At 28.3% G+C, this 50585-nt stretch overlaps 8 protein-coding genes across 8 annotated transcripts; 4 read left to right on the top strand and 4 right to left on the bottom strand.

Moving 5' to 3' along the window:
• The first annotated feature begins 5292 nt into the window (after window positions 1–5292).
• On the top strand, window positions 5293–7843 carry OCT59_026253 (uncharacterized protein). The gene is made up of 9 exons (XM_025323113.2): window positions 5293–5443; window positions 5519–5538; window positions 5620–5731; window positions 5801–6103; window positions 6167–6260; window positions 6346–6501; window positions 6574–6634; window positions 6716–7548; window positions 7623–7843. Exons 1-9 carry the CDS (start codon window positions 5308–5310, stop codon window positions 7705–7707), a joined length of 1800 nt encoding a protein of 599 aa, XP_025164450.2. The 5' UTR covers window positions 5293–5307; the 3' UTR covers window positions 7708–7843.
• Window positions 7844–9826: 1983 nt separating this feature from the next.
• On the top strand, window positions 9827–10227 carry OCT59_026254 (uncharacterized protein; the record flags this gene model as incomplete). The annotated part of the gene is made up of 3 exons (XM_066143053.1): window positions 9827–9846; window positions 9909–10035; window positions 10099–10227. The coding sequence occupies 3 exons, from the start codon at window positions 9827–9829 to the stop codon at window positions 10225–10227; spliced, it is 276 nt and encodes a 91-aa protein (XP_065992610.1).
• A 101-nt stretch (window positions 10228–10328) lies between these two features.
• Window positions 10329–10702, top strand: OCT59_026255 (uncharacterized protein; the record flags this gene model as incomplete). The annotated part of the gene is made up of 2 exons (XM_066143054.1): window positions 10329–10374; window positions 10485–10702. 2 exons carry the CDS (start codon window positions 10329–10331, stop codon window positions 10700–10702), a joined length of 264 nt encoding a protein of 87 aa, XP_065992611.1.
• Window positions 10703–22331: 11629 nt separating this feature from the next.
• Window positions 22332–24532, top strand: OCT59_026256 (uncharacterized protein; the record flags this gene model as incomplete). The annotated part of the gene is made up of 14 exons (XM_066143055.1): window positions 22332–22391; window positions 22548–22576; window positions 22865–22884; window positions 22961–22982; window positions 23072–23091; window positions 23272–23277; window positions 23374–23397; window positions 23544–23567; window positions 23799–23825; window positions 23903–23926; window positions 24002–24035; window positions 24159–24192; window positions 24302–24335; window positions 24525–24532. The coding sequence occupies 14 exons, from the start codon at window positions 22332–22334 to the stop codon at window positions 24530–24532; spliced, it is 366 nt and encodes a 121-aa protein (XP_065992612.1).
• Window positions 24533–31772: 7240 nt separating this feature from the next.
• On the bottom strand, window positions 31773–33129 carry OCT59_026257 (uncharacterized protein; the record flags this gene model as incomplete). The annotated part of the gene is made up of 5 exons (XM_025329475.1): window positions 31773–31862; window positions 31935–32080; window positions 32150–32445; window positions 32696–32829; window positions 32893–33129. 5 exons carry the CDS (start codon window positions 33127–33129, stop codon window positions 31773–31775), a joined length of 903 nt encoding a protein of 300 aa, XP_025168562.1.
• A 154-nt stretch (window positions 33130–33283) lies between these two features.
• On the bottom strand, window positions 33284–34740 carry OCT59_026258 (uncharacterized protein; the record flags this gene model as incomplete). The annotated part of the gene is made up of 5 exons (XM_066143056.1): window positions 33284–33616; window positions 33702–33869; window positions 33944–34027; window positions 34095–34220; window positions 34510–34740. 5 exons carry the CDS (start codon window positions 34738–34740, stop codon window positions 33284–33286), a joined length of 942 nt encoding a protein of 313 aa, XP_065992613.1.
• A 2898-nt stretch (window positions 34741–37638) lies between these two features.
• Window positions 37639–38740, bottom strand: OCT59_026259 (uncharacterized protein; the record flags this gene model as incomplete). The annotated part of the gene is made up of 2 exons (XM_025311761.2): window positions 37639–38586; window positions 38657–38740. 2 exons carry the CDS (start codon window positions 38738–38740, stop codon window positions 37639–37641), a joined length of 1032 nt encoding a protein of 343 aa, XP_025168564.2.
• Window positions 38741–40425: 1685 nt separating this feature from the next.
• Window positions 40426–41543, bottom strand: OCT59_026260 (uncharacterized protein; the record flags this gene model as incomplete). Its single annotated transcript, XM_066143057.1, has 2 exons — window positions 40426–40489; window positions 40555–41543. 2 exons carry the CDS (start codon window positions 41541–41543, stop codon window positions 40426–40428), a joined length of 1053 nt encoding a protein of 350 aa, XP_065992614.1.
• Between the last annotated feature and the right edge of the window lie 9042 nt (window positions 41544–50585).

The following is a 50585-nucleotide window of genomic DNA, read 5'->3' on the forward strand; positions in this document are numbered from 1 at the left end:
TTTTTATTATACTTTTATAAACATTTATAGCTACTAAGGCTATATAAATTTTTATTTTACTTTATATTTTATTAAAATATACTTACTTTTTAATAATATATGTTAAAAATTCCATATATATGAGAAATGGGTTTTTTATTAGTGAAATGGGTTTTTTCACAGCTCTTTCACATTTAATACAGTAATTTAAGTTTCGCAAATATAAATTTTTGTTCAACTTATTATTTAGTCAAGTGATCATCAATCAGATGATTTTTTGGTATTACAAAACAATTTTGAGTAACAAAAATTGTGAAAATCAATCAATAACTCTTTTTAATGCAGAGTAGACAAATCAGCCCATATGTGGATTTTCAATGACTTTAAAGGGTATTTCTGCCATTACCCATGCTTTTAACAAAGATCAATCAATACGATCATTTACTTTAGAAGAAAGTGGAGCATTTGAATTGAAATGTTGTGTAATTTTAGTTTGCATTAGTGGAGTTTGTATAGCTAAGTTTTGTGAAGGATTTCGAGTATAATTGATTTTATTTTCAATAAGATTGTCACGCTAGTAGTATTCATTAATATCTTCAGAACATGGTAAACACTCATTTGCTAAGTGCGCTTTTAAAATTGCTGGCTTTCTTCTTGTCCATTTCTTTTTACAATAGTGGCATGTAGCTTTATAATGTTCTACATTTACTTCTTTTCCTTTAATAAAATAATCCCAAACTTCATCAAATTTGGGACCTCCTTTATTATTACTAGTTTTTTTTCTTGGAAAAGGAGTTTCAGCTGGCAATTCAGTATTATCAATAAAAGGATGTTTTTATATACTAGATTCTTCAGTTTTTGTCATTATTTAAGCAAGTTATGACACATAAAACAAAAAAAGAATAATCAACTGCGATTTTAAAAAAAATAAAACAATTAGATTATTATTGTTTAACAAATTGCACATTTACACTTTGTATTACATTTTGATCTTGTGTCTAAATTTAGACCATTTATCGTTATTGTTATAATAAAAATTTTAATATTAAATTATTAATAAAATAATTAAATTACAATTATAAATTAATAAAAAAAATTGCTTATTAGTTAATTTAAATCGATCAGAATTATGTTACATCAAGTAATAAGTTATATCAAACGTCATATGTTACGTCAAATATTATATGTTACGTCAAATGTTATATATTACGTTAAATGTCAAGTATTATGTCAAACGTCACCTTGACGCTAGTACTCCTAACAAATCAGTTCAGACCAGATTCAGCTTAAATCTGATCTGATCTGATTTTTATTTTAATAGATTTAATCTGATCTGAATTTGATCAGATTTGGTTCAATTTGATCCAAATCTAGTTCGGATCCATTTGAATCCGATTTGAATCTGATCCGAATCTGGTTCAGATCTGGTCCTTAATCCTAAAAAAAGGAAGGGAACGTTAATTAGTACGTTCACCGTAAAAAGTAAAAAAAATAAAAAAAAAGAAAAAAACGAATTTACATGATTCGTTCTTTCTTTAAATTCTAGTCGTTCAGTTTTATCTCACGTCCAGGTTTTCTAAAAAAAAAGAAAGGGAACGTTAATTACGTTCCCTTAAGTAAAAAAAAAAATAAAATAAAAGAAACAAACTTACCATAGTTCATTCTTTTAAATCCTGGTCATTCCTTTATCTCACGTCCAGGTTTCCTAAAAAAAAGGGAACATTAATTACGTTCCCTTAAGTAAAAATAAAAAAAATAAAAATAAAAAAAATGAACTTACCATAGTTCATTCTTTTAAATCCTGGCCGTTCCTTTATCTCACGTCCAGGTTTCCTAAAAAAAAAGGGAACATTAATTACGTTCCCTTAAATAAAAAATAAAAAAAAAACTTAAAAAAAAGGAATGAACTTACCATAGTTCGTTCATTTTTTTTAAATCCTGGTCGTATCATTAGGCTTCGTTCATCCAAGCTTCCTACTAAAAAAGAAGGGAACTGTTAATTACGTTCCCTCAAGTAAAAATAATAACAAAAAAAGAAATGAACTTACCTAGTTCGTGCTTTTAAATCTTGGTCGTCCAGCTTCGTCCGTTCGTCCAGAAAAAGGTTTTTTTTAAAAAAATTTGATTCAAATCTGTTCAAATCGAATCAGATTTTCTTGTGTTATGATCTGATCCAATCTGAAATTGATTGGATCAGATTTTTTTACTGATCTGATTTACGGATTAAAATTTTGAAAACCGAACTGAATCTGGCTCAGATCAAATCTGCGGATCCAGATCAAATCAGATTTTTTTTGAAGCACTACTTAACGCATCTACTATAACGTATAATGTAATAATATAACTCTAAGGAGAGGATAAGTTTGCATCTTACTAATGAGTCTTTTTCATTTTTTTATGATCACTACATAACGAGTTATCTTAATTTTACATTTTTTTAAAATTTTAAACGTTAAAAAATAAAAATTCTGATCTAAGATATAACCTATCTTTTACTGATTGCATTAGAATAATCTTTAGCTTATTAGAACTGTCTCAATGAGACAAGTTGAATGATAGTAAGATCATATCTCTAGCATTGATATATCACGAGATAAATCATGCTAAGCAAATTTAGAAAATCAGCATTAGAAGGTATCTATTGATACTAGAAATATAATCTTACCATCATTCAACTCGTTTTATTAAGATTTGAGATAGTTCTAATGAGCTAAAAATCGTTTTAATGCAATCAGTAAAAGATAGGTTATATCTTAGATTAGAATTTTTATTTTTTGACATTCAAAATTTAAAAAAATGTGAAAATTAAGATAACTCGTTATGTAGTAATTATAAAAAAATAAAAAGGACTCATTAGATTCGTTTCATTAAGACCTATCAAATAATGCTAAAATCATTTCTCTAGGATCAATAAATACAATTCTAGCATTAATTTCTTAAAAAATGTTTAGTGTTGATTACTTCGTGATATATCAAGGCTAAAGAAATGATCTTACCACCATTTGACGCATCTTGATGAAATGATTCTAATGAGCTATTGCTCGTCTTTATATGATTACTAGTTGCTGAGTTATTACAATTTTGCATTTATTTTAAAAATCAGATAGAACTGAATTGAACTGAACAGTTCTGGTTCAGTTTTCATTTAGTTTCAATTCCTACCTAAACTGAAAAAACCTGCACTAAACTGACCCATTTAGAGCTTTAAACCATTTTTTAGTAAAAAAAACAAAAAAAAATTTTTAATGAAAAAACATCGAATCTGACATTTTTTTATTAAAAGAAACAAAAAAAATTTTTTTAATGAAAAAATATCAAATCTGACGTTTTTCATTAAAAGAAACAAAAAAAATTTTTTTAATGAAAAAATATCAAATCTGACGTTTTTCATTAAAAGAAACAAAAAAAAAAGTTTTTAATAAAAAAATGTTGAACCTAATGTTTTTCATTAAAAGAAATAAAAAAAAAAGTTTTTTAATGAAAAAATGCCGAATCTAACATTTTTTATTAAAAACACAATTTAATAAAAAAAATGACATTTTTTCATTAAAAGATAATAAAAAAATGTTGAATCTGTGCTGTTTTTTTACATTAAAAGAAACGTAAAATAATATTTTTTTATTAAATAAAATGAAAAATGTTTTTTTTTTAAAACATTAATAGGTTGGCTACGATCTCTACCTGACCTGATATAAAAAACATTTTGGCATAATATATGATATATAAAAAGTACTAAAACGTTCTTTTTTATAAAAAAAAATGTTCAGCATTTTTTCTTATAATTTGATATATAAAAAACACTTAAATGTTTTTTTGACTCAAAATATATCAGGTTAACTAGATCAGGTGCGTATCGAACTAATTCGTAATATTTAGATCAATAAGGTCATCAAATGGCTGACTCACCTCGCCAATGCGAGCCAATTACTTCGATCTAATCGACCCATTCAAAGCTTTCTAACTTCGAAAGATTAGAATATATTTCTTCTGAAATTTACAATTTTTTTTAATTCTTCTTTAAATTCATCTATATCTTGTTCTAATTTTACAACTCTAGCTCTAAATTCAGTATTTTTGATAATAATATTTGTCCTGTTTTTCTTTAATTCTTTAATTTTAACCTTAAATTTAACTTTTATATTATTATGTCTGATACATTTATTTATAACATTTACTTGAAGATAAATATATCCTTAATAATAGCTTTATCAGCCTTATTTTTAGTTTCAAGTTCAGCAATATACTGTTTCAATACTTTATGTTTGAATGGGTTAGCTTTATTAATTGATATGATTAATAATAGATAATTTATATAATTATAAAGGAATTATTTAATATTATATGGCAAATATAAAGACTTACTTTATTAATACATAAAAAAAATAATACAAAAGTTTGGGATGTAACAAAGAAAAAGAATCATAAGAAATATTTTTAATAAATATGAAAATTTATATTGTACTAAAAATAAATCTAACTAATAAAGTTATTCTTGATAGTTAATTACCCCTGCATTACTATTTACAATTACATGATTAATTGTGATATTTTAGCATACAATCACATAATAGTAAAAATTTTATAAATATAATAAATATTAAGTTATTGGATTATTACTTAGTAAAAAATGGTAATTGGACAATTGGACATTTTGGACATTTGTCTAAAACCTGTCCAAAACTTGTAAACTTGTCCAAAACAAAACCTTTTTTCATTGGACAGGTTTTGGACAGGTCACATGACAAAAAATTAATTTTGGCCAGAATTATGACTAATTTTAGCTAATAATTTAATTTTAGTTCAATTAATAAATTGATTTTTTTACATTAATTTTTTATCATTTAATTTATTAAATATTTACTTTTTTATTATATTTCTATTTTATTTTTAGTTTCAGTTGATGAATATTAGAACTCTTGAACAGTCCAAAACTATGTCCAAAATTGTCCAATTAAAAAACCAATTGGACAAGTCCAAAACCCAAAAATGCCCCCGGGTATTGGGTATTTACAAATTCATAAAAGTTTATGAAACAAATAATTATTTTTGAAATAAATTAAAGTGAATTAAATATATCAGCTTGCCTTTTTATGTTTGACCTTTTATCATTTCTGACGTGATAAGCTCCGGAATTCGTAACTAAAAAAGATTGTTCATCAAACAAAAAACGATTACTTTAAAAGGTATTTCGATAAAAATATGCGAGTTACGCGTGTATTCGCTTAGTAATACAAATTTCCGATTTACCTCCTTGTGTGACTAACATGGCCTGCATATATTGAAGAAGGTAATACAGTCTTTGTGGTATCTTCCGTAATATTTGTAATTATGGGTCCAAAGAATGGAAATGCTTCTAATAGCAATATAGATTATGAAGATTCTGACGATCACGATATTTCTGATAATATAGATTTAAACAATGTCAAACTCAATACATTATCTGCGAATGAGCAAGAAAAAGAAGGTATTACATATACATTTGTACGTTGTAGGATATGTATTCCATTATTCTAATTATTTTTGGTTTTTCTAATGTTAGATGAGAGAATGTGGCAAGGGGTATGAAACTTTGATGAATCCAATGTCCAAAAAATTTCTTGTCATCTTTGATCCGATCCTGTTTAATATTCTATTCTATAGGTTCAAGCTTTTTTTTGCAATCGGTATACAGAAGCGCAGGAAATTTTTGCAGAAAAAGCAGATATTGATCCTTTATATGCCCTAGGTCAAGGGTGTATATCATTTCTAAAAGGTAAGTTGATTAACCTAGTTATCATTACATTTATTAGTATTGTTTTTTAACATTTATTTCTTTATTTAGCGGTAACAACTTTTAACGAGCAGGATATTTCTATTGCAATTAAACAACTTGTTTCTGCAGAATCCTTAGCTAGCGCACAGATAGGAGCCTTTAAATCGCAATCAAGTATAGGATCAAGTTTCGGAAAGTTTATATCCAATTTAAATTACTTTGGAAATAGTAACAAGAATCAACAATTTATGTCAAATGGACAATTAAGAAGTACTGTTATTAAGGCTGAATCATTATTGTTGATAGCTCTTATTCAATTACTCCAAGAAAGTATTATTAGTTATGTAAAAGCAGGGTTGAACTTAAGACGAGGTAAATTAAATTATTTCTTATTTATTTATTTATTCTCTTTATTCATTGAATTTATACTACTAGGTTATAAAAACTACGAAATTGTGTGGAATGAAATTAATAAACCTGGCTTCAATGTATCCGTGGATTATCATACTAAAGGGGGTGTAGAGTTTGGGTCGGTAATTTTTTGATGTAATTATGTTTTTATGTTGGCCAGATCTTTTTATATTTATTAACATAATTTTGTTTATAATCTTTAGTTATGGAACATGTAATCTTGTACTTTCATTTATGCCTGGAAAAATTATAAAAATTATATCTGCTATAGGTTATAGGGGGAATAAAGAATTAGGTATAGAATTACTAAACGCATCTTTAAAAGGAAGAGGGATAAGGTCGCCATTGGCATCTCTCTTGTAAGTTGTTGATACATAAATTTCTATATTGCTACTTGACTTGTATGTTATTAATGTTCTTATGGACTGCAGATTTGTGACATCTTATACAATGCTGACTTCTTTTTCACCATCTACTTTGGGCCCAGATAATGTATTTAATCCATATAAATATGTGGCATGAAATTTCATATTTATAATTAAGGTTTAATTCTTAAAATTGTTATACGTTTAGATACCGAAAGCTGAAGAATATATTCAAGATGCTTTGAAACAATTTCCCGGATCTGATTTTTTTACTTTTTTCGCCGGCCGTAATCTCCGGCTCAAACGTGATTTGGATGCGTCTACCGAAGCATTCATATCAGTAAATCACAACCTAAAAGAAGGTTTTGGTGTCGAACTGAGACGTTTATGTGACTATGAATTGGGAATGAACTACGCGATGACTTTACAATGGGGAAAAGCTGCACAATGTTTTGACACGCTTGCAACAGAGAACTATTGGAGTCCCGCGTTTTTCCGTTATTTTCAAGCAGCTTGTCTAGAAATGCAGGGGAAAAAGAAGGAAGCGATAGCTTTATACATAGAAGTTCCAGGTTTATCTGTTCGAAAATTTGGTGGTCGTACTATTCTAGTAGAACAGTATATTACACGTAAAGTAAAAAATTATATGGCGAAAAATTTTGAAAATACATTATTACCGGGTTTGGAGATTTTACTTATATGGAATAGTTTTGCATGTATGAAGAAAGAAGATTTGATCCGTTGTTTAGATATTGTTAATTCAAAATTGGACACTTTAAACAATAGCAATATAATTGATTCACAATGTATGCTTCTTCTTATCAAAAGTTCTATATTGAACCAGCTTCATCGATTTCAAGAAACGAATCAATGTCTCAGATGGATACTTGATCATAATGGTGACATAGTTGATGATAAATTTATTGAACCATTCGCATTCTGGGAAATGGGAGTTGCCGCTTTTTTAAACGAAAATCTAGAAAAGGCTAAATTAGTATGGGAAGAGACTGCTAATTTTAATGGATATGAATTTGAATTTAGGTAATATGTAAAAAAAAACAAAAACAAAAAAAAAATTTCAAGCAAATTTTGTTTAACCATTCTTTTTATTACAGGCTTGCAATGCGATTACATTTGTCATTAATGAAATTAAATGACATGCTTCCTGATAAAAAGAAAAAATCAAGAACTTTTATATAATTAGTTAACTTTATTAATTTGAACTAATCTTCGAGAGTATACCTTTATATAATATTATTAATTATTTTGTGCAAACATTTTACTGTAAGAACAATAGACAATGTTCGTAGAATAAATTTTTTAGACATTTCCTAGCAACAATGTTTCCACATCCCACGTCATTGCCGCTGCTACAAAGTAATTCTTTTACCTTACTAGAAAAATTTCCTCCACTCGCGTATCTTTCAAAATAATCTTATAATTGTAATCTATTCACTTCTTAGTCATTTGGTAACGGATATTCACTATTCTTTACATTAATAAATTTTCCTCTATAGAAAATGCGAGATCAGCCTCGCTCGAAGCAATTCAAATGTTGCTAAAAAGTATAAATTACCATATAGACATACAGTACTTACGAATTTACTAATGGGTAGTGCAATAAGTTGATTATATGTATATAGCAAAAATTTCATTGAGAAAAATCAGTTTAAGTATTAATTAGAAAAATTAGAAATTGATATATTATGGTTATTCTGTTAAAATCATGTTAATAGACTGACATTTTTCAATTATATAGGTTATGAATTAATCTTTTACTACAATTTTTAATTATACTTAATACTTTTATTATAAAATTTTAATAATATTAACTAACTATTACTATGGCTTTGCTTAAATATAATAATCTAATTATTGGCATGTTTTTTGTACATTCTCTGGTAAAAGGTCTCTAAAAATTAAAAAATAACAAATAAAAAGTCAGATTCTTAATAATAAAATTACAAATTTAAAGTTTAAGTACAAAACATTATTTAGAAATATTTTTTTATTTAATTAATTTTGCAGATATGTTTAATTTTTAAAATGGAACTTTTTAATCAAAGTAGTTATAGCAAAATAAATGCCAAAAGTCAACTTTTTTAACTAAAATTGCTTGCTAAAATTAGTATAAATAGTAAAAAGATAAAATTAAAGTTTTAAATCTAATCTAATAGGATAAATAACCTGATAGATGACTTAAATATTTAGATTAAATTAGTTATCTGATTAGAAATTTAAACTAGATATACAGTTAAACCTTTATATATTAATACAGTTTTTTTTTAAAAAAAATATTATTATATTAAAAATATCAGTATATATTTGTTAGCAAATTATAATATAGGCCAAAATTTAATTTTTACCAGCATTATAATTAACTTTTTGAACAATTAACTAAGCCAAAATTATGATATTATATTTCTATATTTAATTTTACAAAAAAATTTAAGATTCTTAATATACACTAGTATGCAAAATATGTATCACATAACTATAATTTGTTATCCATGTTACATCCCTATAGTTTTCTATTTTTACTATTTATTCTAAAAACAGAATTTTTTTCAGAAGGAAAAATCTTATTTGTTACATATTATATATCATCCCAATAATTTTAGCCAAATTTATAATTTCAGCCAAAAATTACTGTAATTTCCAATTTTGGAAATTAAAGTACTATCAAAACTGAAACTTGGTAAAATTATTTCTGAAATTTTTTTATTTTCCAAAATTGGTAAAGTTAATTTGAAACTGGTAAAACTAATTTGAAACTGGTAAAACTAATCCAAAACTGATAAAACTTAATCTGAAACTGATAATTAATCTAAAATTAATAAAACTAATTAAATTAATAAAAAAAATTTAAAATTAGTAAAAATTAATTATTGTAATAAAAAACGTTGCAAAATGTTTTTTATAATGAAAAACTGTTGCAAATAGTTTTTATTTTTTAATTTAAAAAAAAGAAAAAATGTACGTTATACTAGGGATACCAGTATCCTACCCAAAACACATGATTTGTACACTAATATCGTGACACAAAATCATTGTACGCTACTATAATTTAAACTTTTTGATTTATAATACATACAATAAACTCTTTTTATACTTTTTATACTTGAACGAAACTTTTTTTATGTAAAAACTACTTTTCTTTTTATTTAAAATGTGAACTTTCTGACAAATACTCTTTCTTATTTAATAAATATTTCACTTAAACACAATTTTATGAACTTTTTCCGCACATGAAAATTTCACTTAAACACAATTTTATGAACTTTCCCTGAACACGAAAAATTTCACTTAAACACAATTTATGAACAACTTTTCCCGAATGTAAAATTTAATAATCTTTATACGCGATGAGTAAGAGTTGCGTTTGCTATAGAATTACTTAGGGTTAGGGTTAGATTAGGTGCGTTGGTTAGGGAATTACTTAGGGTTAGAGTTAAGTTAGGTGCGTTAGTTAGGGAATTACTTAGGGTTAGAGTTAGGTTAGGTGCGTTGGTTAGGGAATTACTTAGGGTTAGGGTTAGGTATATTTGCTAGAGGATTGTTTACTAATTATTTACACTTTGATTTTTTTAGATGATTAAAGAGATCAACGATCTTGATTTTGAAAATTCATCAGTTGATTTACCACTTAAAGATGAGATCAATTTATCTAAATGTAATGGTTTTGAAGATGATGATGAAGTTGAAGATAGAATTGTATAGTGGACAAACTTTTACTTCATTTGACGTACTTGAGCAATTTTTAAAACGATATGCAACTCAAATAGAATTTGAAACAAAAATCGTTCGTGTTGAAAAAAAAGATGATGTATATGCTCAAAAAACTTACAAATGTCGTCATGGAGGCAAGTATGAACCTAAAAAAAGGCTTGATCCTACAGAAAATTGAGAGCGAGAATCAGCTTGTATAGAATGTGGTTTTTTGTTAAATGCTTCATATCGAAAATGTTCAAATTTAGTTTTTATTAACAAATTTGTTGAAGAATATAATCATACGTTAAATAGTCAAGAATTACTTCATCAATTTGCTCTATCTTTGCGTAAAATACCTGTTAATGTAAAAGAAGAGATTCATTTTTTAGTTCAAGATTGCCAGTTAGGTGCTACAGTTTTAAAACGAATTTTAAGAAAGAAATTTTCAGATCAAGAAATTTATCATCAAGATCTTTATAATTAAATACACAAATTCATTTTAATCAAGAAAATTTAATGGTTGAATCGAACATATAATTAGTACAATCTAAAAATTTACGTTTCATTGTTTTTTCATTTCGTTCGCTTAATTAAGGCGCTTTACAAACTCATTTTAACTTTCGACAAAAGTCTAAACTTTAATTAGTAATAGTTTAAACTATGACAAAAGGTTTCGACAATAGCTAAATGTCTAAACTATGTCTAAACTTTCTAATTAATAAAATTTAAAATAAATAATTATTAATACATTATTATATATATTTAAATAAATTTTTTACGAATAAATATTATATAATTATTAATAAATATAATTGGACTTCCATATAATAATATTTTATATAGTTACATCATATAAAATTTCTCCTTATAATCATACTTTTGGGAAAATCCAATTTATATACTTATTATATAAAAAAACCTTTATATAATTACATCATAGTAAAAGCGAGCCTCTATATAGTTACCAATTTTTATAGAACTGATTAGATAACTATATAAAGATCTGACTGTACTAATAATAATATATAAAAAGTAAAATTATAAAACTGGTTATTAATTAAACTTACAATATATTTTAATATATATAATGATTTAAATAATTAATATAATATATATTAAATTTTATAATTGCAAAACTGGTTAAATTTATATTTAATTATATAATTTATTATAATAAATGGTAAACTTTATTAATTACTATGTAAAAATATATCTAAACCTTTTACAGTTTTACCAGTTTCGTCAGTTTCGCAGTTTCGCAAATTTTTAATTTTTTAATAAAATGTTTAAACTAGTTTCAATTTTAACAATTGTCTGAACTACTTAGTTTCGCCCAGCAATCTTAGTTGCTTTATCAATTTGCGTTTTTATTCTTAATTAATATTTATTTAAAAAGTTTGTAAATAAAAAGTGAATTTTTAAATCAGAATTTGAATATTTTAAAAATCAGAGTTTAAATTTGGGAAGGATACTGGTATCTCCTGGTATGAAATAAAAATTTTCTAAAAAAAAACCTATTTCATACTAACAGTTTTTATTAATTAGTTATTATAATAAAAAATGTTGTGAAATGTTTTTTATTATTTTATTTAACAAAAACTATTAAAACAGTTTTTTTTCTTTAAATTTAAAGAAAATCATTTTGCAACAGTTTTTTATTATTGAGAGAAAACTGTTTTTAGTAATAGTTTTAATTAATAAAAAATGTTGAGAAATACTTTTTATTATATATTTTTTATTTTTATGATAAAAATGCTTACTAATAGTTTTTTTTTAAAATCTGCGTGAGTTTCAAACTAGTTTTAAAAGTTTTGGATTAGTTTCAAATGTTTTGGATTAGTTTAAAAGTTTTGGATTAATTTCAGAATAGTTTTAGGAATTTCAGAAACTGAAAAATAGTTTAATGCATCTTAAAGAATAACTTTTAGGAAAAAAATTTATAAATTCTTTGCATAAAGATTCATAATTTTTTTCATTTATTTCTTTTATACAGACAGCATTTTTAGTTTAAAATTTAATTAAGTTTAAAAGCTGAAAAATATTTGAATACTACAAGGTTAAAGAACTGTATAGAAACATTAACCCTGTTCATTTCTGTTTTGTTCTGATCTGATTCGATTTTCACAAAATTTTTTTTGGCCAATCAAAAAACAGCGTAAATTGAGCAGAAAAATCCATATTATGATCTATTCCATTCTGTTCTAATTTTTTCTTTTTATAATTATGTCTAAAAAGAATATTTATTATTAATAATACAGAATTTAAATGATTCTTTTAACTCTTTTAATGATGATAAATTAAATAATAATAAAGATTTAATAAAAGAAGTACTTCATCAGGAAGTCACGGAAAAAATATTCATCACATGTACATTTTTGTAGATCATGTATATTATAATATTCATTATTTTAAATGAATATGTAATATTTAACGTTAATGAACTTCATCAATGAGATTTTCATTATGATGTGCAACATTTAATAATGAAAATTCAATGTTTATCAAATGGTATTGAGTGAATAAATTTATACATATTTGAAAATTTTATATCAGCCCCTATTTATTATTATATCATGTGATATAATTTTAAATAGACTGGCAACATGATTTTTTTTTAAACTTAAAGAAACTTTTTTTTTTATTCTTCTTATCCTTTTATTTTCCCTTTCCCGCCCTTTCTTTTCTCATGTTTCCCCTCTATAAAATTCTTAACGAATCATTTAAATTATTTGACCTAAATTTGTAATGATCTACTATTTGATCCATATTTAACTTGGTCGAATATTAAACATAAATTTAAACTTTTACTTTTTTTAGACTCCTTTATTCCCTTCCATTTCGTCCTTCACTTTCCCTTTCGTTCTCCCTTTCCTTTGGCTTCTACCTTTTTTCTCACACCTTTCTTTTGCTTCATTTTGTTGACAATACTGTAAGTTTTTTTTTGAAACTTACATATTTTTTTTTAATTTAAGAAACGAACTAACGTTTCTCTTCATATTTTTTTTTGTAAGATGCGTAGAAGGTAAAAAGTTTGAATTCATAATGCCTATAAAGTAATAAAATAAAATTAATAATTCTGATTGGTTACTAATTACTACGGTTTCATGTTGGTCATATGACTTACCGATATTCTGATTTACCGATCCTGATCAGATCAACTTTTTATATAAAAAAAAAAATTTTTTTCTTTTAACAATTTTTTTTTAAATAATAATTTATTCTTTATTATTAAAAGAATGGCGGAAATATAAGTTAAGGGTGGATACTTGTTTTTTTTAATTTGGGAACATTACTAATGTTCCCTTTCTTTTTTTTCTTTAAGAACATTCTTCTAGACATGAATTCCATCGAAATGAAGCAAGAACAGCCTTTCCTTGGAGTTATACAGTAAGTAGTTTAATACAGTTTACCTTTCCTATAGCGAATTTTTATATAACGAATCACGTGACGCTTAGCCAATAAAATATGTTAATTTTCTCTCGCTATAACAAAGTAACCAATCAAATTCTTCAAATTCTTCGTTAACTTGCTATAATGAATTTGAGGTGCAGAACAGCCAGTTTCTTCGCTATATCAAGAATAGACTGTATACGGTTATGAATTGCGTTACAGAATAACACCAACGCATTTTTTTTATTTTTTAGTTTTTCGGCCTTTCCTTGGAGTTATACAATAAGTAGTGTAATGTATGGACAGTATGGTTATGAAATTGCGTTATGGAATAACACTGACACAATTTTGTTTTATTTTTTAGTTCTTCGGCCTTTTCTCAGTAGGTAGTGTAATGTATGAATAGTATGGTTATAAAATTGCGTTATGGAACCCCACTAACGCATTTTTTTTATTTTTCAGATTTCCAGCTAGTGGATGAATTAACCTTAACTCTCTCACGGGGATTTTTTGGATGTAAATTCAGATCACCTTCACCTTTCTTATAATCAGCAAGAATTGCTGCACATGGGTTGGTATAGTTTGGAAAGTGTGTGGTTGTATAATGGCATTTAAAACAATACTAATGCCAATTTTCTTTTATTTTTTTAGGTTTCTGGTTATGGAATATGCGGTAGGTGTTGTTTGGTGAGTGTGTGGCTGTGTAATGGCATTATAAAACATCATTAACACCATCTTTCTCTTTTTTTAGGTAAAGCTCAAGCCCAGCTCGAGTCAGCTCTTGAATACAAAACTGGACTTTAGGTAAGAAATGGAAAAAAAGTGAATTTTTTGTTATTTTAAATATGAGAAACGAACTAACATTTCTTTTGTTATTTTTTTTTGTAGAATTCATACTAGAAAGACACCGGCTTAAATACGAAACCGGACTTTAAGGTAAAAAACTGGGAAAGGGATGAAGGAAGGGACTTTGCAAAGAAGAACTAAGATTCATAAGAATCTTAGTTTTATTTATTTATTTTTTATTATTTTGGAACGGTTACTAATAACCGTTCTTTTCTTTTTAGATTTTAGGTGGACTTTCTATTTTCGGATAAAGTGGAACCAAGATTCATAAATACGTACAAATCTTGGTTTTTTATTTTTATTTTTTATTATTATGAACAGTTACTAACCGTTCTTTTTCTTTTATTTTTTATAGGTACAGGTGGTCTTCCGAAGAACATAAAATAATAAACTGAGGTTCGTAAGTATTTTACTACAAACTTTAGATTTTTTTTAATATTACGAACAGTTTATTAACTGTTCTTTCTTTTTTTTTTTAGAGGATCGGGTGGATTTCTGAAAATCGGAAAAAGGAGAACTAAGGTTCGTAAGTATTATATTACGAACCTTAGATTTATTTTTTTAATACTATGAACGGTTCTAACTGTTCTTTTTATTTTATTTTTTAGGTTTCGGGTGGGCCTCCAATTTTCAGATAAAGTGGAACCAAGATTCGTGAGTACGAATCTTGGTTTGTTTGTTGTTTTTTTAATATTATAGAACGGTTACTAACTGTTCTTTTTCTTTTTTTTAGGTTTCGGATGAATTTCTGAAAAATGAAACAAGAAGATCAAGATTTGTAAGTATATACAAATCTTAACGGAATGGATTAGTAAGTTTCAAAGTTTTACTTCGAAACTTTTTTTAAAATTTTTTTTTAAATTAATTTTTTTATTAATACTTTTTTTATCTTTTTATTGTTAGGTTGTACTTCTTGGACAAGTTTCGAAGAATAACTTCAAACCTTTTTTTGTAAGTCCTGGAGTATTTAGTTAATTAATATAAAGATTGTAAGTTTCGTTGCAAAGCCTACTGTCTTTTTTTTCATTTTCTTTAACAGTTGTTACTTTTAATAATAGAAAAATTTAGCTAATATTATTGTTATAGTGTATTTAATAAAATAAATTCAATAATATTATAAATTTAATATGATGTTTATTATCTTTAAATAATGTACATCATTAATGGACATTAAAATTAGGTGATGCACATCAAATATTGTGACATCGGTAGTACATTGCAGGGTCCGATGTTCAGCGTTTCTTTATGATATACATTAAGTGACTGATGTACATTTGATGAACATTTTTTCTGTGACTTCCTGATGTTCTTGCTTTATCCTCTTTACATTATTTTATTCCCTGAAACTATATTCCTAAGTCTTAATATTGGCATTATGAAATCTTACTATTATATGATGATATACGGTTTAAAAAAGTTTTACGAATGTAAAGATAACAGTTTAACAAGCTACATCAGGAATTTTTAATATGCAAAGTACTTTGTGAACTTTACATAATGTAAGAATTATATAGTATTTCGCAATAAGATTACAAAGTACTTCAGTGTACTATATAAACTTAAATTTTGTAATATTTAAATATATTACATAGTGTAGCCCTACATAATATGCCAAAGTACTCTATAATTTTGTTAAAATGTATTTTTTCAAAATATTATAGACTGTAATTCAACATAAAATATCAAAGTACTCCATATTTTAATGTAATGAAATAAATGTAAAGCATAACTTTATGTGATATTCCATAACGTATTGTCAGAATTTTACATAGCAAAATTTTTGCCAATTTTTAAGTTTCACAAATCACACAATGTTAGTTCATCAGTTTAAGAAAAAAAATTGAATTGCTGAATAATTAAAACTTCTTCAATGTAAAAGATTTTAAATGAGTATTCTTTTAGACTTCAACTGAATTCTGGTCGAAATAGTTTTATTTTTATTTCTCTTACACACATTAACGACTGTTACTTTTTTTTCTTTAGGTATCATTTTTTTGATATCGGTACGGTGATGAATTTAGTTTTGCCTCTATTTAGTTTCTAACCTATAGGAATTCAACTGGACAAGTAAGTTGCCACTTTTGTTTTATTTTCGTTTTTGTTTTAACTTTATACTAACCGATTCATTTCTTTTTTTAGACTTTACACAATTTTCTTAGATTTACAACATCACAGGATTTTTGAAGTGTAATAGTCCTTCAAATGAAAAAATCAGATTTAGCTGAATTTTAATAAAGTGAAAGCAGAAATATTTTGTATAATCTTGCCAAGAAATTGAACAATTGCTAATTTTCCATTTAGATTCTAAATAAGGTATTGATGTCTTCGTCGTGTATATACTTATATGTATTGTACAATATTATACTTGCTCATTATCACTTTTTCGTTATTATTCCTACTAAAAAAAAGGATTAAACAGAATCCTATTGTGAAAAAAATAGAGGTTTAAAATTAAGCTGGGTATCAAGGTTGGTAGCAAATATGTAGATTCGATTTGAAGATTTAAAGAGCGGAATAGTGCTTTTTTATTAGTCATCAATCATTTAAATAAATAATTAGACAATAGACTTAATGTCAATATCTGGGGTATGTCAAATGAACTTTTTTAATCGTGATTTATATACTAATATATTAACTCTTTGCCTGCTATTCGTCTTATTGCAAAGAACATGATTATCTTCAACTTATGATTTAACTAGGGAATATATGATACTCGAGCATTAAGGCATTGTGCAAATCCAGCATTTAATCAATATTACATTATATCATCGCATTTAAATTAAATAATTAAATTCTGATTCTAAAATAATTCCTTACTCCTTATTGTAATACAGATTTGATTAATGTAATTTTGATGACAAGATTAAATTTTAATAAAAAATGACTTCTACTTTAAGAAGAAATAAACGTATAAAATATTTTAGTCATAAATAGCATTATCAAAAGTAACAGCAATTGGTAATTATTAATTCGTAATATAAAAATAATTAAAATAATTATTATTTTTTATTAAACATATATATATTATTGTTTATAGAAACAAGATCAAAATTTAGATAACACAGGACCCCGCTTACTTCTAATAAAGGTCTCCGGGCAAAATTTCAGATTTACTAGTAATTTTACCAACCTTTCTTATCTCATAATTTTACCATATATATATAGTGACCTTTTAAAATTATATTAAATTTTACCTTAGATTTTCAGAGACCTAAATTTTTTTAAATATTAAATAAACAAAATATTTTATAATCATTACAATAAATTTTAAAAATTTTTTATTTTTACTAAGTTTAATTCTTATTCTTTAAAGATAAATAACTTTTATTAGTAAAAAAAGTACTTTGAATTACAAAAATACTATAAAAAAAATCTTAAAGACACACATCTTTAACTTTACTTCGAAACTATTATTCACTTACTTTCTTTAAAAAAATCTAATTGATTTTTTTTAAAAAAAAATAAATTCGTAATTGGTATTATTATGAAAAAATGCTCGTACCCCATAAGTATTAATCCAACTGCTATGAAAATATTTATCTAAATATTTTCGACCTTGCCGAACAACTTTACTTAAGCATGAAAAAGTGATTTCATTTGACCAAAGTGCCCAAATTACGTCCTATAATCACTGATCGGGAAAATAAAAAAAAATTAAAAGTGCGAAAATTGCTCGTATTCCGTAAATATTAAACTGATTCTTATGAAAATTAATATTCAGGTAGTTTCGATCTCGCCGAACAATATTACTTAAGCTTAAAAAGGTGATTTCATTTGACTAAAATGCCCAAATTACGCTCCGAATTTAATAAACAAAAAACGTAAATTTTAAGTTAATATTAAAATAAAAAAATGCTCGTATGCAATAAATATTACTCCAACTGCTATAAAAATTCAAATATAAGTAGTTCGACCTTACTAAACAACTTTCTTAGATAGTAAAATATGATTTGATTTAACCAAAGTACTGAAATTAAATTCTAAAGTTGCTAATTGCTGTACGAATTTTTATATTTTAAAAGCTAATTTTTGTAATAATTTTCAAAAAGATAGTGCTAATGCAAATAAAATTAAAAATATAAAATGGTTTTTACAAGTATAAAGAAGAGAATAAATTTTTTGTTGTACAATATTTCAAATTAGTATATATAAGGTAAATATTAAATTTTATATACAATTTTACCTTATTATTTACCGAAACATTTGTAAACTTATATTTGATTTTACCTTATAAAACCGGAAACCTATTTTAACTTTACCTTACATATCCGGAGACCTTTATTTGTCATATATATAATTTTACCTTTATCTATTAAGAGACCTAAAATTTTTTTTTAATATAAATTTTACCTTATATTTTCGGAGACCTCTATTAGAAGTAAGCGGGGTCCTGATAACACACTTGCTGATGCAATAAATAATATGTATATTTCACAAACAAATTTTGCACCAAGAGAGTGGTATGAAAAGTTATAGAGAGATTTTAAAGATCTTGATAGAGATTATGAAAATTTAAATATTAGATTTAGAATTGGATTGAATTTATGAAGAGTTTTATTAATTTTTATAATGATATGTTGTCTATTAGCTTTAATAAAATTTTTTTTGAATCACGTACTTTAAACATCATAATTATTGTTTGGATATTTTTTATTTATAGTTTTTGTTATCATTATCATTATTCATTGAGATCAAGGAAAGTTCGAGTGAACTTTTCTTGAAATTACATTATCAAACTATCAAACTTATCCCTTAAACTGTTTTGCGGGCAAATTTGCCTGCAATTTCTAAATTAGAATAAATGACGCTATAAAAAATTCTTTAATTTTGGCCAGATCGTCACATAATTTTGCAGCCAAATTGATCTACATTCTGGCCATAAATTGTATGAGTTAGATATACAGTTGATCATTAAAATTGGATTAGAAATTAACCCGCAAAAATAGTATCAGAATTTTTATATAATAAAATTTAAACTTTTCTTACCATATTTTTTCTCTATTTGAATATTTATTATAACTTTTATTTTTATTATAAAAATTTTGCATTATAATAAACAAAATAGAGATAAAAAAAATCAATTGTTATGAATATATAATTAAAATGCATAATAAAATTTTCATTAAGGTTCTATATAAAGTCAAAATCCTACTTTTAAATATCAAAATTCATATTAAGAAAATCGTTTCTCATACCAAATTCTACATATTCTATTAAGCTTTTATATAGCTACAATTAATTATCAATGAAATCGTCGAAGTTAAGTGCAAAGTTTTTTAAAATTTTGTAATTATCTTAAAATACAACTTTTGACCAATGGGTAATTTTCGATTTTCTAATATATAATTAATAAATAATAATAATTGCTGCACAATATATAATTTAAACTATCTTGGAAAAAAATTTTATTGAAATTGCTTTATTTTTCATAAAATTAGATGAGAGCTGAAATTTGGTAAAATTGCGGGCAAATTTGCCCGCAATTGCTTACAGTTTAAGGGATAAAAAATTAACTAACAATGAAGCAAATATATCATTTTTAATTTGAAAGACAGACTTTTTTTTGATTCACCAAATTGTGTATACCTTTTTTGATTCAGAAGTTTTATTACATGATAAAGAATATACTTTTTTTGACTCATAAATGTACTTTTTTTGATTCAGCATGTGCACTTTTTTTTGGTTACTTTCTTTGATTCATGCAACTTATGCAATCAATAATTCCAGAGTTTTTTATACATGCAATATATAAAAGACTATATAATCTTATATACGAATTATTTATTGAATTATAATTATATTGAATATGATGATAGTGATTTTTAATCTTTATTATGATGTATTCACCAAAATCACTATTATTTCTTACTAATATCCATCATAATTTGTTGTGCAGTTCCTAAAAATCAAGATGTTTGTAATCGAGATAGCTCTGTATAATGGATATATTTAAAGTGCTAAGAATTATATTAATTTAAAAAAAATATTTACCAAATTATAGTATACACTGGTCAAAAACTAGGCAAACATAGCTTAAGCTTGAATTTTATTAATTAATGCCGAAGTGACTTTAGAAAACACAGAGTAATCTATAAAGTACCGCAACAAGTGCAGAACTAATAGAAAACAAAGAACAAATAATCTTCCAAAATTACAAATAAAAAAGAAAAGCTAAGATTATAAAACCCCACCCTCTCTATATAAATAACTACGGCTACTCCCCCCAAATCTATTTCAAAATGGGTAAAGTCGACTATGCTATACGTAACCCATCCAGCGTCATACCCACTCCTAGAATTGGTAAAGAACCTCTGAGCTACTATTAGCACCATCAAAAACGCATAAAATTCAATTTCCCCTATTTGGCTACATACTATGGATAACAAACCTATTTCATAAAGATCTCTGGGAACTTTTTAGTGTCATGCAATCCCCGAAGAAACACCCACCTCATTGCGAATGATCCCAAACGGAGGACACCCACCTCATTGCAAACAATCCTTCGACCTACAAAAATTTACTATTTTTAATCAATATAAAATCGATATTGTTAAGTTTATCTTAACGGTATCATTTCGATATCATTTCAATATCATTTCAATATTGATTTCATCAGGAAAGTTTTTGGGGTTTAGAACTGCAGAGATCTGTGAAATTAGCAGATCTCCGCATTTTTTTGCACTTTTTTGACGCATTTCTGCGAAGTTCTGTGAATTTTGCAACTTTGCAGATAATTGAATATTTTTATCTATAAATCAGCAAAATTCTGCAATTTTGCAGATTTCTGCAGATTTATTAGAAAAATTCTGCAGTAATCTTCGATTTTGCAGATTTTTGCTTTTATTTTTCATTGAAATATCAGCAATTTTATCATTTTGATTAACTCTAATTAATTTAACACAATTGCCAGTTGGAGTAGAACCCCGAATAATACTAATATAACTCACAAATGATCGGCATGCATTTACTACGATATTAACTCTACACAACTTTTTTTTCATAGTAACACTACGCAAATCCAAATCTTAGTTCAAAAAATTTTTGTTACTAATATAATTCGTTTCACATTTTTTCTATTAGTAAGATATTAATAAAATCATGCGAAACTCACCATTTATTTGTTAAAATAGTGCGTTTCGCACTTTTTTATATTAAAATATTAATAAAATGGTGCGAAACTCTCCATTTATTTGTTAAAATGGTGCGTTTCGCACTTTTTCTATTAAAATATTAATAAAATGGTGCGAAACTCTCCATTTTTTTGTTAAAATGGTGCGTTTCGCACTTTTTTATATTAAAATATTAATAAAATGGTGCGAAACTCTCCATTTTTTTTATTAAAATGGTGCGTTTCGCACTTTTTTATATTAAAATATTAATAAAATGGTGCGAAACACTCCATTTTTTTTGTTAAAATAGTGCGTTTCGCACTTTTTCTATTAAAATATTAATAAAATGGTGCGAAACTCTCCATTTTTTTGTTAAAATGGTGCGTTTCACACTTTTTCTATTAAAATATTAATAAAATGGTGCGAAACTCTCCATTTTTTTGTTAAAATGGTGCGTTTCGCACTTTTTCTATTAAAATATTAATAAAATGGTGCGAAACTCTCCATTTTTTTTGTTAAAATGGTGCATTTCGCACTTTTTCTATTAAAATATTAATAAAATGGTGCAAAACTCTCCATTTTTTGTTAAAATGGTGCGTTTGCACTTTTTTATATTAAAATATTAATTAAATGGTGCGAAACTTACCAATTATTTATTAAAATGGTGCGTTTCAAACTTTTTTTTCTTAATAAAATGGTGCGAAATTCACCATTTTTTGTTAAAGTAGTGCATTTCGCACTTTTTTCCTATTAAAAAATATTAAAATAATGCGAAATGCATTACTTTTTGTTACTATATATCGGGGTCCTGTTGGAGTATATTTGTCAGTTCGTATTATTACAGTAATCATTACCAATCGGATATAAACCAGAAATCGATAAAGTTGATCAGACTAGTCAATTATGATTTGTGTGCCGAATGATAATCTTTAGCTTTAAAAAAAGTTTTTTTAAAAAATTTATCTTTTCTAATATTTTTTTTAGGTATCAGCGAGACTCTTCGCTTTGGATTGGTAAGTTTTGAAAGTTTTTCTTTCGAAACTGTTTTTTTAAAAGATTTTTTTAATATTTTTTTTATTTATTTTTTTAGGTATCAGTGAGACTCTTCACGGAAAGTTTCAAAAGTTTCATTCTTTAAACTTTCGAAACTTTATTTTTTAAAAAAAAATTAATATTTTTTTTATTTATTTTTTTTAGGTATCGGCGCCCTTCACATAAGTTTCAAAAAGTTTCATTCTTAAAACTTTTGAAACTTTCGTTTTTTAAAAAAAATTAATATTTTTTTTTATTTCTTTTTTTAGGTATCGTGAAACCCTTTCACGTAAGTTTCGAAAGTTTTTTGAAACTTCGTTTTTTTTAAAAAAAAATTAATATTTTTTTTTATTTCTTTTTTTTAGGTATCGGCGAAACCCTTTCATGGTAAGTTTCGAAAGTTTCATTCTTCAAACTTTCGAAACTTTCATTTTTTAAAAAAAAATTAATATTTTTATTTATTTCTTTTTTTTAAGTATCGGCGAAGCCCTTTCACGTAAGTTTCGAAAGTTTCATTTTTTCGAAACTTCATTTTTTTAAAAAAAATTAATATTTTTTTTTTATTTTTTTTTTCTGTATCGGCGAAACCCTTAATGTAAGTTTTGAAAGTTTCGTTTTGAAACTTCATTTTTTTTTAAAAAAATTTAATATTTTTTTTATTTTTTATTTTTTTTAGGTATCGGTGAGACCCTTCACTTTGCATCGGTAAGTTTCAAGAGTTTCATTTTTTTGAAACTTTGATTTTTTTTTTAATTTTAATTTTTTTCTTTATTTGTAGGTATTGGTTGGGATCTTTGGAGTAGTAAGTTTTGAAAAATTTGTTAATTTTTTTCTTTATTTGTAGATATCGGTTGGCGGGGACATTTGGATGGTAAGTTTTGAAAAGAATCATATTCTTTTCAAAACTTCAAATTTTATTTTTTTTAACTTTATTTCTATATTTTGTAGGTATCGGTTGGGATTTTTGGATAGGTGAGTTTCGAAAAGTTTCGTTCCTTCTTTTCGAAACTTATTTTTTTTTCTTATCTTTATTTTTCTATTTTGTAGGTATCATCAGTTGGAAATTGGGATTTTTGAATAAGTGAGTTCGAAAAGTTTTGTTCGTTCTTTTCGAAACGTATTGGTTGAATAGGTAAGTTTTGAAAAGTATCATTACTTTTTAAAACTTTAATTTTTTTTTAATTTTCTTTCTTTATTTTGTAGGTATCGGTTGGCGGGAACATTTGGATGGTAAGTTTTGAAAAGAATCATATTCTTTTCAAAACTTCAAATTTTATTTTTTTTAACTTTATTTCTATATTTTGTAGGTATCGGTTGGGATTTTTGGATAGGTGAGTTTTGAAAAGTTTCGTTCCTTCTTTTCGAAACTTATTTTTTTTTCTTATCTTTATTTTTCTATTTTGTAGGTATCATCAGTTGGAAATTGGGATTTTTGAATAAGTGAGTTCGAAAAGTTTTGTTCGTTCTTTTCGAAACGTATTGGTTGAATAGGTAAGTTTTGAAAAGTATTATTACTTTTCAAAACTTTAATTTTTTTTTTAATTTTCTTTCTTTATTTTGTAGGTATCGGTTGGAACCTTTGGAAATGAAACCTGTGGTAAGTTTTGAAAAGTTACATTACTTTTCAAAACTTCATTTTTTCTCAAAAAGTTTCATTACTTTTCGAAACTTTAATTTTTTTTTAATTTTTTCTCTTTATTTTGTAGGTATCGGTTGCAACCTTTGGAAACGAAACCTGTAGTAAGTTTCAAAAAGTTACATTAACTTTTCAAAACTTCAATTTTTTTTCAATTTTTTTTCTATATTTTGTTGGTATCGGTTGTGACCTTTAGATAGGTGAGTTTTGAAAAGTTTCATTTCTTTTTGAAACTTCAATTTTTTTTAATTTTTTTTCTAATGAAACTTTACTAAGGTATTCTCTTTTTGTAGGTCTATGACTTTCTGGGTGTTTCCTGAATGGAACTTCGAAGGTATTCTTCGAAGTTCTTTAAATTTTTATTTTTTTTAATAAAATTTTTTTTTTTAACAAAATTAATTTTTTCTCTTTTTTTTGTAGCTTCGCAACTTTTTAGATGATATCTGAAGAGAATTTTGAAGGTATTCTTCAAAGTTCTTTAAATTTTGGATGAATACTTTAGATATATGCGCTGTCAACGTCATTAAAATACATTTGAAAGATGATTATATTTTAATAAGTTGGCATATATTGGGTTTTTTTCTCAATTTTTATATTGTATTTTATTAATTTCAGTTAGTTATATTTGAAATTCTTTAACTTTATAAATTTATTTAGCTATATTCAATTTTGCAATTTTATTTGACAAATTTATTAGTAAATAAAAATACATAATAAAAAATATAATATATAATGACTGTGACGATTAGTAAATAATTTATTTTTTTGTGAATTATTGCAGAACTTCGTTCTTGAATTTTTTCACAGAATTTTGTTCTTGAATTTCTTGCAGAACTTAGTTCTTGAAATTCTTTGCAGATTTAATTTTGAAGATTTTCGCAGAACTTTATTTTCTTGAAATTCTGCGCAGTTTTTGATGAATTTTTTTTTTCAAAGACTGCCGACAGGGTTGCAGATCTGCGCAAAAATGTCACCTGCAGATCTGCGTAGATCTGCACCCCAAAAAATTTCCCGATGTTAATATCGATATGATATCAAAATAAAGTATTATCACTTCGATATCATTTTGATATTAAATCGATATTGAAATGATATTGAAATGATAATTAAAATGATATCGAAATAACATCTTTAAATTAAACTTAAAGATGTTGTTTCGATATCATTTCTATTATCATTTCGATATCATTTCAATATCGATTTAATATCAAAATGATATCGAAGTGATAATACTTTATTTTGATATCATATCGATATTAAATCAATATTGAAATGATATTGAAATGATATCGAAATGATATTACTTGAAAACTTAAAGTTTCTGTAAAGTAAGATCTACCTAGATAAGTTAATCTAATGATAGCCCAACATGTGACCACCATGATCAGCATACTATAAAAACTGCGGTACCCAACCTGTCACCCCTTATCACCCGAGTGATCATTGATTTTGAAATTGTAACACCAAGCCACCATGACGATCAAATTTTCCAGTATCCCCCCATCCCCCAAAGAAAATAAGGTTACACTGAAAAAAGCGACCAAGAAAAACAAAAAGCAAAAAATAAAGACATAAACCTCAGGAAAACTCGAAGTGCAATGAGAAAAACCTGAGTAAAAAACACCAAACATACATCTCAACTCCGTCTCCTTATTTTAGAAGACTAACTCCCCCGTTAACAACATCAACTAGCAAGAAATACATTAGTCAGGAGCTCCTTCCAAGAAATACTGGTCCAGCCTGCGAACCACTTGGCCAGTTAGACTTTAAAGGCGTAAGAACCAAGACGCACTACTTTTCAACCTTTCAGAAAGCCCAAAGGAACGTTTATATGGAACTGCCATCTTACAGTATTATTGGTAACTCCAAGACTCATGATAATAGTCCTAACTCAATATAAGCCGTAAGGAGTTCAGGCAAAACTAAAGACCTCGGTAATAACTTCATATAACGTTAAAAAGTCCTTTTACTATCACTCAAGGTAAAAAATCCTCATATTTTTCATCTATGTCTTCGGGAAAAAATGGGCAGAGCCCAACGGGAGAGAAAGTACGATGATCCTCACTACTGGTCAAAAACTAGGCAAACGTGGCATAGTAGCCTTTATCTTTATTAAATTTATTTGAACTTTACAATTTACAAAAAATAAAAAGAAAAATATAAAAATAAAACTAACTAAAAACAAAGCTATATAGTCTCCTAAGAAAAAATAAAGTAAAAAATTAATCTAAAAAGAAAAATTGCATTACACTAAATTTCCCCAGATCTTCCCCCTTGAATATATTCCAACCAAAGTAGAAGCAACTATGCTAACAAAATGACGAATAGTGCGCCCACTATAAAAATCGACACTCCATCCTGCAAAAGCTGTTATTAAGTAGCATCATTAGACGACCCATAAAACCTGAAAAGTGATTAAACCAAGGCAAACCATATTTTATCGAGTTCTTCAACCAATCGGTTTCGGAGTCACGTGAATCGGGTAGGGTTGAAGGTGGTAAAGATGAGTAAGGTATGTACGTTGACAATGGCAAATTAGATGGCTTCGAAGTAGTTTTCAACTTATAAGTAATGTTCATTGCGTTTTCCCATCTACTTTTCTCATAATAATGCGGATTTCAAATTCGTCTTCTGAATTTCTGAATAAAATTGTTATGGATAGCAGCGACAACCTTTATCGCAGAATTTCTTGGAATAGATAAATCAACAAATAAGTCGATAAAGAGCCTGGATAGACAACCTCGCACAAGGGCATAGGAGGACCAATTTGTAGATGAAAAGGACCAGCATAAAAGAGAAGTAAGTTTAGTAATAAACGGAGTTGGATCAATATCAGCCAATTTTCCAGCTTCTTGAAGTTTAGAAATCAAATAGCCTTAATAGGATTGGAGTTTTTGTTGCATAGGTAAGCGACGTCATTTGCACATAAAAAGGTGCATCAAATCTTCCATGCGGTCGATACAGGAACAGCAAGATAATTCGTCTATGTATAAATCTGGTCGTGTTCTTTTAAGCTTTTCCAATGTGGGTAATTCGTCCAAGAAAAGTTTGAATTTCAAGGATCGGTGCCTCGAAGCATGTTTAAAAGTAAAGGAAGCGTTATGAGAGGGTTCGAATTTCAAAGTGAACCAAGTAAGATCCCAGTCAACAATGTAATCTATATTAGATAATAATAAAAAAGTAAAGTGAAAACGCAATTAATGTAACAAATCACGCATCAACTGCGTTTGGTAATATTGTTTAAGAAGGTGTCTTGGATTGGATTCGCAGACAACATCATTGTCATAAGTTAAGACAAAATCATGGGCAAAAGCAAGGTCCATTCTAGAAATCAAAATACTGGATGACGCAGTATGAGCAGTATTGGCCAAAGAGTCAGCAAAATCGTTTAAATAATTGCCAGAGTGAGCTTTAACTTTAACGGGAAAGACAGTCAAGTTCTTAGAGAAGATGTTTCATTCAATGATAGCCCAAAACTCAAAGTTTGTAGTTTTGTAATAAAGTCGGCTATTTGAATAAACAGAGGAAGAGCAACCTCGAAGGCCATCAATGGCAGTTTGCGAGTCAGTATAAATAGTAACTTCTGAGTCACGAGAAGATATGGTTAAAACTGCGTAAATAGCGGCAGCTTCAGCTCGAGAAAAAGAGGGATTATCCCAAATAATGCTATGCGCATAAGTAGCAATGGAGTTAGGAAAGCCAGCATCTAGTACAATTTGCATCTAAGACCAGCCCATGGAAACATCAGGAGTTCCTAAATTAATAAGAGACCTATTAGTGTAAAAGATATAACGTGATTCTGCAGAAACAACTAATGGAGAGTTCACAAAAACAGCAGCAGCAGAAGATTCAACAGTGGTAGGAATAGCGGAAGCTGCAGTGGCATCTGTAGGAGAAGGATCAGAAACAAAATTTAATTTACTATAATAGAGACGGATACCATCTTTAATATCAGCCCAAGTAAAGGGGGGAGGTTACTTCGGAGGTGGTAGTTTTAATCCGCTCATTTGTAGTAGGCAAAATGAGCGAATGTTATAGAGAGACTGACAGTATATAAAGAGTTAAATCAGCATTCCGTTTTTTGGAAGGAGGAAGAGGAATGTGAGCAACACAACCAGGATGAGGAGAAAGTTTGATAAGATCGCCTGGCGAGGATTCGCAGTTGGGAGAAATTCAATGAACAATGGAACAAGTACCACGACCTGCTTGAACCAAAAGTTGTTTACCGAAGATGGGAGAGCCGAGATCATCCAACGTAACAATCCAATTTTTGGTAGTGGGAGGAGAGGAAAGACAAGGTTCCAACTCATAAAATGAAGAGTCATTCGTAGGCACGATGATAAAATCGTCGAGTAAACGATTATTAGAGTCAGGTATAGTGGTAGTTTGTTGGATATCTTTGTACCAATAAGGAATACGGCCAGGATAAGGTTGCTTGTCAAAACCTCTCCAAAATCCTGCGATAAATTTCAGCAAGATTTTACTATATATTTACTATAGTTTCGGCAGGGTTTCAACAGTTTCGGCAAATGGGGGTTTCGGTATTTCGGCAAAGTTTCGGCAGGATTTTTAATATGATTTAATATAGTTTCAGCATTTTCCGTATAGATTTCAGCAGTTATTAAGAAGGTTTCGGCAAGCAACCTTAGGCCAGGATCACGTCTTCCAACCAAGTTGTCATAATAAGCCTTCCAAGAGATTAAATGAGTCTCTTGAGGAGTAACGAGCTGAAATAAATAAAACAGCTTTCGTTTACGCAGGATAGGAAGATAGGCTTTAAAAGCTTTAGGCGTCATGCATTTAAATAAAGGAACACGTTCATCTAACAGGGATAAGTTCGGAAGCTTCGAAAGTTGAGTATGAAGCAAACGAAAAAGGGTAGAATTCAGGAGAGCAATAGTGCATGCGATATAATCCTTCTTAAAGGAAGAAAGAATAGACAATATAGACCAGTCCTTAATTAAGAGAAGAAAAATAGGAATCAAAAAATTGTATTGAAGTAAACACAATAAAAGAAGAAAAAGAATTAGCCATTAAAAATAAATTAGTAATATGACAATATCGTTGATGAGCAAACAAATTAATCAAGCCCAATGCTTGTGATAAAAATAAAATAGGGTTGGGAAGAGAATGAGAAAAATTTGCTTTGTGTTTCACAACAGATCGTATACTTCTTGTTATAAGGTGACAGTCAGATTCAGACGACATGCAAAAATCATCATCAATGGTATTCGCCTCTTTCTTAAGTTAAAGACTCTGGACATTGGTGTCGCATATGCAATTATAATAATATTGAAGTTGCAAAAGCATTGGCTCGTACTAGAGATGGAGAATGTCTTTCTTCAGAGTATTTTGACAATAAAAGTCCTTTACAGTGGAAGTGTGTTAAGGGGCATATATGGACTGCGAACTTAAATAAAATAAAAGATTACAACCAGTGGTGCCCTACTTGTGATGGGCGAAATCCGACTATATTTGATATGAAAATTCTAGCACAAAAAAATAACGGAGAATGCCTTTCAGATCAGTATTATGATGCACACACAAAACTTTTATGGCGTTGCAAGAATTTTCATATATGGGAAGCTCCTCCACTAACTATTCTGAGAGGTAGCTGGTGTCAATACTGTGCTGGTACTGCAAAACTTGATATTGAAATTGCTAATCAAATTGCATTATCGAGACAAGGCCAATGCCTTTCAGTGGAATACAAGAATATAAGCGCACCACTTCTATGGGCTTGTCAATATAATCATCAATAGTAGTCCTCACTTAGTAGTATAAAACATTCTGATACATGGTGTCCATACTGTGCAAGTATGGCTAAACATACTCTTGATGATGCTAAGCAAATTGCTCTCACTCGGGGTGGTAGGTGTCTTTCAACAGAATACAAAAATAATAAATCTCCTTTATTATGGATCTGTAAAAATCGGCATAAATGGTATGCAAAATTCGATAATATTGTGAATAAATGCTCATGGTGTCCATATTGTAGCATAGTAAGTATAAATGTGAAAATCTATGTCGTCAAATCTTAACAAAATATTTGGGCCCTCTATCAGAAAATCGTAAGCCTGATTTCTTAAAAATACCAGAGCATTCAATGGGGCTACAACTTGACATTCCTTATTATCACTATGGTTTTGCAATCGAAGTACAAGGAGAACAGCATGATAAATATATAGAATTCTTTCATAGAGGAAACCTGAATAATTTCATCAGACAGCAAGAGCGGAATCAATTCAAGAAAGAATTATGCGAAGAAAATTGCATCAACCTAAAATATGTCTGGTATTACAAAGATCCACATATAGTTATTCCAGAGTATCTTCGAGAACTGGGTCTTATAGAATAAATATGAAACTTTAAATGCGTGTATTTCATTAAAATCCTTATTTTTTCGATATAGTAATTTCATGCTCAGTCCAACCAAATGAGAAAAATGGAGTATTATATATATCATCTTAACGAGACCAAAAATTTAAAGAATATGAATCACCCTGCAAGTCCTGCGTTTCCTTTTCATTTGTTAATTTGCGGTAGACCAGATAGTGGAAAAACTAATATGATTCTTAATCTTCTTCTTGGAAATAAAATTCAACGTTTATTTAAGGAAAAGAAAGGGTGCGGTATGTCAAAAATGATGATCTAGTCTTAATCGGAAAGCATATCCATGAACCCAAATGGGTATTAGTAAAAAACTGCTATGAAATTTTTGCAAAGGGTCCAAAAGCATATCGAGAGAATGTAACATTTCGTGCGTTAAAAGCAGATGCGATTCCAAATATAACTAAGTTCTCACCAGATAGAAACACTGTTGTAGTCTTTGAGGATCTTTGCGCTGAATCAAAAAAAATTCAGGATCGGATTGTTCCATATTTTATCAGTGGCCAACATCAAGGTGTATCAAGTATATATGTGAGCCAGAAGTATACACAAACTCCTAAAATTATTCGCGAGAATATCACCCATTTAGCTTTATTTCGAGGCTCAGGAAGCCGGGACGATATCCATAGAATCGTGCGACAATATACGGATGATCCAAAAAAAGCATCCAAGATTATTGACAAACATTTGCGAGATCAAAATTTTGTGGTCTTCGATTTTACTAAGGCATTTGACGATCCTCTCGCAATTAGATTAGGTTGAAACACGCCCTTAAAATTGGATGAGTAGGGTTCGTTTCTGCTCTTTCGCATTTATTCTCATGTTATATTATATTCCATATACATAAAAAAAATCATGTGCACATTCTGTTCTGAAACACCAATAAAGAAAAATTTCTATACAGGCATGTATTACACGCATTAGCCAAACAAACAAATTTTTTACTTATCTTCAAGCAAAAATATTATATGGATCATATGATTAATAGCATACGAACTACTTTTATTTCATGCAATTTACATTACACTGCATATTAGTATGTTAAAGAATACGAGATAAACACGTAGATAGATATACATAATTTTTGACCAATCCACCGATTTAACCAGTTTAACCTAATTATTCTTCTTTTTTCTAGGAGAAGTTTTCACTTATTCGATCTTAGAATCATCATCACTTGATTCGGAAATAGGATTTGTAATATAAGACATTATACTCTTAGTACTCGAAATAATCATATCCTAATTTTCGAGAATAACATTACATCAATCAATATCTTTATATGTATTCAAACATTTCATGCAAAAACTTACTCGCATCGTCCACAAGTTTGAGGCGAACTTTGGTAACTCTTTGAAGAGCAAAGCTGGTATTGTTGAATAAGAGAACTTTTTTTTGAGTTCAAAATAATATACACCAGCAAAGGGCATACACATGCTGTAAATATAAAAGTCATGATCTGTATGGATTTATGAAGAAAATCTGAATTTACTTATAATGGAAATATTGATCCAGCCATAGAACTTACTATATATTTGAACGCCGTATACTTTTATTCTTTTAAACTCTTCGAAATTGCCTGGATAGTTGACTTTAATAAAGTTCAGTATGATCTTTAGCATCTTGGCAGTTTTATTTCTATCCCCAACATAGTGGGTATGGTCAGGACATGATGGAGATCCTGAAACTTCCAAAGTTGACACCTCCAAATCAAAATCCACCATTGATATAATTGCGTCAATTTTATTTCCGGTACACCGTCGATCATCATCTCTTAATGATTGGTTCAGCTGATCAGCAGAGCATTGCAAGGTTGATTCACCCCTGTTGAAACACAAGCCAGCAAAATAAAGTTAATAATAATAGTAATTACTCAACGCGCTAAATTTGACTTAAACTTACTACCTACAGTCCAAAAAAACTGATCTTCGAATAGCATGGTAAAGATATGGGAAACAAATTTAATTATGTAATGTCCTTCTGTCTTATTTTCTTTGAGGCAGTTTCTGCCATTTGAAAATTGTTTCCAACTATAGCAAAGTAGTAGTTCAATGTTAGAACAAAATCAGATTACAGTATATGAAGTACGCAGGATACTTGCAATATTTCCATCAAATCTAAAACCCGTTTCCTCCATATTGTATTTCCATTTTCCCGTAGCTTTTCACACTCTATTCTGATTACATCACGTAATTTTTCCGCGATATTCTATGAAGTAAACATAAATATAAGGAATCACCAACAAATCAAAGTCTAACCTTCTCTACTTACCACATTTTTCAATATACTTTTTATATATTGTTTGACATCATCTGCCCTTCCGTCTTGTTCTATGTCCTGGTCAATCGAAGTTAAAGCGGAAGCAGATTCTGGAGCTAATGATGTTGCATCGGGGCTAGACGTTAAAAATTCTTCTATTGTTCCAATAATATCACCCCAATGCTTTCTGAAGAAATTTCGTGCTTCTGTTGCAGAAGATTTGGCCGTATCAAGAATATTATAACGCATTAGACTGTAAAAAAAAGTTTTCAGCATCTAGGGTATATATATATCAATGGAGTATTCAACAGATGTACATACTCTTGTTTATGTATTTCTTCAACATATCTTGATGAGCGACGCTATTGCTCCATTTTTGATCTAACGCACATATTCTTGACAATTAGCTTGCAATCGACGGTGATATCAACAGGGGTTTCATTAGGAGATCATCTTCAGAAGTATCATCTTTATAACCATGTTCTTTACATACGAAAGAACTTGATGAAGTATCATACGAAAAATTTTGATGAGGCAGAGTACGTGGCTCGGAACTATTAATTTTGTTTATATTACTAGTCATTTCCGCACTAGACCCTGCGCTTTCTAAGCTTGACGAAAATGGTATTGGTACTCCTGGTGATGATGATGCGTTCGGTGCTCCTTGTGATGGTGATGGTCTTGGCACTCCTTGTGATGATGAGGAGGAGGATGGCGTGTCTTTCGTGGTTTTGGCCTGTTTACACAAAAAAATAGAAAAATTTTGAGAAGAATTCATGGTAACAAATCCTTATAATCATAGGGATGCATCTTATACCGACTTTCTTAGCTGAACCAACTGACTCTTTATTCTGTAGATGTAATAAATCATTAAAAAATGGTTGCATAAAATTCATTGCAACGTAAGACCTTATCAATATCCTAACCTTTTTTGGAAGAGATAACTTTTTCCGCTTTGGTATACAGGCAGGCATGAAATCATCGTCGGACTGAATACAAATTAAATTACCTTTATCAGACAGCCAACATTTTGTAGATTCTCTTATAGCAAAAAAATGCTTACCAGTGCTTTTTCCAGCACTGACTTTCTTCTATCTTCAATTGCGGTGAAGTTCATGTTTTTACTTTGGTCAAGAGCATAATTTAACTAGTATAAAAGAAAGTATTAGGTTTAAATTTTGTGTTCATGTAAGCAACAGCCAAAAAATCCTTACATCTTCAGATTCAATCTGAAATAATTTCAGTTCATTATGAGTTTTGACATATTGAATTTTTTCATGTAGATTTTGAGTATTGCGATCATTCCAGAACTTCACAACTTCTGGAGAGCGTTTAATATCCTAGAAACTCAAGAACATAACAATCGTTAATGGTTAATTTATTACAACCCAAATTGCGTCTATTATAAGATACAAAACATGACAGACTGCAACGAACTCAAAAGGATCAATACTGGGCGACTCAAAAGGACACACCAGTGTGTCATAGCAATTGATTCAAAAGGACCTGCCAAAAGCCAATTGACTCAAAGGGACAATTTTACCCAATGTGCGGAACTCAAAGGGATCCATAAAGCTACTAGGGTGGGCTTTTGACCTGTCAACTGAATCTAATCATAAAAAAACATACCTGCCAATTATTAAGTAGCCCCTGTGCCTTTTGTCTATAAATGTTGTCTTTGTCGTTAATGATAATTTTCTGAAGTAAGGACTTAAACGCACCGTGTTCTTGATTGCAGTCATTTAAAACCAAGTTTTCAGACCTCCATTCTAAAAAATTAATAAGTGACCACCGAAGTGGATCGATCTCCTGAAAGTAGCTGTTGTCGATCTCCTGTAAGTTGTTTGAAATTTGTTCCATGGAAATTTTTGTATACAAGTTAACGATCGGTGAGAAAAAATTCTTTTATGTACAGTATATGAGAAATCAACTGTCGTACAGATTGATATGATGATCCCGTTCACACGTGTTAATTCTTTTGCTTGACCGCTTATACTAAGGCAGGTAAAACGCTATATAATATGCTTCAGTCAAATGTAATAAAAATAGCCATCCCTCCAGAGCAATATACATATCAGTAAATGCTATTCTGCTAAAAATTATTCAGCTAAATGTTGCAAGGAAAAAAAATCGAAATATTTTGGGGATCGATTTCTTATGTGTGAAATTTATTTTGGAGGAATCTTACCACACTATTGTGTGATGTTTTTGTCATATGGTCACGTGCTGACCTGTTTACGTTTTTTATTATGTTTCTGAGGGACTTAGTTTTTTTTTACTAGCCTGATCTCTATTTGTCACTGCATTATATATCACCTGTACTATCACGTTTAAAGTACTATTTATATTGTGACAGGGTAGTGTGGTAAGATTCCCATTATTTTGTCGCACAAGCAGTCACACAGAGCTACAGCTGATTTGGGCGGTGTATCACTTATTACATCATATGCACTTTAACGAGGATCGAAAACATGCTAATTTATGTCACACATGCCAACATGCATTGGCCTTAAAGCTCCGAACGGGTCGGTTTGGTCCGGATTATAGACAGTTTGGATTAGAGCCGAAATCTGTAAGAACCGAACCGAAAAACCAGCAGTTCAGTTCGGTTTAATCCGATTTTTTATAAAAATGTGAAAAATCGAATAGCCGGCCATCTAGTGATCATACAAAGTCGAGCCATATATCATTGGATTCGTCTCGACGAGACGCGTCGAATGGTGGTAAGCTCATGTCTCTAGCATCGATAGATCACACGTTAGCCCACGCTAAATGATTTATAAATAATTGGAATTATCAAGCTATCTATCGGTGCTAGAGACATGATCTTAGCACCATTCGACGCGTCTCAGTGAGATGAATCCAATGAATATAAATTCGTCCGTGTATGATCACTGGATGGCGAAAAACATCAAGTTTCGCATTTTTTTAAAATTTTCAAGTGTTAAAAATTAAAAATTCCGATACATGAATTTATTCGTCGTCCAATGGTCGTACAAATATGAATTAGGACTCATTGGATTCGTCTCGATGAGACGAGTCGAATGGTGGTAAGATCACGTCTCTAGCATCGATAGATAGCTTGCTAATGCCAATTTTTTATAAATCATTTAGCGTGAATTAAAATACGATCTATTAATGCTAGAGACATGATCTCACCACCATTCGACTCGTCTCATCGGGATGAATCCAATGAGTCCTAATTCATATTTGTACGACCATTGGACGACGAATAAATTCATGTATCGGAATTTTTAATTTTTAACGCTCGTAAATTTAAAAAAATGCGAAACTTGATATTATTCGCCATCCAGTGGTCGTACACGGACGAATTTATATTCATTGGATTCGTCTCACTGAGACGCGTCGAATGGTGCTAAGATCATGCCTTCAGCACCGATAGATAGCTTGCTAATTCCAATTATTTATAAATCATTTATCGTGAGTTAACGTGTGATCTATCGATGCTAGAGACGTGATCTTACCACCATTCGACGCGTCTCGTCGAGACGAATCCAATGATATATGGTTGGACTTTGTAGGATCACTAGATGGCCGGCTATTCGATTTTTCGCATTTTTATAAAAAATCGGATTAAACCGAACTGAACTGAACTGAATTTTGAGCCGGTTTCGGATCAGTTCCCCGGTTTAGCCCGAACTGTTCGGAGCTTTAATTGGCCTTAAGGCGCTTCGCATGGCTAGACAATATATTATTTTATTAAGACAATATTCGGGATCTAGGTCAAGGACTGATCTGGAAAATTCGGCAGGTGATATAAAAAATGAATTGCGGTATCGGAATTCACTTTTTTATATTGATTTTATATATAAAAAGTGAATTGCGGTATCAGAATTCACTTTTTTATATTGATTTTATATATAAAAAGTGAATTGCGGTATCAGAATTCACTTTTTTATATTGATTTTATATATAAAAAGTGAATTACGGTATCGGAATTCACTTTTTTATATTGATTTTATATATAAAAAATGAATTGCGGTATCGGAATTCACTTTTTTATATTGATTTTATATATAAAAAATGAATTGCGGTATCGGAATTCACTTTTTTATATTGATTTTATATATAAAAAATGAATTGCGGTATTGGAATTCACTTTTTATATTGATTTTATATATAAAAAGTGAATTGCGGTATTGTGATTCACCTTTTTATACGATTTTAATATAAAAAGTGAATCGCAATATTTCAAAAAAAAAATGTTTTGCACCATTTTTTTTTGATATTTTAATAAAAATCCTGAAATTTTTCAGGTTTCAGTTCAGGTCGGGTCAAACAGATAATCTGATATAACTTGACCTGACCTGACCTGAAAAAAAATTTCAGGCCAGGTTTATTAATTAACCTGACCTGACCTGATCCATTCAGAACTCTAACGCCAGATTTTACATTTTTTCATTAAAAAAACTTTTTTTTTGTTTAATTTAAGGCGGCACAAAGCTAATAAATTGGTTCTCATAACCCGACCGGGTCAATGAAGTGTAACCCAAAAATTTTTATTTTATATATATACATATAATTAACCAATAAAAATGCTCAATCTAATATCATGTGATAAACCAATTTTATTAGCATACATGTACGCATATAACGCATTCAATCATCAATCATGCAACGCATTTTTTTTATAGTGTATTTTATATGAGTTTCATTTTATTAAAAATAAAATTCATTCATGCAATGCAAACACCAGGCCCGTATTAACGAACCTATAATAACGAACCTATAATAACATTACAAAGTACAAGCCAAAAAAATAAACCTAAACTTTTTTTGCTTCCCTTTGTCTTTATTACCACCTTGTTTCCATTTCAGACGTTTCTTTGAGACAATAGTATCGCTATTACAGCCACTACAATGTGGGTGTTCATCTTTTGTTACTCTATTGACGTCTAAGCTTCCACACTCAATGCAAACATCTGGGTAAATTCCGGCTGAGTAGTATGGTTTTTCAATTGGCGAACTACAGGACCATGAATCATTAACGAAAACTCTTGAAAATAACTCATATATAGAATCCTCAGTAGCATTATCAAGCTCTTTATCTATATCTATTTCAAATTCTTCATTTCTATTATCTAAGTCTTCTGGTTCGTTCTGTTCATCATTATTAGAAGCATCCTCCTTTTCCATATTTTCTTGATCATCCTCACCATTGTCTTCTGTAATATCATCACATATGTCTTGTTTTGGTGGAATAGCTATTGCCAAATCATACGTATTATAAAATGACATACCGCAAGTGTAGAGTATTGTATCCAAAAATCCTTGAAGTATTGTCTTGTCTTTTTCAGAAAGTTTCTTTGCACTGAATAAAAGACAAGGCTTCTCACATTCAACACAGCTTACAGTAATACCAACATTTTTTGCATGTACAGCAGAAGGGCAAAATGGCATAGTATGTTTTACTTTTGTTGTTTTCATCTTTTCTTTTGTTTTTTTGACATTCTTAAGCGAAGGTCTATGATCTTCCGTTGTTTGTTTACCATACAACTCTTCAAATGATTTATAATGCAAATCATCTCCAGGTACTGGATCCAGAAGTCTATGCAATTGTTCAAAATCTTCAGGCAAACAACAAGGAAGACGGCAGATGGTGCAAGTAGATTCACCACATTTTTTGATTGTAAAAGAGTAATGTCTTGCAGTACAACAATGTTCTATGAATTCTTGTAGAAACAACTTCAAACAAAGGTTGTTAATTTAGTTTCTTTTTATGCAGGTATAAACTCAATTGATATTTAATACTTACCCTTTGTTTTATATGTTCTGCAGTATGGTCCTCATGGGTAACGCTATCATCCACAAGCTGAATTGTTTCCCAGAATTTCTCCATTTCTATTTCTGATGCTGCAGTAAACGTTTTAAAGGGTTAGCTTTTAAGAGATTGGTGGTTGAATATATCATTAACCAAACAGATCGGAGATTGAAGACTATCAATGAGATCTTCTTTCAAGGTAGGATTCTCCATGGCAATTTTGCGGATTTCATTCATTGTGCCACATTTGCTTATTAATTTCTCTGATTCATCATTCATTTCAGCTCGCATCAAGCCAACACTTTGCAATCCTAAATTTAAAATTGACATTATATGCTCAACAGGATTTTTCCATGAATGTTGTGGAGGAGTTTGAACGGCAACAAAATAATCAAGATCTAATGCAAGAAAAAGGCAAATATATGAAAGTTGGACACGGGCATATGTGCATCGGTGATCTGGTCCACCATCAGTGTAGAGGCATAGTACAGGCTTATCAACAAGCTGTTCTTCAAGAAGTATACTATATAATTCTGTTGCATGTCGAAGAGGTGAAGAAGGCTGAAAGATTGGATCCTTTAACCCAATGCATACCTTTCCTGCATAGAAATCAATATTGATTGATTCAGGTATATCACATATCATTGCTACACTTGGTATTATTCCTGTTTTAGTGAAATCATGATCAGCAACTATGAATGTAGTGTCTTTACTAAGGTTGCTTGCCGAAACCTTCTTAATAACTGCCAAAACCTATACGGAAAATGCCAAAACTATATTAAATCATATTAAAAATCCTGCCGAAACTTTACCGAAATGCTGAAACTCCCATTTGCCGAAACTGCCAAAACCCTGCCGAAACTATAGTAAACATATAGTAAAATCTTGCCGAAATTTATCGCAGGATTTTAGAGAGGTTTTGGCAAGCAACCTTAGTCTTTACTTACTACGACCTTCTTTCCTCTTTCTACTGCAACAACAGGAAATCCGGGTTCTCCAACTTTGCAACGGTGCTTGTCATCCAAAAAGACTAAATTTGTAATTTTGCGAAATTTAACAGCAAATTCCTTTTCATAGCGAAACAATGCCGATGCATAGTGGATATCAGGATGAGAAGCCCGTAATTGCCGTGTTTGAACCATAAATTTTAAAGGTAAAAGATCAGTGAATTGTAAACTACTAAGTCGAGTTGGGTTTTTAGACCAAAATTGTAACTGCAACCATTGTGCACTAGGGATTGGTGTTTCAGGTGGGCATTCACGCTCTATTTGGTGTAAAAGATCATTTACTGAGATTGCAGTAGCAAGATGTACAATTGTATCATGTCTACGTTCATCTACAGCAGTTACAGCATCTGCTGCCTTTCCTTCAAGAAACTGAGCTGCGATTTTCCAGAAAGTATCATATTTGCTAGGTTTTCCACTATTATGTTCACGTAGATTAATGGTGATATCTGGATCTCCAAGCTCCAAAAACATTTTAACACGTTCATTAACTCTTGCTTCATTTGCTGTTTCAGCCGCTGAGACATCTCCTGTTAGCATTCTATAGATTGTTCGAAATGATGATAGCTTGGCCTTTGGAAGAAGCAATTCACATGTACGTAGGTAGTTTATCCGCATTGTTCGTGTATGATAACGAGGTGCATTAGCTTGTAGTTGACTTACAATCTGTTTATTCTCTTGCAAAATCTTTATTTCAGTAGCTTGTTCATCGATTTTCCATATCAAGATTGCATTAAAAGCATTGTTTCCTGAGTTGAATTAGTACTCTCCAATTTCGTAGGTAAATGCATGAGATAAGCCCTGAATGTAACGCATTCTTTGCCTACATTAATTTATTCATTAATATCATATATTAAATATTTTGAGAATATTATTTTTTTTACTTACATAGGATCAGTTGGCAAGTATTCTTCAATATCAACTGGTTCCCATGGTAGTAAATCGATGAGAGATTGTTCAAGATGATAATATTTATTCTTATCAATAGGTGTTATCCAAATATTCTTCTTATAAACTTTTATTGTTGTTACTTGATTAATAGTTCGTATAGGAATTTCTGATGCATGATTCTTAGCAGTAATATCACGTTTATGTTGCAGAAATATAATATAATTCGAAATAACAATAATGAAATCATCAAGTACATCACGGAGCCAATTAAAGTTTTCTCTTAAGATCCATGATAATGTAACATATGGAGCAAGAGCTTGACAATGCAAGTTTAATTCATTTGCATCAAAGGGTTTTTGTGATTGCTTGTATGATTCTGGATTTGCGCGACTAAAAAACTCAAGGAAAAGCTTAGGTATGTGATAATTTCGTTCTTCTAGTTTCTTATGATCATGCATATCGATATACCAAATTGTTTCTGTTAAGCTAACAATAAATTCCTTTCCTTGCGTGTCAGCACATAATTTAGTGGGCCACCCACTGCCATGACTGTGGATCCAATCAACAATATCATTACGCAATTTTTGCTTACGATTTACCTTTTCTGACTGTGGAAATGTTGGCAAATGCAACTGGAATTTGTGTGCATTTTGCATCAAGATTGTAAATCCGTTTGATTGTACTTGAGTAGCTTCAGTATCATCAGATTTTAGTCGATAGTGTAAATGTATTCCTATATTTCTGGTAAGTTCTATGATATTACAGTTAATACTGACTTGAATTGCAATGCTGGTTGGTATTTCACTTAATTCAACACGTTCTATTTTTTCAGAACTTGTTACGGCAATATTGCATTCAGAGGATAGTTTCTTATTAACTAGCTTTGTAAAAAAATCTTTTATTGACATTTCACAAGAAATAGGATGGATGTACCATCCATGGAGTATTCTTATCCCTTTAGAGATGCGAGTATTTACAAGTAGCATGTTCAAAAAAAAGGTATTTGTAAAAGATTTGGAGAAAATACATCTTTTCGCGTTTTTTTATATTTAATAATGTATCGCGAATTTGCTATAATTTTATTTCTATTAGGGGCGTAGTCTCAAAAAGGAAAGCTGAGTAATTGACCGATTTCCAATATAATAGTATATGCAAGACTCATATTACTTTATATAAAATAACAAAAAGGGGTTATATTTTCATTTTTTTTTCTATATATAATATTTTATCCAAATGATTTCCCACGCCAATTCACCAAAGTAATTCTGCTTAACTATAAACTGTTCATTACCTGAATGAAAACTCGAAAATTAACTTGATATATATAAATATACAAATATATTGATTTATTATAATAAAAGTTTATACGGAATATAGTTAATAAAGAATCAATATTAATAATATTAACATGAAATTTTTGATTGGACGTCAGATTGTGGAACACATGACTAAATTTTATTGGTTAAAAAATTTTTATCCTTAGAAATAAAAATCCGGACGGCCGGGTCAAATCAAATAAATTTTGTTATGAGAACCAATTTATTTATTTTGTGCCGCCTAATGAAAAACGTTAGGTTTAACATTTTTAACTAAAAAAAAAATTTTTTTATATATCTTTTAATAAAAAATATCAGATCTGACGTTTTTCATTAAAAAAACTTTTTTTTTATTTAATTTAATGAAAAACATTAGATTTGATATTTTTAGTTAAAAAAAACATTATTTTATGTTTCTTTAACTAAAAAAAAAGATTTTTCAATGAAAAAACATCAGATTTGACATTTATAATTAAAAAAAACTTTTGTTATTTTTTTTTAATGAAAAATGTCAGGTTTGACATTTTGATTAAAAGAAGACGTATTTTATTATTATATTTAATGAAAAACATCAGATTCAGATTTTGGCATTTTTTATATATAAAAACATCAAAATGTTTTTTTTTAACCCAAAATATATCGAATCAACAGATTGGGTCAGGTACCCAATTGTAATTAACCTGACCTGAGATCAGGTTATTAAATTTGCTACTTGACCCGAATTTTTTGGATCAACCTGTTAGGTCATCCGATCTGTCAAGTTAAATTCGATGTTCTAGCTCAAGTATAATTTGGAAAGAAATTATAGTTGAATATCAACTATCTTTTATAAGATGATTAAACTTAATGCTTTTTTAATATTATTGAATAGCATTAGAAATGCAAAGAATATAACATCAGCTTCATAATACTAGTTGATATAAAGATGTCAAAAAATTCAAGAATATTGTTAATTGTGATTGAAAAAAACTTTTATATCAGTTTAATGAAATTATTTTTTTGAAATATGATATGATGAGAATCTGAAAATTATGATTTCTTAGAAGATATATAAAGTTAAAAAATATATTGATTAAAAAGACTTTAATCTTTTAATATATATATATGGTTTATATAATAACTCAATATCATGTAGCTAGTACTTGAATTTGTAATTGTATATAATTTATATGTTTTTAAAAAAATGAATTACTCAAAAGATACAATAAAAAATTCTTTAATTCGTGATCCGTATAATAAGTAGTGAAAATCATTATTTAAATTCGGGGAAAATAAAAAAATGTATTTTTTGCGATTATCTCGTGACTCAGTAATCCAATTTCAATGTACAATTTTTTATCGTGTAGCTCTCCACGCCTTCTGCAAAATAAAAAAAAGATCATTAAAATTGGACCAATAGATCGTGAGATAATTACAAAACCGATTTTTTCAGATAATATTGTGAGGAATTTAGCCACATTCCGAAAAAAATCATTTTTGTATTATCTTACGATCTATTGGTCCAATTTTGATGATCTTTTTTTATTTTGTAAAGGGCGTGGAGAGCTACACAACAAAAAATGTTTATCAAAATTGAATTACTGGATCACGAGAAAATCGCAAAAAAAATGATTTTTTTATTTTCCCCAAATTTGAATAGTGACTTTCACTACTTGTTATACGGATCACGAATTAATTTTTAATTACAGTAAAGATAATTATACTATTATATTATGTAATTCATATAATTCATAATTGTATATATTTAGAAGAACTAAATAACTGATTAATAACAAATACTCTTTCTAAATTAAAAATAATCTTATTTAATATCACTAAAACCTTTGCTTATTTTTCTTATTTGTATTATTTATTTTTCTTTTATAATTTGCATTTTTCACATATTCTTACTTATTTGGATTTTATTTGTTAGACATATTTCTTTATAATAAACATATATTCTGCAAAAATTATTTATATTAACATCAATTAATATTTTTATTTTAATTAATAAAGTAATGGGCACTTTTAAATAGATTAGGGACATATCAAAAATTAACTGATTTTTTTTAATTAGTAGTAGTCTTAATCTTACTTCCCACCTGATTGAAATTTGATTGACTAAAAAAATTATTCAGTAGTTATTATTAAATATTAATATCTATATATATAATAAAAAAAACTGTTATATTTAAATTACCTATATAAATAAATTTAAATTGTGTAATATTACTTTTATTGGCACTTTATTACATGATGTTACATAAACTTCTAAAAAAGAAAATTTTACTTCTAACAAAAATAGGGATTTTAGTTTCACAAATATTTTAAAAAAAAAATTTTTGTGCCAATTGTATAATTCTGATTAGAATTAAAAATATTGCCAAAACTGTCCTATTTAGCACTTTATCACATAATTATGTAAACATCTAAAAAAGGAAATTTTACTCTTACAAAAAATAGAATAATTTTAGTTTCACAAATATTTCAAAAAGAAAATTTTACACTGATTATATAATTCTAGCCAAAATTAAAAATATTGCCCACGTTGAATCCCCCTATTCCCTCTGTCATCAATTTACAGAGTTGCCATATCGAATAGGCATTCTTATGGTCAAACGAACGAACAAACGAACAAATGAACAAACGAACAATTAAGCAAACAAACAAGCAAATAATCAACGACATAATTAACAAACAACATAATCAACGAACAACATACAACAACATATAACGACAACATTCTTGGTTCACAACATAAATAACGTTAGCAATATAAAACATCAAATGATATAAAATAAAATTTAACTTCTCTAAATTTTCCTCAATTTTTATCCACTTTACCTTTAATTTTAAACTTTGATAGCTCTCGCTACGAAATATTCTATTTATTACAACTTTAAAATTACGATAATTCTTTTTACAAAAGTGTATATTTTATTCATCTTATAATTTTCATTTTATTCAATTAAAATTAACAAAGCGAACATTAATTAAAGTTTAGGGCAAACCTATTACCTTTAATAATATTATACTTTATTAACAAATAATTAAATTTAACTATTCTAAATTACATTGTGGATGATATGATCAATAAATTCTATGATTTCTCGGATGATGTGGAATTACTTCGAATTCCGCTCTCTATTTATACAAACTTTCTATTCTAATATATACTATCTTTTATGTTCTTTTTATATGTTATGCTATCTTTCGATATACTATCTTTAAATATGCTATCTTTAAATATGCTATCTTTAAATATGCTATATGCTTCTATTTTTAATATGTTATCTTTTATGTTCCATCTTTTTGATATACTATCTTTTTATATTCTCTTTTATATTATCTTTTTATATTATCTTTTATATTATCTTTTATATTATCTTTTATATTATCTTTTTATATTATCTTTGTATTATCTTTTTATATTATCTTTGTATTATCTTTTTATATTATCTTTTTATATTATCTTTGCATTATCTTTTTATATTATCTTTTTATATTATCTTTGTATTATTTTTTCTTGCTGTTTAATATGTTATTCTTCCATCTTTCATATTATTTTATGTTCTTTAATCTTTCTGACATTATTTTATATGTTCTTTTAATTCGCTATCTTCCTACTTTATGTGTTTTGCTTATAATCCATCTTTTGTGGCTTATAATTATCCTTTCTAATTGTTCTTATTGTCAAAGATTGCTAAGCCGCAATTGATCGACTAATTATTCTATTGGTTTTTTATTAATCATCCAATAAATATTGCATCATGTAGATCATTACTTTTCTTAAATGTTTATCCTTTTCAACTAATCATTTATCCATCCACGCCAATTCATAATTAATTTGTTCATTCTTAATACTTGGCAATTATATTCGGTGATTGAATTTTATCATTTTTTCATGCTTGATATTTGACCGTTTATAACGTTGTAAAATAATAGATTACAACTATAATTATTAATTATGAAAAAATGTATTTGTAACAGCCTGTTACATATTTTATTTGTAACATTCTTTTTTTATTTTTTTTTAATAATAAATTTAATGTATTTTACAAATAAAATTTTTATATGCAAAATTTAATTTGGAAAACTTTTACTTAATGTACTTAAGACAGTTTCATAGACAAAATTTTAAGTTATAAGCAGTTTCTTAAAATTTTTTAAAAAATTCTTTTGTCTTAGTTACACGACTAATCTTTTGTTTTTGTTTACATTACGCCTGATCTTAAATTTTAATTGGATAAAATTGGGGTTGTTACAAATAAGATGCGTAACAGGCTGTTACAATTAGATTTATCCATTAATTATTATTATTCAATTCAATAGAATTGTACAGATTTTCATAAATTGATATTTTATTAACCATAGTAATAACACATAATTGATATAATAAAGTGGAGTAAAAAATGGCATAAATAAATATTTTGTAAAAAAAGTTTAAATAAAACTTATAAAGTAGATTAAAAATGAAATTTATAGAAAATTTATTAATGATATTATTAATTAATACATGATCAAAAATGTTAAAACAATAACATATTTATTGAATATAAGGTTATATCAATCATAGGAATCTTCATTGATTGGTAAAAATGGCCATTACATGACCCATTTTTATCCAATTATTCAGTCCTATAACTAGAGCTCCGAATGGGTCAGGTCAGGTCAGGTTAATTGATAAACCTGACCTGAAATTTTTTTTCAGGTCAGGTCAGGTCAGGTTATATCAGGTTGTCTGTTTGACCTGACCTGACCTGAAACCTGAAAAATTTCAGGACTATTTTTATTAAAGTATTGAAAAAAAATGGTACAAAACGTTTTTTTTTTAATATAATATTATGAAAAAAATGTTTTCGCAACGTTATTATTGAAATATTAAAAAAAAAACATTACGAAACATTTTTTTAATATAATATTATGAAAAAACGTTTTCGCAACGTTATTTCTCGAAATATTGCGATTCAACATTTTTATATTAAAATCATATAAAAAAGTGAATCCCAATACTGCAATTCACTTTTTTATATTGATTTTGTATAAAAAAAGTGAGTTGCGGTATTGCGATTCACTTTTTTATATTGATTTTATATAATAAAAGTGAATCGCAATATCGCAACTCACTTTTATTATATAAAATCAATATAAAAAAGTGAATCGCAATACCGCAACTCACTTTTTTTATATAGAATCTATATAAAAAAGTGAATCGCAATACCGCAACTCACTTTTTTTATATAGAATCTATATAAAAAAGTGAATCGCAATACCGCAACTCACTTTTTTTATATAGAATCTATATAAAAAAGTGAATCGCAATACTGCAACTCACTTTTATTATATAAAATCAATATAAAAAAGTGAATCGCAATACTGCAACTCACTTTTATTATATAAAATCAATATAAAAAAGTGAATCGCAATACTGCAACTCACTTTTATTTTATAGTAGAATCAATAGTTTCAGGTCAACAGGTCAATCAGGTCAGGTCAATCTTCATACCTGACCTGAATTTTTTTTAAAAATCTCATACCTGACCTGAATTTCAGGTCAGGTCAGGTCAGGTTACCTGAATTTGGCTGACCTGTTCGGAGCTCTACCTATAACTAATATAGCTATTTTTTCATCCAATTTTGATGATTGCATCCTATTATGTAAATATAATTTATATGATAATTTGTTTGTATAATATATAAACTTAATATCAATAAATTATATATAAATTATTATATCAGGAAATTTTTTAGAATGCAAATCTATGAAAACCTGTAAAATTCACAGTTCTCCACATTTTTTTGCACTTTTTTGACGCATTTCTGCAAAGTTCTGTAAATTTTGCAATTTTGCAGATTACTGCAGAATTTTTTCATAAAATTTGTGAAATTCTGCAAATTTGCAAGCTTCAGAAAATTTAATATGAAGAAATTCTACGAAGGTCTGCAAAATTTGCAGATTTTTACTTATTTCCTATAAAAAGTATTTATATTTAAAATATAATTAAAAATTTTTTAATTTAAAAATTGCGAAATACTTATAATATACTTAAAATGGATTTATAATCATCTTAAAATATATTTCTAATATATTTAATTTTTGTCCAAATATTTAAATTATACTTAAATTAAAATTTAAGTATATTATAGATATATTTTTCACATACTTAAAATATACTTATAATATATTTCATAATATATTTTAAGTATATTTTAAATACATAAAAAATATACTTATAATAGTATACTTAAATTTTAATTTAAATATAATTTAAATATATTTTAAGTATATGGGTAAAAATTAAATATATTAGAAATATATTTTATGATAATTTTAAATATATTTTAGATATATTAAAAATATATTATAAGTATTTTGCAATTTTTAAATTAAGTATATTTTAAATATATTTTAAATATATTTTAAGTATAATACTTTTTATAGGGATTTTATGTGAATTTATGCAGAAATCTACGATTTTGCAGATTTTTGCTTTTATTTTTTATTAAAATATTAATTTAATTTGCAATTTTATTATTTTAATTAACTTTAATTTGATTTAATACTAACATTTACACAAGTAAATACTGTTCAACTAATATGATTGCTAATTGCACTGGTCAAAATCATTGTTATCGGGTACATACCGGATACGATATGTGTGCAATATATGCGATATACGTGTATAATATTTAACAATACTACATATATCGGATCCCGATAAGATAAGTGATAAAGATAAAATCTGTGACATACAGTTTACCCTTCATATAGCGAATTTTTATATAACGAATCACGTGACGCTTAGCCAATAAAATATGTCAATTTTCCCTCGCTATAATGAAGTAACCAATCAAATTCTTCAAATTCTTCGTTAACTTGCTATAACGAATTTGAGGTGCAGAACGGTTTCTTCGCTATATCAAGGGTAGACTGTATATTGTAAACATCATGTACATATCTTATACATATCGGGTAGTCAAATATCAGTCACATATCATATATTTATCAAATACCCATATATTATAGTGAAATTCGATCAAAGCAAAGGATCATCATACTTTCTTCTTGATCGCCCATTTTTTCCCAAGAAGACATAAATGAAAAATATGAGGATTTTTTGCCTTGAGTGATAGTAAAAGGACTTTTCAACGTTATATGCCAATTGTTATGAGGTCGATTTGCCTATGAACTCCTTACGGCTTATATTCGTGTAGACCGTTATCACAGTTGGAGCTTACCAATAATACTGTAAGATAGCAGTTCTATACGAATGTTCTCCTGGGATTTCTGAAAGGTTAAAAAGTAGTGCGTCTAGGTTCCTACGCCTTTAAAGTCTAACTGGCCAAGTGGTTCGCAGACTGGATCAGTATTTCTTGGAAGAAGCTTATCGACCAACGTACTTCTTGCTATTTGAAGTTGTTAACAAGATTTTTAGTCTTCTAAATAAGAATACGGAGTTAAGGTGTATGTTTGGTGTTTTTTACTCAGGTTTTTCTCATTGCACTTCGAGTTTTCCTGAGGTTTATGTCTTTATTTTTTGTTTTTTGTTTTTCTTGGTCGCTTTTTTCAGTATAACCTTATTTTCTTTGGGAGGTGGGGGATACTGGAAAATTTGATCATCATAGTATTAAAGGCGTTACTAATTTCAAAATCGATGATCACTCGGGCAATAAGAGTAGACAGGTTAGGTACCGCAGTTTTAGTAGATGCCGATCAAAGTAGTCACATGTTAGACTATTATTGGATTAACTTATCTAGGTTGATCTTAGGTTGAATGATTGTTCGTAATGAGGTGGGTGTCCTCCGTTTGGGATCGTTCGCAATGAGATAGATGTCCCTTCAGGATTACACGATACTAAAAAGTTTCTCATCGGCTGGACTGCATGACACTAAAAAGTTCTCAGAAGCCTTTGTGAAATAGGTTTATTATCTATAGTATGTAGTCAAATAGGGAAAATTGAATTTTATGCGTTTTTGATGGTGCTAATGGTAGCTCAGAGGTTCTTTACCGATTCTAGGAGTGGGTACGGCGCTGGATAAAGTTGCTTGCCAAAACTAGAAGGTTTCGGCGGGATGGCATATGTGAAACTGCCGAAACTAGTTTCACAAAATTGGTCTAAAATGTTGAAATGCCGTAACTGCTGAAATCTGCCGAAACTGTCTAAGCTGCCGTAATTATTTTGGCGTAGTACATCATATGATATACATATAGTTTCGGCAATATTATGAATTATGATTATTTTTGGCATGGATTTTTTTTTTGACATAATGCCGTATTCAGCCGTATTGAATTTATATAGACGTAATTGCCAAAATTTGCTGAATTTATCGAATTGTCAATGATTTACGCCAATCCGGCACAGAAAAGTTATATTATCAGACAGATTGCGTATTATAAATCATCTGATGATCTTTTTTTTCTTGTACCGGACAAAAATTATGAGGTAAAGAAAAGAGGAGGTCCAACCAGAAAGTTTTTATTTAAAAAAAGTAATAGTTTATTTTTCGTTTTGTAGGGTTGCCGGACAAAAGCACGACTGGACTTTTTGAAGTAAGAAAGGACTGGAAAAGGATCCATTTTAATAAATTTATTTATTTTTTCTTTATTGTAAGGTTACCGGACGAAAAACATGACCGGACTTTTGAAAATGAGGTAAGGAAGGGTTGAGGGAAAGGTTTTTCGTTATTTTTTATTTTAATAAATTTAACTAATTTATTTTTTTCTTTTTTGT

This window comes from Rhizophagus irregularis, chromosome 6 (genome assembly GCF_026210795.1).
Source record: "Rhizophagus irregularis chromosome 6, complete sequence".
NCBI lineage: Eukaryota > Fungi > Glomeromycota > Glomeromycetes > Glomerales > Glomeraceae > Rhizophagus > Rhizophagus irregularis.

Excerpts from the sequence above, each read along its gene's own strand:
- OCT59_026253 (XM_025323113.2), top strand. The coding sequence starts at position 5,308 with ATGGGTCCAAAGAATGGAAATGCTTCTAATAGCAATATAGATTATGAA. Across the intron at positions 6,502-6,573 it reads TCGCCATTGGCATCTCTCTT|ATTTGTGACATCTTATACAA; the intron begins GTAAGTTGTTGA and ends TATGGACTGCAG. Across the intron at positions 7,549-7,622 it reads GGATATGAATTTGAATTTAG|GCTTGCAATGCGATTACATT; the intron begins GTAATATGTAAA and ends TTTTTATTACAG.